This window comes from Ailuropoda melanoleuca, chromosome 2 (assembly GCF_002007445.2).
Source record: "Ailuropoda melanoleuca isolate Jingjing chromosome 2, ASM200744v2, whole genome shotgun sequence".
Lineage (NCBI taxonomy): Eukaryota > Metazoa > Chordata > Mammalia > Carnivora > Ursidae > Ailuropoda > Ailuropoda melanoleuca.
Genome location: NC_048219.1, coordinates 28721348 through 28793173, shown reverse-complemented (window position 1 = coordinate 28793173; position 71826 = coordinate 28721348). Strand labels below are relative to the sequence as shown.

Here is a 71826-nt window from a genome sequence, read left to right as displayed (position 1 = left end):
ACCCCACCTCCTCACTTAGAAAATGGAGCCGAAGGAGCATCTTTACTTTTGTAAGAATTGAGTGTTACATACAACATGAACAACGCAAACTGTACAAATGCAGGACATTATTTTTATTGGAAGGGCAGGGAGAAGAATTGGGAGCGGAGGGGCACCGGCTGACCCAGACAGCTTGGCTTCCCGCTCTGCCCTGGGGAGCATGGATTGCCGTTTTTGCCTCCATGTTCTGAAGTGTATGCCCGCCCTCTACCTGCTGAGGGCCCATCGCTGCTTGCGGCTGTACACTAAGTTGGTCGTGGGACAGTCCTGGCGGGGGTGACTAAGAAAGCCCCAGAGAGCGTGTCCTTGGCCGGCGTGTTTGAGACGGACAGGCGTGCGTTTGCAGGGGTTACTGCTGATAGATCTTCCTTGCCCTCACTCTCTGCCAGGTGACACTCCTGGCCCGACTTCTAGAAAGCCTGATGGTTCATCCTGGCGCCTCCACGGTGATTGGATCTAGACTGGGTGTAGGATAGGTGTCACATTGCAGGCCGCCCCACAGAAGAGAAGAACATAGACTTTGGAGCCGGACATATCTGGATTGAAACCCTAGCTCAGACACAGGGTTGTGTAGCCTTGGGAAAATCTCTATCTGTTTGAGCCCCCACTTGCTCATCATTAAAATGGGGATAACATTGCCTGTTATTAACGATCAAGCATGTGCCTGGTGTGCAGTAGGCACTCCCCAAATAGTAACTGTGCTTGTTACTAAGTATTTGTGGCATTAATGAACTAATGAGTCATAGAATTATAGTTGCCCATAGAGACAATTTTTTCTAATTTGTTCATTTTACACATTAGAAAACTGAGACTCGGGTGGAGTGACTTGTCCAAAGTTACAGTGTGAGTTACTAGCAAAGCCAAGTTTAGACCCTGCCTCTTGGCTCATTCCATGTGATGAGGGCCTCCTCCAGGAGCCTGGAAGAAAGGCACAATTCCTGCACCACGAGGGGCCTTTGTGGCTCTGTGCACAATCGAGATAGCTGGAGGGGCCCAAGACTGGCAGCACGACCCCTGTTCCCCCACCCCCCTTAAGTTAGGAACCATTCTTTCCCTATCTCGGAAAGCAGGTGCTAGAACGGGCCCTGGGAAGAAGGCTTTTAGAGCTAACAGGATTGCTTTGGGAACGTGACAAGCTAGGGGGGCTCCACAGCTAGAAACTTGGGAAGAGTTCACCTAGGGGTGTTGGGGAAAGCTCCAGTGTGTTGTCTTGGTGCCCCCTTCTGGCTGATAGAGAGTAGAGCTGGTGAAATGGTTCTTGACTTGGCTTTTTGTCCTTTAACCTTCCTCATGCCCTGACTCCAAGGGGGAGTTACAAGTGTCAGTGAACCCTGACTTATTAAGGGATTCCCCTTACTTTGAACAACTTAGGTATTTTCCTGGGCTGAAGTCATGATTCTCAGACCTTGAAACAGGTGGGAAGATCCTCCTTGGTTTTTTCCCCTCTTCACCCCCTCCTGATTTTTGACAGTGAAATTGTAGATGGGGAGTGGAAGCATTTATTAGACCTTTCGTTTCCAAGCTGGAGAATTATGAGGTCAGGCCTGCCTGGCCCTTTCTTGTGAAGGTCTTTACCAAGAGCCAGCTGGTTTAGCAGCAATCTGTTATAGCTCAGTTCCTTAAGTATGGCTTGTTTACGTAGTGGGCCAGGCCCTGAGTGAGAGGCTGGTGGCACAGGGACGGAAGGATACAGGCTTTGCCCTGGAGGAGAGACTGGGTAATGTCGCAATGAAGAGCCTGACCCTTGGAGTCAGAAAGACCCGACTCTACCCCTCACTAGCCATGTGCACTGAATGAATGACAGCCTCTCTGAGCCTCAGTTTCTCATTTCTCAAATGAGGATAATAATAGCAGCCTTACGGGGTTCTCGTGCAGATTAAGTCATGTGGAGGAAGTGGCCAGTAAACGGTGGCTACATTTAAAAACTCATATTCGAGTTAAGTGAGATGGACAGATACAGAGTCAGTTGTAGTTCCGTGGGATGACAAGTGTGGCAGAAGGAAACGTAGGGGCCACGAGAGCCCAGAAATACTCTTAGCATGGAGTCTAGAATACGCAGCAGACCATTGTGTTTTAACTCCCGTCATGGGTTTCCTTTTCCTGCAGGCATACTTTTTCGATGCGCCCGAGATGGACCATCTCCCAGCAGCTACCGTTGCTCCAAACCAAACAGTTGCAGCAGCCAAGTAGCTAGAGAGGAAAGTAAGAGATTATATTTTTATTACGTTTTTTGCGGTTTGGTACAGTAAAAAGGGGCGAGTGCATCACTTCCGGTGCTGTTAGCATCAAGAACCGAGAGCCAGACCGTGTCGTCTTTCCGTACGGTTCACTATGGCGTTTGTGCGCGAGCATGTCTGTATCTGTGCGGCCCTCCAACCGAAGCCCTCAACTGTGAAATCCACGTGGTCCTGGCTTGATAGATGTGGGAGATGTGAGCTCTCAGCTTCTTCGTTAGAGGAGCTCCTGCCTTTTGGACCCCGCATCCCCTCGCCTCCGCTCTCTGTCCCCTTCCCGGGAGCACAGTATGGCTTTGTTCTCTTTGGTGACAGTCCTGGTGGTTTTTCTAGTTTCCCTGTGACTTCTCCACCAGGCCTCAGACCCTGAGTGTGACTTCTCTTGAATTACTCGTAGGATTCTGCAGAGCCGACAAATTCTCATGCCTGGTTTGCTCTCTGGCCCTTCGGATGATTCTGTCTCAGTGGTTGGCTCAGTAGGTTAGCGTACGGAAGAAGAGCCACTTCCTACATGGCTCATTCCTTGCCTCCCTGTTCCAGTTCCTCAGTGTACCGGGGCTTGCCATTGCCAGAACACGTATGCCTTTGCACTGGCTGTTCCAGATGTCTGAAGTGGTCTTTCTCCCAGCAGCCATCACTTACCCCGTGATCCTGTTACACCTTGTATTATACATCACTGTCAATGGTGCTGGAAATTCTTCACTGTTTGTGTGGCCATCTGCATATTTGTTTGTTCATTCACTGATTCATTTGTCCTCCGTGGACTGGTTTGCCTCTTCAGTTCGATGCAGCAACATGAGGACAGGAAATGGGTATTACCCTGCATCTTCATTGCTCACTGCAAGGCCTGTGTATAGGGGGCGCTCAGTAAAATGTCTGGGGAGTGAATGAACGAAGTCACACTCTGCACATGATCTCCCTGTAGTCTGTTTTGTAATCACAGGGTGACCTTCTCCTTTCCCAGAGCAACAGGGTGTGGTGCAAAGACCCCAGGGCCTTTAGAGTCAAGTAGAACTAAAATGAAATCCTGGCCCCGGCACGTACTAGCAGTGCACGTGGGGCAAGGAGCTTACTGTCTCTGAGCCTCAGCCAGTGTAATTGTGGAAGAAGGATGATACAACCCATACTATAAGACTGTAGTGAAGATTAGAGATCATGTTTACAAAAGCTCCTGGCTTGTGGTTAAGGTGCTCAGTGACAGAATCAAGGCTATTGCCCCTCTGAGCGTGGGTCCATATTTGTGTTGAAATTTGGTGGTTCTCACTGACTTTACCTTGACCCTTTGTTTCTTTTTTGTAAAACCAAAGAGATTTTTCCCTCTTAGTTGAGGAATTTGGGTTGCAGGCCTTGCAAGTTGACAAGATGTGGTTGGTCAAACAAAGACACTTCTGGTGGTCTTCTTGGTAAGACGGTTGCCCTGGCCAGTGTAATGCCTACGGGGCTATTATGAATGTCACGGCCTACCCTCCCCTCTTCCTCTCTTCACGTGGGGATGTGATGTTAGAATCAAAGGTCAGAACCCTTGGAGACAGGATGGGCTTCCCTCCCCTTTTTACCATAAGGAAACCAAGGTCAAGAAAGAACAGTGCCTTGTCCAAGGCCATCCCAGAGTTTTGTGACAAACTAACATGTGTATATCACATTCTGTTCTACAAGATACTTTCTAGATCACTCTCTCTTTGTCCATGTTACCAGCCTTGTTGATCTCATTTTATAGATAAGGAAGCTGGACTTAAGAAGTCTGAGTTGACTAAGATTACCTACCTCTTAGAAGCAGAGCTGGACTCAAACCCAGGTATTCTGGAGCCAATTCTCAAGGTTTTTCCACTTTCCCACTTTTAAGGCTGATGTTCTTTTTACCGCTAGAATTTGCCGGCTCCCACTGCTGGCCGTTGGCCTCTTTTTTGGAGCCCTCCTTTGCTGTTCTAGAGATGCTTCAGTTCAGAGTATCCATACTTAACCTCTCAGTTAAGAATTTGAGGGCTATATTAATGGTCTATTGCTAGCACCTGAACTCAAACCCAGCACCTTGAACTCTACCCATTTCTTAGTTCAGTTTCTGTGGGTCAGGAGTCTGGGCATAGCTTAACTGGGTTCTCTCCTTCAGGTTCTCTTAGAAGCCTGCACTCAAAGTGTTGGCCTGGGCTGAGGTCTCCTCTGAAAGCTGGGCTGGGGAAGGATCTTCCTCTGAGCTCACCAGCTTGTTGGCAGGATTCATGTCCTTGTGGCCTGTTAGATCGAGGGCGCTCCTTTCTAATTGTCAGCTGGAAGCTGTCCCCAGTTCCTTGCCACATGGGATGGCTGATTTCATCAAAGCCGTAGAAGATAATGGACAGACATTGCTTAAGAAGACAGAAGATACGTAACATAAAGTAACCATGGAAATGATATCTCTCAGTTTTCCTGTATTCTTTTGATTAGATGCAAGTTACAAGTCTTGCCCACAGTCAGGGGGAGGGCACAAGTACGTGGAGTCAGGGATCATTGGAGGGCATTTTTATTTTATTTTATTTTTCAGCTTTATTAAGGTATCATTAACAAAGAAAAATTGTAAGATGCTTGAAGTTACGTTGTGGTGATTTGATATATGTGTACATTGTGTGGAGACCATTTTGCAGTCTCTGCACCAGCACACACCCTAGTAGTATGTGGGTATTGGAAGTGTTTACATATTCTGTTGTCAGTCCATATAGTAACTATTAAAGCTTAATTTCTTATTTTTTGATGAAAAATAAATGTTAATAGAAGTTCTAAAATTTGTCTTCCATTACCTGGGTCGTTTTTACAGCCCAGTGCCTTAGAGTGAGCATGTGGTAGCTTGTTTGCCTTATGGCTTGATTGTCGTCTATACTTGTTCAGCTCCTCTTGCAGATGGATTTCATCGGCTGTTAGCAGAGAAGGCCCGGGGGGCAAGCTGGGCCTCTTCCTGAGATTGAGGTCCACGGGAAAGCGATTGAGTCTGATTGGACTTGAACTCCCCAGTGCTTGGCCTAATGCCTGCCTGGCACAGACAGAGCGAGTGCTCAGTTAACATTGGGTGGTTGGAGGTGAAGATGAAGGCAAGAGGGGGATGTGGGCTTTTATCAGAGGTGTCTTGGCTCACAGAGCCCTCATTTACTTTCTCGCTCAGCGTTTACTTGAGGCTGTTCTGTGGCCTCCATGGTCCAGGCAATGGGGACCTAGAAAGTCAAATATAATCTGCCTCGGGGAGCCTTGGTCCATGGGTAACACAGCTAAATAGATCATAAACAGACTGTGTTCTTAAAGAAGTGCCCTACCCGAATTGTGAATTGATGAGCACGGTGGGAGCACAGAAGCAGTGACTCATTTGGCCTGAGGGAGGGCTTCATAGAAGGGGTCTTGTTTGAGCTGGGCCCTGAAGGTTGAGCAGAAGCCATCAATTACCTGTTTTTCTGAAGCGAGTAGTCAGCTTCCCATGGCATTTGGGAAGGTGAAGTCATAGGTTGCTCATTGGAACACAGTGATGTGATGTGGGCTCACATCACAGAGAACAAGAAAATCTGAGCCCGCTGGAGGACAGAGGTAGAGACCACAATGGCAGCAGTTGCTTGGGTCTCTCTTGGCCAAGAATACCCGACATCAACCTGGTGAGGGGCCCTTTCAGCCTGCTCCCATGTTAGGACTCGAGTTCCTTCCTTACATTTTGTTATGAAGGCTCCGGGCCAATGTCCCAGGTGCTCTAAACCTTCAGACAATCAGAAGCTGGTGCTTGAGAAAAGCCTGGTCCTTAGGGCCTTTGCAGACCTCCCATCCAGATTTATATAGATTTGACACCTTAGGGCTTTGCTTAGATCTATAAACTTGGGTATCAGCATCTCCATTTGGGTGTCAAGTCTCCAAATGAGATAGTGATGAACAGTTTCTTTGGCGCTTCTGTGGCAGAAGCATCAATTGCTTTGCAATGAGAGGGCTGTCCAGAGCCCCAGGCCCTGCAGATTTATGAGCTGCCTGTGCCTTCTACTGTAATCTCTAGACTCCCAGCTTTCACTGAAAACGAATGGCTTCTAATCTCGCGGATAACGTTCTTCATGTAAATCTGCACATTGGAGGGCTTAGCCTGGCATGGATTACTGGGAGAACATTCACCGCCTCTCTCCCTGGAAACTCAGGATCATAGAGGAGCCTCCAATGACTTGTGTTGAGGGAAACTACCCCTATATAAATCATTGAAATATTATAGAGAATATCTGGCTTTCTTCTCCCCTCCTTTCTTTTCCTTTTTAAAAATTAACTTAACACCTGAGGGCCAGTGCCATTTCTTCTCTGAGCCAAGACCCTGGGGAAGCCTAGAAACTGTACCTTGGGAGTCTTTAGCTTGTGGGATGGAGTATCTGAAAGATGGCATTCATATGTGGGCTGCCTTCCCAGGAGCGGTGACAAGTGGGTCTGTCTGGAGGACGGTAGCCAGCAGGTAATTATACTGCAGTGTGATAGGGGTTTAATAAGAGATGAGCAAAGGGCTTTAGGAGATACCTTTGTAATTAAAAAATCCTCCTGATTTGATACACAGGGTTTATGTGCAATTATCCTTTCACTCACTCATATTAAGAGTGTTCATTTTATAAGCCAAAGCTACAAACCCTTTTACTACATTTATACACATCAGTTCTTTTATTCTGAAATCAGTTTTAACTCAGTACTGTAAACCTCTTTAACACGACATCCAGACTGTGTGACTTTCCACCATGGCTAACACTGTTTTCCACCAGCCCCTTCCTCTTGTCCACACCATGTCTGAGATGTCCCTGCCCAGAGCATCTAGTTTCAGCTTCTGTGCTGTTTCTCTGTCAATTTTCTTCTTGGTTCTCTGTCTTTGAAGTCAATTGAGAGAACCTGGGTTGGAGAGTGGGTCAGCACAGTAACTCTTTTTTTTTTTAAGAGTTTATTTATTTATTTATTTGAGAGAGAGAGAGCACAAGCAGGGGGAGCACCAAAGGGAGAAGCAGACTCCCCACTGAGCAGGGAGCCCGATGCGGGGCTTGATCCCAGGACCCTGGGCTCATGACCTGAGCTGAAGGTGGATGCTTAACCGACTGAGCCACCCAGGCGCCCAACACAGTAGCTTTTTATTCTTCTTTAAACTTATTTAGTGGAAAGTTTTTACACATGGGCAAAAGTAGAGTGAATGGTATAATGAGTCTCCACGTACCCTTTGCTTACTTTGCACAGTTGTCAACTCAAGGCCAACTTTATTTCATCCGTATACCCGTCTATTCCCCCATATTATTTTGAAGCACATCTAAGACATCCTATTATTTGATCCATAAATACTTAAATTCTGGATCTGTAAAAGACACTTTTAAAAACATAACCATAATACCATAGTCACATCTAAAAAAAATTATAACTCCTTAATACAGGCATACCTCGTTTTATTGAGCTTTGCTCACTGCACTTCACAGATACTGTGTTTTGGACAAATTGAAGGTCTGTGGTAGCCCTGTGTCGAGCCAAATCTGTCGGCACCGTTTTCCCAAAAGCGCTCGCTCACTTTGTGTCTCTCTGTCACATTTTGGTAATTCTTGCAGTATATTCAACTTTTTCATTATTTTTATGTTTGTTATGGTGATCTGTGATCACTGATCTTTGGTGTTACTATTGTAATTATTCTAGGGCGCTACAGTCTGCACCCATATAAGATGGTAAACTTAATCAATAAAGGTTATGTGTGTTCTGATTGCTCTACTGACCGGCCATTCCCCTATCTCACTCCCTCTCCTTGGGCTTCCCTATTTAAAACATCATAATACTGAAATTAGGCCAATTGATAACCCAACAATGACCTCTTGAGTATTCAAATAAGAAGAGTCGCACATCTCTCACTTTAATGAAAAGCTAGAAATGACTAAGTTTAGTGAGGAAGGCATGTCGAAAGCCAAGACAGATTGAAAGCTAGGCCTCTTGCACCAAATCACCAAGTTGTGAAAGCAAAGGAAAGGTTCTGGAAGGAAATTAAGAGCGCTACTCCAGTGCACACACGAATGATCAGAAAGTAAAACAGCCTCACTGCTGACATGGAAATAGTTTGAGTGTCTGGATAGAAGATCAGATCAGCCACAACATCCTCTTAAGCCAAAGCCTGGCCCAGAGCAAGGCCCGAGCTCTCCTCCGTTCTGTGGAGGTGGAGACAGGTGAGGAGGCCGCAGAAGGAAAGTTGGATGCAGCAGAGGTGGGTTGGTGAGGTTTAGGGAAAGAAGCCGTCTCCGTAACACAGAAGCACGAGGTGAAGCAGCCAGCGCCGGTGTAGACGCTGCAGCAGGTGATCCGGAAGCTCTGACTCAGATCATTCGTGAGGGTGGCTGCGCTCAACAGCGGATTTCCAGTGTAGACGGAACAGCCTTCTGTTGGAAGAAGATGCCGTCTAGGACTTCTGTAGCTACAGAGGAGAAGTCAGTGCCTGGCTTCAGAGCCTCAAAGGTAGGCTGACTCTCTTGTGAGGGGTGAATGCAGCTGGTGACTTCAAGTTGGAGCCAGTGCTCATTTACCATTCATAAAACCCCGGGAACCCTCAAGAATTATGCTGAATCTATACTTCCTGTACGCTCTAAACGGAACAACAAAGCCTGGATGACAGCACATCTGTTTACAACATAATTTACTGAATATTTTAAGCCCCCCATTGAGACCTGCTCAGAAAAAAAGATTCCTTTCAAAATGTTACTCGTCATTGACAACACATCTGGTCACCCAGGAGCTCTGATGGAGATGGACAATGAGATGAATGTTCTCATTGAGCCCGCTAACACAGCATCCATTCTGCGGCCCATGGATCAAGGAGTCATTTTGACTTTCAAGATGTATTATTTAAGAAATACATTTCATAAGGCTCTTGCTGCTATAGTGATTCCTCTGGTGAATCTGGGCAAAGTAAAGTAAAAACCTTCTGGAAAGGATTTGCCATTCTAGAAGAATATTCGTGATTCATGACAAGAGGTCAAAATATCATCATTAACCGGAGTTTGGAAAAAGTTGGTTCCAGCCCTCATGGGCAACTTAGAAGGGGTTCAAGACTTCAGGGGAGGAAGTGACTGCAGATGGGGTGGAAGGAACAAGAGAACTAGAAGTGGAGGCTGAAGGGGGGACCGGGTGGCCGTCATCCCAGGATAAAACTTGAGCGGGTGCAGAGTTGCTTCTTACGGATGAACAAAGAAGGTGGTTTCTTTTTTTTTTTTTTTAAGATTTTATTTATTTATTTGACAGAGACGGAGACAGCCAGCGAGAGAGGGAACACAAGCAGGGGGAGTGGGGGAGGAAGAAGCAGGCTCATAGCGGAGGAGCCTGATGTGGGGCTCGATCCCACAACACCAGGATCACGCCGTGAGCCGAAGGCAGATGCCCAACCGCTGTGCCACCCAGGCGCCCCAAGAAGGTGGTTTCTTGAAATAGAATCTACTCCTGGTGAAGATGTTGTGAAGACTGTTGAAACGACAATAAACGGTTTGCAATATCACAGAAACTTCATTGATAAAGCAGCAGCAAGGAGGATTGACTCCAATTTTGAAAGAAGTTCTACTGTGGGTAAAATGCTATCAAATGGCATCATATGCTACAGAGAAATTATTTGTGAAAATAATCAATCCACGTGTCAAACCTCATTGCCATTTTATCAGAAATTGCCGCAGCCACTCCAGCCTTGGGCACCCACCAGTCTGATCAGTCGGCAGCCATCGGCATTGAGGCAAGACCCTCCCCCAGTAAAAAGATTATGACTCTCTGGAAGCTTGTATGATGCTCGACATTTTTTAGCAATAAAGTATTCTTTAATTAAAGTATGTACATTTTGGGATGCCTGGGTGGCTCAGTCGGTTAAGCGTCTGCCTTCAGCTCAGATCATGATCCCAGGGTCGTGGGATTGAGTCCCGCACTGGGCTCCTTGCTCAGCAGGGAGCCTGCTTCTCCCTCCGCCCCTCCCCCTGTTCATGCTCTCTTGCACTCTCTGACAAATAAATAAATAAAATCTTTTTTTAAGTATGTACATTTTCTAGACATAATGCTGTCGCACACTTAGTAGACTACAGTAGAGTGTGAACATAACTTTTATATACCCTGGCAAACCAAAAAGTTCATTTGATTCACCTTATTGTGGTATCCACTTTATCGCCGTGGTCTGGAATGTCTCCACCTTCTCTCTGACGCATCATATATACTTCAGTGTTGGAATTTCATCTTGCAGTTTGTTGATGTATCTCTTAAATGTGTTTTAAATGATAGATTCCCACTCCATTCCCCCTCTCTCTTTCTCTTTACCATGTATTTGTTGAAGAGTTCTTTATCCTATAGCTTCTCACTGTCTGGATTTTGCTGATTGTATGTCTATGGTAGTGTTTATCATGTTCTCTGCCTTTGTTTTCTGTAAACTGGTGGTTTTGTCTAAAGGCTTGATCAGATTCGGCATCCGTGGGTTCGTTGGTTTTGGCAAGACTACTTGGTAAGTGGTGTTAAATGCTTTCAGCCATAAACTCATGATGTGTAATTATCTCTTACTTTTTGATATTAAAAGTAATTAAGCCATGCCTACATCTGTTAAATCATTAGGGGTTTCAAAATGGTGATGTTTCAGTTCTATCTTTGCTTCTTTGTTTATTAATTAGAATACTTCTTTCATAAAAACTTCCCTTTATCTACTATTTGGCTATCCAGTGATATAGTTTCTGTAGAAAAGCAGGATAAATGATTCTTTTCCCTTTTTTCCACCTGTTTTCAAAATAGTAGTTGGTTCACTAGCACTGCAACAATGACCAGTTCGTTTCAGCCATCACAAGTCTTATGCTTACCAATACTCAAATCGTCCCTTCTTTGGCTAATGGGAACCTCTTCAAATTGGCCTGAGTCCTGCTGCCACATCCCCAAGAGTCTCTGATAACTGTCTTGTTATCTGTTACAACAAAATTTTCCGGGCTTTTCCAGGCTCATTTTGAACGTTTCCTGTCCCAGGCCCAGACTGAGTCATTTCTCGAAGGAGTCTTGGTTCTGTTCAGTGGGGAGATAGTAATACCAGGTCACAGTATGGGTGCTCATTGCCTTTGGCTTGGCTTTTGTTTACAGGCCTTTTCACTGTTCAGAGTCAGGAAATACAGGTGTTGTGTGGCTGATTCGTTTTTTAAAGGAGATACGTTGTGAGGTCATACTCATACTTTCAATTCTTACTTAGCACTACAGAGTTTTTCTAAATTGCTTTTATCTTATATCTCCTTTCTCACCTATTGAGGATCTCACTTTTCAACAATACCAGCAGTGGTAGAATTGGACTAGCACATAAGCACTTAATTGTTTTATCCCGGCACTCACAACAGTCCAATAATAACAGCAGCAGCACTCCCATTAATTACTGGAAATATTGCTTTAAAATCTTTTAAGGCTTTTTTTTTTTTTAAAGGTTTTTAAGTTTTGGAATTCCCTTCCCTGGCTTGTCTACTTGGAAGCCCACTATTTATTCTTCAGGATCCACTGCAGATAGCCTGTCCTTGGGGAAATTTAGATTACTTACTTGTCTGTGCTTTCCTATAGCCCTTTGTATGTTCCTCTGTTAGGGCAATTCTCTTATTCACTGTGACATAGACTGAGAATTCCTAGACAGTGGAGATTTATTGACCAGTATACCTGCAGCATGCAGCAGGCTTTGGGGAAAGCTTGATTTTGCACAAGTGACAGTTGATACACACGTCACATGCACACATGCTCCGTTCGTTTGCCAGGTTACTTAAGCACTTTTTACTTGTTCATTCATTGAGGGCCTACCCTTTGCTACTCTTTGCGGGGTGACTGGGGTGAACAATGGAGATAGGTCCTTACCCTCCCAGATTTTACTCCCTGATTTTCTGTCTCAGGCATCAGACAGACCAGAAGGCCCTGCTAAATTAAAGAAAGAATCCTAACCTGGGGAACTTCGGATTGGAACACCCCCGATCAAGCTCGGATGCAGGGCTGCCGCCATGAAGAGGGCACAGGGGAGGCCTGGGTTGCAGTGTGGCCACCCAAGGTGGGGAACCAGAAGTGGCTAGGAGTTGGGTCATAGGTGGGGAGGAGGCGAGGGAGCTCTGGCTGGTGGTGGCATTATGGACCAGGTCTGGCACAAAGGGCAGTATCAACTTTCTTGCCACCCTCCAGTCTAAGCCCCAGGAATCCCCAGCCTCTGTCTTACAAGCTACCTACTACAAGTTGGCAGCAGGACAAGGGAAATTTTCTGTCTTCAATCCCGTCTCTAGTCTTGACATTAATTTGGAACAGACAGCTAGAGAGATGAGAGAAAAAGAACATGTTTATGAAAATAAAATCTTTAGTGCCTGCCCTGTGGGCTCATTTGTCCCTACCTTTATTTAGCATTTCAGAAGCCCGAGCTAATGTTTTTTTTTTAATGATTTTTTATTATATTATGTTAGTCACCATACAGTACATACCCGGTTTCCGATGTAAAGTTCGATGATTCATTAGTTGAATCATTAACACCCAGTGCACCATGCGATACGTGCCCTCCTTACTACCCATCACCGGTCTATCCCATTCCCCCACCCCCCTCCCCTCTGAAGCCCTCAGTGTGTTTCTCAGAGTCCATAGTCTCTCATGTTTCATTCCCCCTTCTGATTACCGCCCCCTTTCTTTATCCCTTTCTTCCCCTACTGATCATCCTAGTTCTTATGTTCCATAGATGAGAGAAATCATATGATAATTGTCTTTCTCTGCTTGACTTATTTCACTTAGCATTATCTCCTCCAGTGCCGTCCATGTTGCAGCAAATGTTGAGAATTCGTTCTTTCTGATAGCTGAGTAATATTCCATTGTATATATGGACCACAACTTCTTAATCCAGTCATCTGTTGAAGGGCATCTCGGCTCCTTCCACGACTTAGCTATTGTGGACAATGCTGCTATGAACATTGGGTGCAATATGGCCCTTCTCTTCACTACGTCTGTATCTTTGGGGTAAACACCCAGTAGTGCAATGGCTGGATCATAGGGTAGCTCAATTTTTAACTTTTTAAGGGACCTCCACACTGTTTTCCAGAGTGGCTGTACCAACTTGCATTCCCACCAACAATGTAGGAGGGATCCCCTTTCTCCACATCCTCTCCAACAATTGTTGTTTCTTGCCTTGTCTGTTTTTGCCATTCTAACTGGCGTAAGGTGGTATCTCAGTGTGGTTTTGATTTGAATTTCCCTGATGGCTAAGGATTTTGAACATTTTTTCATGAGCTAATGTTTACCAGAAGGCCAGGCAGGACTTTAAGTTCTTCCAGTCCCACAAATCACAGCATTCACACTTCTCCAACCACTTTTCACAGATACATTGTTGACATTTCCTTTTTCTAGAGCTGGGACATTGAGGGAGATACCCCTGCCTCAGCCCCACAATCCTAGTTGTGATCCTGCCCCTGATGGTAGTAGGAGGCCTGGCACGTTCTCTTAGGTTGAAGGCCATTTATTAGGAAATGGCCTCTCTGCCACATTTCTTAATCCCTGCCCTGGATTTAACTATATCTCTAACACCTCTTTCCAAATTCCCATCTATTGCACATCCCCAACTAAGTGTACCAACAGATAATTCCAATTCATTATGTTCAAAACTAAACTCATCTCCCCCACAACCAGATCCTCCTTATATTTTCCTGTTTCCGTGAATGGCACTACCATCCATGCTGCCCCTGACTTCAGACTAGGTTAGATTCTTTATTATACTGTCTCACGGTGCTCACAATTATAATTACATAGGTAGTATGTTATGTATTCATTTACCTTGTAGTTTCCACTGCCAGACTGTAACTTTATTGAGAGTTGGGACCATGGGTGCCTTATTCATCACTGCCCCCAGTGTCTAACACATCTGTTGAGTGAGTCGTTAATCACTGTTTGTTGGATTAATTAAGAAATCCATCCGGTCACCCCAGAAGGCTCATCATCAATGTAGAATCCTCCTTCTTACCTTCATTATCTTATCTATCAGTACGACTTGTCTATTCTACCCCTGAAATATTTCTCAGATCTGTCCTATCAGTACTATGCCTGGTGTCAGGATCTAATCAGTTCACATTCAGACTGTGATAATAACTTGATGGGTTTCTCTATCTCTTTTATTTTCCTTCTTCCAATCCATCCTATGCATAGCCAAAGTGGTTTTTGAAAAATTATAAAACTGTGTCACTCCTCTGCTTAAGGACTTTCTTTTCTTTCTTTTTTTTCTTTTTCTTTTTTGCTTTTTTTCATTTTCTTTCTTTCTCCTTTTTCTTTCTTTCCTTCCTTCCTTCCTTCCTTCCTTCCTTCCTTCCTTCCTTCCTTCCTTCCTTCCTTTCTTGCCTCTGATTGTCTAAAAGACAAAATCTAAATTCCCTGGATTGCCAGGATCAATCCCTAATCTGTTTGTCCTGCTTCGCATCCTGCCATTGTCCCCTGCATAACCTGTTTCAACAACCACAAACGGCTCTCTCATTCTCAAATCTTAATATGTCCCTCCGTATTTACTCTCTTCCTCCTCTAGCACCTAACACAGCTCTTACAAAGAAGAGAGAGAAAGAAGGATGGGTGAAGGTAGCTTTGGGATCTGGCAGAGAAAAATCACGGGTTTCCAAAGAAAGAGAGGAAGACTTTAAAGAATGTCACCTCGCCTCCGATAATAATTCTTCTTGGAGCTGGTACATCAGGGCTCAGGGCTGTCTGGTGTTGAAGCGATACCTCTAAACATACAAACCCCGCCCCGCAGTTTAGATCCTTTCTCGGGGGGGGGGTTCTAAGTTACTCTTTTTGTTTTTCAGTTCTCTTTTCTGTTTTTGGAGTGTGGTTCTTTTGGACACGGTATCTACTGCAGGAAGGCGGAATGACCAGGCCAGCAGGAAAACTGATGGAACGGTTCCCCACTCTGGCAGCTGTACGGTGCCACACTGAAGTCTAATCACCTAATTTAACAAACAGTAATTAAACGTCATTCAGTCCGTGTGTCTTTCAGCTCTTCTTTCTCACCCGTCAGTTATCGTTGGAACTACACACCGCCTCACAACAAAATACAGGGGAACGTGGTAGGTGTGCCTGCCATTTGCCTCTCGCTGTCCTGTGACGCCCTTAATACATGAAATGGATCCATCCTAACATCTGATGACTTTCTTCTGGATTGTACACAGATGTTCCTCTAAGGTGATCCTCGTCTCTCCAACTGCTTGCCGTCCTAAACTGGCCAAACTGTATGAACTTTGGTTTGGATTCACTGGGAGCCTGGACATTGTCTGTGCTGACTCGACACTGGGCAGCCGAACCTAAATGTTGCAGAATAAATACCTCCTAAATGTCTGTCTGCATGTTATGACTTTGATCTCGAGTTCTTCCTTGATGTTTTATCTGTAGCGTGCTGGAAGCTGCTGAGAATCTTGATTTATTTAATGGGCTAGCTGTTGGGGTATGGGGGTTAAAATGGACATTGGAATTTTTCACCCTGTAAGTATGGAACAGAGGGTTGAAAGAACATGCTCGCTTATAGCCTATTTTGATGCAGAGATTTGAGAAAAAAATTTTAGGGCACTTTGAGTGCCTCCTCAAGGTGGCCTGACTCCAGGCTGACGTGCCTTAAAGGGAGAAACCAGTGACACCTCAAAGATGCTTTGTTATACTTTTTATTCAGAATGGGAGGCTGAGCTTCTGCCAGGTCAGGATTGCTGATCCCCTACTGTGTCTGTTGTCCTCTTCAGGCAGGGAATGTCCAGTGTATTTCTGAGACAGTTACAAAGACACATGGGGAGACTTAAAAGGCTGATCCCACCGGTAAAGGAAGAGGTGCACAAATTCAGGCTACCGTGAGCTGAAGGTCATGTTGGCAAACCTCCCATCAAATGCAGAGTATCCAACCGGCCCATTAATTTACTTAACAAATATAGGTTGTGCACCTACTAAGTCCTGATCAGCATTCTCGGTGGTGTGGCCGGAGCAGTGAACGGAACAGATCAGGTCCCTGGTCCCCTGGATCCTACAGTCGCACAATCACTGCTGGGGGGTTGCCGGCCTCAGCCTCTGCAAGGCTGCCGTCTCCTGAACAGCTCCTTGTGTCACATCTCTGCAACGTTTGCTCCTTGGTCCAAGCTCTACTCCTGGGCCTCTCAGATCTAGTCTGAGCTCTCTTCCCTGTGTTGACTTCCGATGTTTGAAAACAGCTGTTCTGCGTGCCCTGAGTCTTCTCCAGCTAAGTGTTTCTTTTGTCCTCAAGGACTCTTCAGAGAACTTGGTGTCTGTACCTTCCAGTCAGCCTCTGAGCTGGTACCCGGGTGCGCATTCATTAATACTTAGCTCCTGCTGCCCAAGGCAGTGATTGTGACACATGTGGGTCCTGTGAGTGCCGTGTGCAGGCCCTCTGCAACCTCCCCTTCCTATCTCTCACTGAAAGTGGCAGGATTTTTCTCCAATAAAGAATAGAAGGATACCATGAAATGATAAATATATATATTAGCCTCTGCTACGGTTTCTGACAGAGCTGCTAAGAGCCTTACTATTTCCTGGGTGATAAGAGTGTCTGACAGAGCTCCCAAATCTCTTGGAATTTCCTGGGTAGTGGAGCATTTCTTGTTTTTTTCTAATGAGGTGACTCTAGGGGGGCTCTGGTTGGGGCTGGTCACCAGGTAGACCAAGCCATGATTAGAGGCTTGGAACTTTCAGCCCCACTCCCCATTCTCTGTAGAGAGGTGAGGGGCTGGCAGTGGAGGTAATAATCAATCAGGCCTATATGTTGAAGTCTCCATAAAAATTCCAAAAGAACAGGGTGTGGAGAGCTTCCAGGTTGGTGAATACTTCCACCTGCCGGGAGGGTGGGGCACCCCCAACTCCAAGAGAGACAGAAGCTCCTGCACCTGGGACCCTTCCAGACCTTGCCCCATGTATCTCTCCACCTGGCCGTTCATTTAAACATCCTTTGTAATAAATCAACAATAGTGAGTAAACTGTCTTTCTGGGTTCTGGGAGCAAATTATCAAACCCAGGGAGGGGGCTGTGGGAGCCTTTAATTTGTAGCCAAGTTGGACAGAAATTATGGGTCACCTGGGACCCACTACTTGCAGTTGACATCTGAAGCAGGGGTGGCTGTCTTGGGGGGTTGTGCCCTTACCCTTTGGGTTCTGCACTACGTTCAGGCAGTTAGTGTCAGACTTGCTTTGTGTGGAAGATCCACATATCCAGTCACAGAAGTGTCGTGTTAAAGTGAGGGAAGGCAGTGAGATTTTCCTCAGGCACATATAAATATCTGTGTTTGATGGGGAATTTAGTTACTACTTAGTACTTATGGTGTGACTGGTAAAGTTTTTCCCCAAAAAATGTTCAGAGACTCTTTAATACAGTGGTCAGGATTTAATTTTTAAGTAAGGATTTTAGACACAACCAGCATCATAAATTAGTATCATCATCTTACAAAAAGAGAGGACATTATAATATCAAATAATCTGGAAGGACATAATGTCAGTACTGAAAACTGGAATAAGTTTAGCTTTCTGGAAAAAGCTAAATTTTTTTCTCACCCACCAAGGACCAGTGAAAATTTCATGAACCAACCAGCACCACCTTTTGGGAGCCCCCATTCTTGGGACCCCCGTGAAGCACTTATGAATTGTATTCACCTATAAAAGAACTCTAAAAAGCAATCGCTGAAACAAATTAGCAGTTTTACTTTCCTCATGGAAATAGAAGTTTAGAGATGGCCCTGCCCAGGTTAATACAGTTGCTCCATGATGCCATTAGGGATTCTGACTTTTTAAAAATTTTTCTTCTGCTCAGCAGTCCTTAGCATGAATTTGCCATCATGTGATCCCAAGATGTCTGCTGTTTTCCAGGAAAGTGTAGGCAATGAAGAGTCTGGCTCCAAGCCAGAACCCTATGTGTGATCTTTCGGGCCTGATTGTGGGCAGTTAGGGGCTACGCACCTCAAGGCCTTTACCTCCTGACAGGCCTCCTGGGAAAGCTGCCCACACACACCAGACCAGGTGCACAGCCTGAGCACTGAGTCCTCTAAGGGGAGTTGTGGTCAGGGGCTTTGGCCCCGCTTTACCATCACCCCAGCCTTGTTCTTAGGCAAATCTACATTTCTAGCCCAGTCTCCCTCTTTTGAAGACTTCCTAATGGAGTTAAGGGGTGAGGGCCCTAGCCATGGCCTTTCTCAGGTGCCTTTGCTGAGACCAACATACTGTGGGTCCTTGAAGATGTCTTTTCTACTCTGACCCAGTATTCAGTACTCTTCCAACCATAGCCCCCCCCCCTTCCTCCTCATAGCCTCCTGAGATATAAAATGGCAGGAGATTTTTGTTAAGGGATCCTTTGGCAGTAAGACTGTGCCCACATCTGCACCAACCCACCTGACCCTTGCCTGGTACTGTGCCATGGAGAAAAATGGAACATTAGGGAAACCAGTGCTTTCTTCTATTTGGTATCTTGCTTATAACATCACAGTAAATGATTAAAGACTTGACTAACTTTTCAGGTTCACTACTCAGACACCTGACAGCTCAGCTCTCTCCAGCTCAGTTCCACTTTTGACAGGCAGGAAGAAGGGAAAGGGCAAAAGGGGTTGACCAGTTGAATTGACCTGGCTTTAAATGAGCTTTCTCCCAAACCCCAGCTGATGTCTTATGCTTCTATCTTATTGGTCAGAACTGTATCACATGGTCACCCCTAGCTGCAAGGGAGGCTGGGAATTGCTCTTTAGCTGGGCACACTGCCACCCTAATGAAACCAGGGGTTTTAGATAGATAACTATTACATCTTGGAACCCCTGCTTTTAGAAAAGTTGATGGTGGTTTTTTTTCCATTGTCAGTTTTATTTCACTGGTTGGCATATAAAGATTTAAGTGGTGCCTGGGTGGCTCAGTCATTTAAGCATCTGATTCTTGATCTCAGCTCAGGTCTTGATCTTTCGGTCTTGAGTTCAAGCCCCTCATTAGGCAGGGAGCCTACTTTAAAAAAAAGAAAAAAATAATTTAAGAGAAAAGAATTCTGGGAAGATGGCAGTGGCATTTTTGAATCTCCCCAAATTCCTCCATAAAAATAGAGCATCTGGGATAGCAAAACCAAAAACCCGTGGACAACGTCTACAACAAACTTGGGTGACAAGATATCACCACGAACCCCAAAATTCAAGCAGGTGGAAACCACTAGCCACTCAAAGACTTGCATGGTATCAGCATTTTTATGGAAAGAAGCAAAGGAAGCAGCTGGGTGTCTGAGAAGTCTAAAAATAAGAGAACCCCAAAATAACCAAGAGGTACTTCCTAGAAAGTACAGTGGACCAATAGGAGAAAAGCAGCTGGATTTGGGGGCAGTTTTGTACAGCCCAGTTTGCAGCTGATGAATGCAAGGGGTCCGAAGTAAGGTCTGAAGAAGTTGGACTCTCAAAACCAGCCAGATTATCTTTCCAGGACACCAGAGTAGAAACTGCAGGGGATAGAATACAGGTAGAGTAGACCAGGGATATTTGGGGCAAAGAAAAGGGAAGTCAGATGAAAGTGGGGGAAGGGCACAGAGCCAGGAGATCTCAGAAAGTTTGAAGCCATATTTTTTAACACTTCATAAAAACAGAAAAAGAAGCTGTAGAGTCTTAAATTTAGCAAAGCTGTCCTAACTCCCCCCTCCTTCCTAAATGTGCAGGAAAACTAATTTCATATAAAAACGAGCAGCAGAAAGGATTGCAATCAAACCTCATAATGAAGTTATTATAAGAAAAATGAAAACATGGAGCAAAATAATATCCCTAATGATACGAAAACATTCCGGAAAGATATGCCCACAAAACCAGATGAAAACTATAACTTAATATATTAAAATAAGCTAAAGTAAATGAAGGAAATAATACAAGTTCCTGCTCGACAGTGATGGTGTAGTTCTAACGGCAGTGCTGGCGCTCCCCTCCAGGAGCTCCACATCATGTGTGTGCTTGTGGGCTGTAATGTAGCGGGAGTCGCACCTTCATGATATTTGGATAACTCACTTCTCCCTTTTCTATTACTTCTTCTTCCTATGCTCTTTCAGCCCTTTGAATGCTTTTGTTATCAATTCCCTGCATTCAATCCCTCTTTGATTTAGATAACAAAGTTTGTTGCCCTGAATAGACACTTTTTGATGCAGTTACTTCCACTTATTCTTCTGTTCATTTATTGAGCGTCTATTGATTACCTCCTAATGTTATAGCATTTTGGAAACAATGATAAACAAGATAGTCAAAGTCTCGGCCCATGCGAAGCTTATGTGCTAGTTAGAATTTAGACAATAAATAAGTAGTTACACACGATGATTTCAGATTGTGAAAAATAAATGTGGCGTAAACAATACATAATTCTCTCGCTTGTGTAAATGAAGTCAGGAGGTTAAGGGCAGGTAGGTTAGGATTGGTATGGTTGCTCTAAGTAATCAAGTTTACTTTGAGCTCAGTACTTGATTTTTGCCTGGAGTGTGACACATCCAAATTCTATGCAGCTGGATGCAGAAAGGGATTAAGAAGGGGCAAAGTACATGGCTAGCTCTCTTTAAAGGGGAGTTTCGAGAAAGCTACCATGCAATAGTTTGATTATAGTTTATTGGCCTGAACTCATCAGTCACCTGGCTCCACCTAGCGGCAAGGAGACTAGGAAATGTAGCCACATGCCCAGTTAAAAATTGGGGATTCTATTTCTAAGTAGGGGAGAATAGATATGCTGGGGTAGACAGTTAGTAGTCTAAACAAGGTACTAAAGTAACTAAACAAAGTAAACTTACTGCAGGTAACCTGGGGTGTGTTTAAGGACACTCATTTAGAACGATTCTTGATCGTCTTTCGCCACCACCAAATAGAACGTTTCTTCTTGATAGTGACTTGATCAACCTTTGTATTCCAGTTTGTTCTGCAGGGCTTCAGACATGATTGATATTAACATGTTTTTGGAAATGAATATGATCTTTAAGCAACTCAGGAAACCATTATAGCAAACATTACAGAGCGCTACGTGTGATCTCAATTTCTCTCACTAGACTGAGTTTCTCCAGAATCAGTAAATCACGGAATATGTGTCTTTCTACAGTACTGACTGTTGACTGTGGTATGTAATTGGCTATTAGAAGGTGTTAGCAGTATGCCTCCAGGGATCTGAGGGCTACTGCAATCAGAGAAGACTTCATTAAGTGGGACTTGGGTCGGTAAAAATCTTTTTCCTTACTGGCAGGAAATTAATGATAATCAGTATTTGTATAGCATTTATCGTATCTTAACAACATCACTGGATGCCATCTTTGTTTTTATCCTTATTTTCTAGAGGAAGAAATGGAGGCTCAAAGAGGGTCAAGACATTCCATCTAGCAAGTGGCAGCGCTGGAACTAGGAACCAGTTCTTAGGAAACCAAATTCACCTTTATAGAGATTTTTTTCCATTTCGGTAAAATCAGTGAGTACTTTTGTGGAGAGGGCCACAACATTCTTTGATTTCACTTTCAGGCAGTCGATAAAGAAAATTGGGAGAAATAAGGGCCAATCATTTCGCCAGATCTAACTGTAAAGTTCTGATCAATGGACACTGTTAACGCTTACCGGCTTTCTAAAAGACTAGGATTCCCAGCATACCACAAGGTACCCCTGGGAAGACTTCCACTCCCAGCATGCTGTACTTCGGAACTCTGAATCCCAGAATGCAACGCTCTCTCGCTCCCAGAGCTCCATCGAGACTACAGTTCCCGGCATGCAGCGCCGCCCCCAGTCTCCGGCGCCCCGCTGGACGCTGCTTCGGAGAGACCTTTCGGGGCGGGCCCTGAAATCTCAGCCCGCTTTGGGGCTTGTGTCCGCGGGGCAGTTCTGGCGTTTTGGGCCTGTCCGGACGAAGCCTCGAAGGGATTGGTTGGGGCCTGGCCTGGGCTTCCCTCAGGCAGCGTTTGAGGCAGCCCTCACAGGGTCCTCCGGGGGCCTTTCTCCCTTTGAACTGCGGTGGCGGGCGGGTGCGCTGTCTACTGCACCCCTCAGAGCCGGGGCCGCCATCACCATGGCCACGGCTGCGAGTCGGCCCTGCCCCGGCGGGTCGCGGGACATCCTGTGGCGCGTGAGTGCTGCGCGCACTGTGGCGCGCGCTCGGCCCGCTGCTGGAGTCGGGCCTGGCGGGCGGGCGCGCGTGTGTGAGCCGGGCGGGGGAGGGGCCGGCTCCTGTGTAGCGTGGGAGCGCGTGGGGAGGGGGTGACCAGAGGCACTGTTTACAGAGATGTGGGGGGGGGTGTCGCAAGTGGAATCGGGTTGCGGGGTAGGCGGGGCGGGCTAGGAAAAGTTGGTTGCCAGTGTGTGCGAGCGGCACGTCCTGAGTGCGAACTTGTCATAGGGTGGGAGAGGAGTCCTGAGTGGAAGCTGGTTAGAATGATAGGGATGACCTGCATGGGAACTGGGGCAGGGATGGGAGAGAGTTTTATGCAAGGGTGGTGTACCTGGTACGTGCAAAATAGCTTGTTGATTACTTGGGGTAAAAAGTGGGAAAGAATGTCTAGAATTGGAAAGAATGTGATGTAGCCTTAGCAGAGGCTGTATCCCAAGCCAAAAACTTGGAGTCCTTAAGTCTTTCCTGTTCTTTACCACCTATATTATCAATTACTGATGTGGTATAGATGTACTTCAGAAAATATGACTGCAATTTTTTTTCCCTCCTTTTTTCCTTTCCCATTGCCACTGCCTTCCTTCAGACACTGACTGTAAACTTTGGCTTTGGACGATTGTGGTAGACTGCCCCCTAATTGTCTCTTGTGTGGGTCTTGTCCCCTCTGATCCATCTCCATCATAGGCACCTTACAAACCCAAGAGTACTTTACCTTCCAAAATGTAAATCCGATTAAAGTAAAGCACTTTCATGCTTCAGACCCCTCAGTATCTCTTCTTTACTCATGTAATCAGCAGTGTATCTTGTGTCTCTCAAGTGGTAGACACTGGTGATTCACACATGAATACAGTGCAGTAATTGCCCAATAACTGCCATAGCTAATAATTGTAAACACAATTACAGTATACAGATGATCCCTATAAAATGTGTACAGCTTTTAGATATTGACATATCAATCAATTAACCCTAAAGAGACAAATATAAGTTGCTGTAAATTACAGTTGTAAAACTAAGTCAGACAATTCCTCTCCTCCCTCAAAGTGTGGTATTTAATGTAGCATCTGACTCTGGACTAAATGCAAGCATCGGTTCGCTGATATTACAAGATTCGGGAGTTGTATGCAATGTTATTAATAGGGTTAACCATTGGGGTTTATATGTAGCTGCATGGGCTATGATTGGGTATAAATACTAGTGATTAACATCCCATATGAAAAGATAGGATTTGCATAACTGAAATAACTGAAGTAGTTTGACTTCGTGATTGAGGGATTTCGTTTGTTTGATTATAGGTTTTGGGCTGGCGGATAGTTGCAAGTATTGTCTGGTCAGTGCTGCTTCTACCCATCTGTACCACAGTATTTATAATCTTCAGCAGCATTGATTTATTTCATCCTATTCAGTGGCTTTCTGGTGAGTATTACTCAGTTTGGGGAAATTAAATTTACAAGACCGCTTCTCAACATAAAAGTTGTATTATTGCAAATAATTTGTTTTTAATCACTGCCTCTATTGATCGACATGGTAAAACATTCCCCTCGAGGTAATCTTAAGGCATTCCCTTTATAAATCACCTTTTCACTACATAATTATACAATTAATAAACCTGTCAGAGATCTGTATTATCACATGAGCAAGAAGATTATTAGAAGACCACATAAATGAAAACTTACCTTAATTTTTGTTTATCTTTTTGACTGCTTTTTTGACATTTTTTTTAAAGGACCAGAACTGTTTCCTTTATATATTTAAAATTTGGAATAGAAAATACGACATTTATCTCTTTAAAAAACCTGTCTAAAATTAAGACTACTTCATTTCTGTATTGTGGCTAATAAGAAAAAGATGAGAAGAGAAAAAAGGAGTAAGTAGTTAAAGACTAAGAAACATAGAGGTAAACACAAAGACTGATAAGGAGGAAAAGCTTGGAGCAGACTAAATGTTTCTCAAAACCCATGGACGTGAAAATAAAATTACAAGATTTATTAAACTATGATCATGTTAATGAATAATAACCTCTAATTATTGCCATGCACCGTGTGCCACGTACCATACTAAGCATCTTAGTATATTGTTATCCTTCCTACAACCCTATATAATAAAGAGGTATTATCCCTGCTTTATAAATAAGGAGGCTGAGAGTCAGGTTATAGAAGTCTGTGCAGAGACACATAGTCAGTGAGTAACTGAACCAGGATTTGAACATTCGTCTCTGACTTCAAAGCCTTTGTTTTTCCGCTATGCCACACTGGAATTAGAAGTGTGGCCAGACTAGGTTTTGAACTCTTTAAAGTCTTGCCTAAGGCTAAGAAGCAGGAATACCCTTGAAATTCTTTTTATTTCCCTCTCCACAACAACAAATTTGTTTTGCTTTGGGGAGTGGAAAGTGTGTTGTTGATTTAATTTTCAGGAAAAAAGTGCTAATTTTCAAGGAGTTAGCAGTTTTACCTTGTGGCCTTTGAAGATATTGCTGCTATAGAATTATAGTCGTGTTAAGTTTCTCGTTGAGGCGTCTCAGTCACTTCTTGCATGGGCCCTACGGGGCTGATTAACATTAAGCCGTAAGCCAGCACTCGGAAGGCAGGGATTTCTGTAACCACCTTCGCTGAGTCTGGATCACTCATTGATCTTGGCTGTCTGATCACAAGCTTGGAATATTCAGTACTGAAATCTAGAACCATTACCAATTGTTCAGATTTTGTACTTAAGAAAAAACTTTTTGCCATTTCATGGGCCAGGGTTTTTTAATCCTAATAATACTTTCTCTCCAGGTGGGATTTGATTTATGCCATTTTTCTCATCAAATGTTACTCATCTCCTTCAACTTTTTTTCACGAAGTCTTTTTAGAGAAATTGTACTCTTGCCTTACTTCCACTCACATGAATCAGTTCTTTCATTCTCTTAGATCAGTATAATGTTGGGGTTTAATTGTGAATCCGTAATAAATGTTCTTTATTAATTTTGGTCAATAAATTATACTCTTAAAAATTATTGATTTCTTTGTTAAGCTTTAGTCTATTCAGCAAATGTATTTCCTTGTTGTTTTTATTTCTTCTATTTATGTTTTTAGGCATAGCATATATATATATTTTAAACTTGGCCAGATTTTTTTTTTTTTAAGATTTTATTTATTTATTTGACAGAGAGAGACAGTGAGAGAGGGAACACAAGCAAGGGGAGTGGGAGAGGGGGAAGCAGGCTTCCCGCTGAGCAGGGAGCCCAATGTTGGTCTTGATCCCAGGACCCTGGGATCATGACCTGAGCTGAAGGCAGACGCTTAACAGCTGAGCCACCCAGGCGCCCCTTGGCCAGATTTTTGAAATGGAATATTGCTCATTGAACTACTCTAAAATGTGAATATATTAGTGTTTTATGAGGATACCATGTTTTTTCGTTTTTTTAATTAAGCGTTTAAATGATTTATGGATTAGGCTATTTCCAGAAATGTTACTTATTTAGCTATAGGAGCTAATTGCATTTGTTAAGAAGAGATCTGAAAAATATTATTTATGTTGTAAAAAGAAGACTTGTTGGTATATTACTAAATGTGGTACTTCTCTGTTTCACATGAGGAAAGACATTTGCATATGGTAGTATTTTGTCTGATGTTAACATCTGGGTCATCTAAAAGAAATTCTAGTATAATTTTAAAGGACCCAGAGTTTGGTCCAAATAACTCACATGGTAGTTCTTGAGTTAATGTCCTGTAGGACCTGTCAGCAGTGTATGAGTAAATTCTTGAAGAAAAGATAACTTTTCAAATGAAAGTTACCGTTGTGGTTTAAGCCCTTTTTCTATTGCAATGTACTGATCATGACTACATGACTGAATGAACTTACTAATTCATCTCTCTTGTGTTTTAGATTCTTTCAATGATCTGTATAGTTCCTATGTAATCTTTTACCTCCTGCTGCTGTCAGTGGTAATAGTAATAATAAGTATTTTTAATGTGGAGTTCTATGCAGGTGAGTTTTCAAATGTTAATCATCTTAAAAATATGTGAATTTATATTCTTAATGGCAGGCTCAATGCATTCTGTATGTGGGTGTGTGTAACAGGCTTGTTTTGTGTCAGTTTGAAATGTGTATACAGAATCATCTGCTTTGAAAGTTTTAACTAAAAATTTATTTGAAGGTTAGTTTCCCTCTGTTTAAAAATAATTTAGAGCTCTTAGGACAAATATTGCATGATTTCATTTATATAGGAGGTTTCTAGAGTTGTCAAATTCATAAAGACAGAAATTAGAATGGTGGTTGCCACAGGCTGGGGGAGGAGGGAATGGGGGGCTGTTGTTTGGTGGGTGCAGAGTTGCAGTTGAGGTAGTGGGAAAGTGTGAGGTGCATGGTGGTGATGGTTGCACAGCGTGTGCAAGTGTGAGTGTACTTATGCCACAGAACTATATGCCTAAAAATGGTTAAAATGGAAAAAAAAATGGTTAACATGGCAAACTTTACTTATGTGTGTTTTACCACAATAAAAAGATTGAGACCTTTTAATAGTTCACAGCTGCTGTTAAGGCTGTGACTCAGCAGATGTATTATAAAAATAACTCCTTTATAGGGTAGGAGATCAGGACCAGATGATTTCTAAGGTCCTTTTCAAATATAAAAGTCTATAATTCTATAGTTTAAAAAAAACCAACTGTATGTTTTGCCTTGGGAGAATCACCTGCTAGATTCCGGAGCTTTTTCTTTTTCTCAGTTTCTCTTTTTGCTTTTTGTTTTTTTCGATTCTTGTGTCTGTCCTTACAGCACAGTAAGAGGCTGCTTCTGACACTTTGTTTTTGACTGTGACATCATTCCTCTTTTTAGCCCTTCCGGAGTTGCTTCTTTGAGCTGGTATAAAATTTCCAGTCCTCTGGATGTTACAGCACGTACCCTTTTCCTTTGCTTTCCTAATCCCTCACTCCTAGCTGCTGGATCTCTTTTTCTGTTCAAGCCATATACTGATCTCCTCGGCTTATAGCACGTGTTCTTTTACATGGTCCCACGTACCTAGGTCATCTTGATGTAGATGCCACGCTAGGGCTCTCCATCCTGTCATTCTTTAAGTCCGATTAGTCACTTTGGCTCATTCCTCAGCAAGCCTTCTGTGTGCTGTGCATTGTGCGGGGATAAGAGATGAGTGTTATGGTCCCAGTTTTCCCGAGAGGATCACAGTTTATGGGGAGAGAGACACTGTAAACATCAAACATATTCAATTACAATACACTGGATAGTATGGGAATATATAGGAGCACCATTTACCCAGCATGGGAAGCTTTCTGGAGGAGGTGATGCTTAAAGGATGAATTGTATTAAATTGAGGAAGATGATCCAGGGAAAAGGTGTGGCATATAAAAAGAGTTAGAGGCCTGAGAAGCTTTGGTATGTTCAGAGCATTATAAGTTAGTTGCACGCTCAGTAGTTCTCATGGGCATTTCTTGGGGGCAGGGAGAGGTGATAGCAGCCTCTTTCTCAAAGTGTAAAGCACCTAAGCCCTCTCCCTTCACATGAATTTTCCATCTCTCTACAATCTCTTTACTTGGAATATATTCAAAGAAGAATGTGTGTATGGATAGGTCAAGAAACCCTCTACTAGCTGTTTTCAAAGGTCAATATCCCTCCTGCCCACACTCACCTACCCCAGCACCCTTCCAGAAAACTTATTTTGATTATCAGAGAGGTATTAGAAATTCCTATATAAACATTTATTTTGGTACTCAGAGTGTTGTCATTATTTACGTAGTTTGTGGTTTATTTTTCACAATTGGACCATATATTGACCAGTTCAAATGCTGAAGTAAAAATAACTTGTCAGAGGACAAACACTATCTTATAAAAATTATGATTTCTTCTTTTCTGGCACCTAAGAGAACGGCAGGGTAGACACTATGTGAACTATTGGGAAATTTTAATTAAAAAGAACTAAAAAATGTCAATCATGCTGTCCTTAAGTTTCATCTCTCGGAATCTTTGGTTTTTCTTTTTTGTGTGCATCTTTTTGTATTCAGTCTTTTCAAAATCTCTTAACTTCAGATTTTTAACTTAGAATTTTTCTGTACTTTACATTGATTCTGTTCCTTCCTTCCCTTTGGAATATTCATGCAAGTATGAGAGGGAGTAATAGTTCAGGTCCTCTGACTACGTGTGCTGCAGAGTCTAAAGCCTAAAGCTGTGGTAATGTGCTTTGTTCACAGTTGTGCCTTCCATTCCCTGCTCCAGACTGGCACTGATAGGGAAGATCATTCACCCGCAGCAGCTCATGCACTCATTTGTCCATGCTGCAATGGGAATGCTCGTGGCTTGGTGTGCTGCGGTGATAACCAAGGGTCAATACAGTTTTCTTGTGGTTCCCTGCACTGGTACTGAGAGGTAATATTAAATATATTTTTTCTATGGAACCTTGTTTAGTTACTAAGCCAAAGGTGGCCTGCATAGGTAAATAGTTTATGGGCATTCTTTGCTTTCTAGACTTTTATGGAAGGTGCTTGTATACATAACATCAAATGTTTTTGGTATTTATGTTGAATTCAACAGTTTTTTTTTCAACTATTGTCTGGGCAAGGTGCTGTGCTAACTGCTGTTGGATTTAGGAGAGTGATTCATGCATAGACTAGAAGGGCCTTGAGAGTTAAGAACAGGAGGGGAATTAAGCCATGGACACAAACGGATGTAATAGGAGAGAAATAGGAATTTATGTGACATGGGATGTAATAAGAAAGTGAGATGTGCGCATAAAACCTGTGGCAGTTCAGGAAGCAGGAAAGGTCCCTGGCTGCTGGGAGGAGGTGGCATTTAGGTTGGAGTTTAAGGAAGGTTTGTATGGGAAGAATGAAGAAAAAAACTTTAAAATAATTACAACCACTTTCTTTAGTAGAGTACTTTTATAATTTTGAAACTGATACAGTTCTTTTTTGCGGGGGGAGGGAGAGAGTGCATGCGGGGGCAGGGGGGCAAAGGGAGAAGGAGAGAGAGAATCTCAGAGAATCTTAAGCAGAATCTTAGAGATTCTTAAGCAGGCTTCACGCCTGGCATGGAGCCCAATGGGACCTGAACCAAAATCAAGAGTTGGTCGCTTAATTGACTGAGCCACCCAGGTGCCCTATAAACTGATACAGTTCTTGAACACATGACATTGATAAAAATTTCAGGTTGGTATTCTGACTTTAAAAATCAAAAAAGATTACGGTAGTAATCTTAAATTCCCTATTTTCTTTTCTTTTTTTTTTTTAGTTTTTATTTATTTGAGAGAGAGAATGCACACACACACACACGAGCATGAGTGGGGGGATGGGGGCAGAAGGAGAGGGAGAAGTAGACTTCCCGCTGAGCAGGGAGCCCGTCGTGGGGCTCCATCCCAGGAACCTGGGATTATGACCTGAGCCAAAGGCAGATGTTTAACTGACTGAGCCACACAGGCGCCCCCCTACTACTGAATATTTAATTTCCTTTTGTCCCCCCCCCCCCGCCCTTACTATTACATAAGCAGTTTTTTCCTGAATGTGATCAGTTTTCTTTAATGGAAAGGGTTCCCATGAGGGATTGCCCAATTACAAGAGACAACACAGAATCTCAAAATGATGGCATTTCTAGCAGGTCCATAACGTTCAATTCTAGCTCCTCTCAGTCCAGATGCAGTGTTACCCCCCTGTAAGCAGCGTTGCTCACTATCACAGGGGACATTCTTACCCTTATCAGATTTCCAGAGGAAGGGCTAAAGAGTTAACCTTTAGAGAGATCAAATTCTCATGCATCAGGGAAAGGGTTTTGTTAATCTTTTGCCCGTGCTGAACCTGAAAGGAACCATTTTGTTAGGATTTGGAGCATTTCTTAAGTGATTAAGTCAAAGTTTGAGCCTAAAACAGTGAAATGTGTCCCTGACTGTTGATTTACTGACCTAACTTTTTCTCTCCAGTTTAAATAGCCCTGCTGCACAGACCTGCTTAAATGAGTATCACCTTTTTTTTCTACTGGCTGGAGCATTTATGGGCTACAGCTATAGTCTCCTGTATTTTATTAACAACATGAACTATCTGCCATTTCCCATCATACAGGTAAGATAGCGTTTGGGCGTTTTACCTTATGTCAGAATTTGGCAGATTTAAAATTGACTCAATGTATGTTCATATAACTGGCCTGATCTGATTAAATCAAGATTTGGTCAGTAAAATTTAGGACTAAGATCATCAAAATGCCATTTGAGGAGGAGAGATTTGTTTTCATGAGACTTTAGCATATGTGAGAGCTATCACTGCCCTTCCCGCTGCCACTCTGAGAATACTGCTTTGCCCCACTCTTTCCCTCCCTGCTAGGCAATGGCAGTTGCTGTGACCTAGCAGGGCGGGGGGAAGATGATGATGACATTCATGCAGCGTACCTCTGTGCAGCTGCCAGCTTCTTGTTGAGCCTAAGAACTCATGGGCTTGAGGATGTGCAAGTAAGTATAGAATGTCAGTCATTGTCCCAAATCTCTTCTAGAACAAGGCGTGACGTGTATAAATAAATAAAACAATTTTGACTGGTTTGAGTGGGACAGTTCAAACTATCTTTCAGTTAGGTTTGTAAAAATCTAATCTGGTAGAAGCCTTCTGTGCAACTAGAACCACCTCCTAAGGCAGGAGAGAGAAAGATCAGTTGAGATTTCTCCTGTGGCGTCAAGGTTCCCCCCAGGCTGTTCCGACTCTTATTGACTGTGTTCTTATTCACTTCATTCCTGTGCTGTGGTGGGCTGAGGACTGGGCCTTGGAGCAAAACTGTTAGAACCAGCCCCTTCCCGCGACGTGTAAACAAACATGTCATGAGAGTATGAGAGTGTGTAGATTAGGCTTCTCCTGGTTTCACTGAAGTTCCTACATGCCTGTTGCCTCCATGAGAACAGTCTGTTGAAAATCCACCTACTGCAAGGAGGTAGAGCTCACAGAAGAGGAGCTGGCCCTTAGCTCCCTGCAGACCGTGAGTGTATGAAGAAAGAGGCCCAGTTAGATAGCCTTCACGTTTTGAGAAGATGAATTAAAAGCAGAGTATCAGCTTTGCCGCTTTAAAATTTTACGAGGAGGAAAACTCCCAAAATTCTGTGGAGAAATATCCACACTAAATCATATTTGATCCAAATATAATTAAGAACACAGAGAAGAAAAGTGTTAGAGAAAAATGAGATACCCCAAAATACCTTTCTCCTCCTTGGACCTCAGTTGAAAGTGACCATTTGTTTAACATCACAGATATGCAGGAGAGTAAATGTAGGAGCAGTCTAGTAATTGACAGTACTAATAAATTGTTCCTACCATATAATGTCACATTTGTAAAATTTGACTACTAAATTTTTTGGTAATTTCTTTTGATAAAATTTTTGATTTGTTCTTGTATCCCAGAAGTTTCTCTTCTGATGGTAGTATTTAGCTTTGACTTCAGGTTCAACTTTGGCAAAAAGTTAACTTCTAACATTTGGCCATTTGGTATTTGGCCAAAATGTATTTTGGGGGCATCTCTTGTAACCATGAGTGTATAGTGGTATTTGGTCTGCCCATCTGGGTGCTCTCTCCAGGGGGTTGGTTGGATGGGGATGGTTGGAATAGGGGTGTTGTTGGGTGGGTGCAGTGGAGTAAGGGAGGTCAGGATTTTGGCAGGAGCAGTTGAAATGATGAATCTTTGTGCCCAGGATCATAATTCCTCATCTGTCACGTTTGTAACTGTCTTTGTTTGCCCATCTGGGTAGATTTGCCTCCTCAGAAGATTGAGGGGGAAGGAGGACACCATACCTTAGCTTTCTTTGATTAGCCCTGAGAGCCTGGTGTACATTGTATGACTTTCCCTTATGTACTTTAAGTTGCTAAGGAAAAGCAGGATTGATTGTCAGGAAATTGCAAGCTTGATGTGAAATCAGGCTTTTTTCTTTTGAACCTCCATAAGGTGATACGATGGCAATAGCCATTTACTTTTTTTCTTTAACAGGCTAAGCTGACCAGAGAATGTTAGACTTTAAAAAAATTTTTTTTTTTTTTTACAAACAATAACAACCATTATTATTAGCATCATCATCATTATTTTTGTTGCTGCCTGTCAGCTTACTTCCTAAGAGTATAGTAACATTTTGATTAAAAAATATTCAAATACTATAGATAAAATGACAGTTCCCTTTGGCCATTCTGTGGCTAGTCTCAGTCTTTGCCTCAGAGATAATTTTATGTGACCAGTTTTGTGAATATTCTGCTAGACCCTTTTCTGTACATTTACATGTATAGTACCTATAACATTATATATCTTGTGGGGTGGAGCTTCCATAAATAGTTTTACATTGTCCCTATTATTGAGTAACTACTGTTTTCACGTAACTGTGAAAAATTATATCTTTTTAAAAATCTAATTCTAACCAGTTTACCGTTAGCCATTAGTTTTTCTTTAAACTAGCCTATAGTTCTGAAACTAATTCCATTGTCTTTATCAAATTCTTAATGATAGACTGGTAGGGAAAAGCAGAACATTAGCATGGAGCAGAGGTCAAAGAAGTGGATGAACACCAAGACAGGGCTTGGCAAGCTCTAGGCCTACGAGACTGAAAGTATTAAATGAGATAAGATTTATAGAGCCTGGCACGTAGTAAATCCTCAGTAAAGGGTAGTTTCTAGCCAAGTCACAGAAGAAACCCAATAAGGAATTGAAAAACACTTCGGCTGGGGAGTAGTAAGAGGGTATATTACCTGTTTTCTGCGTATCTACTGAAATGCCTACCTGCTTCGGTAGCCTTTTTGGACCCTTGTGAGTAATGGTTGAGGTGAGAGCTTCAGTAGGAATAGCATAGGAACTATATACCCTTTTTATTGGGAGGTCGAGTAAGAAGGTGGTGGCATCCAGTGGCTGCAGGGAATCATGCAATTCCATATCTCGGACTTTGAATACATCCAAATAAAACCGGGATACTTGAAGCTGTGTGGTTAGTGACCAAGTATTCATATGCGCTGCTTTTTGTAAGATATTGCAGGAGTTCACAGACGTGGTATGAAGATACAGCTTTTACCTAGGTACTATAATTATTTGCTGTTCTTTAGCTTCTGAATTTCCTTGAAGAAGGATCAGTTGTAACAGAAGCACAAAAGAAGACCAGAATTTGGGAAATCAATCTTTGCTTCATTACATTTCCTTAGGTTCTTTCCAATAATTTAAAAACATTTTTTCCATTGACATTTTTGGGGAGGGGAGGGGACAAGTAATCTTTATTTCACAAGAAGTGTAGTTTTATCAGGAAAAAAGCATTTCACATTTTTTCTTAATTGCTATTTCTCTCTTACATTGTTAGAATTGACGATACTACTCATTAATGTGCTGTTTGTTTAGCTGGGTCAGCCTTCTTATTGCACAGATAACTGGAGACATGACTTGCTCAGTGCTGCAGAGGGAAGCACTAGAACTCAGGTCTCCTGACTCAGTCTAGTGTCGTCTTCTGCCTCCTATTTCTCTTGCAGATAGCATTTAAAAACAGTTAGTGTAGAGGCAGTGTGTACATTGTATTTAAGATTGAAGTCTCTGAAACTGGCCTGCCTGGATTAAAATGCCAGATTTTCCTTTTGCTAGCTGGGAAGTTGGTTCAGTTGTGCCTCAGTTTTCTCATTAGTAAGATGAGGATAATAATGGAACCTTCTTTATAGGGTTGTGCTTAGAATAATACGTGGTACCTGCTGAGCGGCCAAAGAATGTTAGCTGCTATTGTTCTGATCGTCGTGTTTTTTGTACTTACTCCATCTCCATAGTCCTTAGTATAAGTGTAGATCAGTATTGTTAATTTTGTCATTTCTGTTCTCATTTCAACGAGATGTTGTATAATGTAAATATTAAATATTTTATCATCAGAAATTACTGATTTTTTACCTCTGGAATAAACTTTGTCCTTTTATACAATGATTATGTTCTTTATATGTGGACTGTTTTAGTTACGTGCTTGCTTTAGAATGAAATCGAACCTCCACTTAGATGTGTCATTTTGTTCTGTTTTTCTTTTTTTTCATAGCAATACAAGTTCTTACGCTTCAGGAGATCTCTGCTCTTGTTAGTTAAGCATAGTTGTGTGGAATCGTTGTTCCTGATTAGAAATTTCTGCATCGTCTATTATTTTCTTGGTAAGACTTTCTGCTTTTTGATACAGTGTATATGTTAGCTCATAGCTCAGAAAATGTCAGTTACAAAGTCATTCTTGATTGTATGTTTCTTAATTGTAGGTATGTGATTAGTCCAACTTATTCATTGTTTAGATTGTCATAGAGTATTTAGTTAAGGGACAATATTGTTAAAGAAAATTTGGTATATACGTTCAACCTTAAAAAAAGAAGGAAATTCTGTCATAAGCTACAACATGGATAAACTTTGAGGACATCATACTAAGTGAAATAAGCCACTCGCAAAAAGAAATACTGCATGATTCTACTTATATGAGTTATTATTTGAGTAGCCACACTCTTAGAAACAAAGTAGAATTGTGCTTGCCAGGGGCTGTGTGGGGAGGGGAAAGAGGGAATTGTTGCTTGGTGGGTAGAGAGTTTCAGTTTGTAAGATGAAGTTGAGGAGCTCTGCTGCACAAGGTGCATGTAGTGTACGCACACTAAATGGTTATGATGGTGTATTTCGTTATGTGGTTTTTACCACAATAAAAAAAATTTTTTTAAAAGAAGAAAATATCTTATATCACTTTATAAATAACGTTCGCCTTTTTATAATTTTTTGTAACTTGGTGCTAATATACTAGAAATACCCTGCTGCTGAGGGAACCTTATAGAATTTTTTAACATGAACTTTAAGTACAAAAATATTTGTACTTATTTAATATGAGTAGTTCAAGTTGAACAGAAAACATTTATTTAGTATGATGAGCAGTTCAAGTTGAATGGAAAACATTAATCTCAATAGCAACACATAATAATATAAACAAAATTCAGCATCCTAAAATACTGTTTTCAGACTGTAGCTCAGATATCTGCAAGTAGAGAGTTCCTATGAAAACTTTTGTAAGCCAAAATGGCACGAAGTGAAGAAGCAATTAGCATTAATTTATATGGAAAGATTTTTGAGCATCCCCAAACCCCCAAAATAACCTCTCTTAGGCCTTTCTGATACCTTAGGGTACATGTTACTAACAGATGTACAAGACAAACGGAGATAAAGCACAAATGCTCACAGACACGGTTAACGCTGAGATGCTGAGTGTGTTTTCAGGGTTAGGAGCTTGGCTGCCCCCCTCTCACTGTTCAGGATGCCCTGCTTCTGTGCAGTAACAGCTCTGGCTTGGTGCAAAACACGTGCTGAATGCTGTTTTTGCTTTTGTGCCTTATGCATAAATTTGGATTTCTTTCAGTTAGTGAAAACAGGTGCTAGCGTAGGCCTTTTATAAAAGTGAAGTAACATAACACAAACTTTGGAAAAGCAGGGATACCTATATAACTTTCTTTTTCTTTTTATTTTATATTTATTTTTTAAAGATTTTATTTATTTATTGGACAGAGAGAGACACAGCGAGAGAGGGAGCACCCGCAGGGGGAGTGAGAGAGGGAGAAGCAGGCTTCCCGCTGAGCAGGGAGCCCGATGCAGGACTCGATTCCAGGACCCTGGGATCATGACCTGAGCCGAAGGCTGACGCTTAATGACTGAGCCGCCCCGGCGCCCCGCTATATAACTTTCTGATCCTACTTTTTTCTATGGAATAATTTTACAGAATTGTTCTCGCTGGACATAGGCCATTCTGTTGTCTATTTCATTCACTTGTAGTTTATATAACCTGTCTTTCTACATAGCTATTATAATTGTCATTCTAATATTAACACTTTATTGTTTTTTTTATTAACCTACTTCTGTGACCCTGAATGTTCCCCTACAGTTGTACATTTGGGCTGACAGAGCAGTAATGTCAACATTTCCATGGTCAGCTGTATCTTCTATAATCCCATTTATGTTCCATTCAGATTTTATTTCAAGTGTGACCACTTTTCATTTCTTTGTTGCAGTTTGATCTTTTTGGCCAGTTTCCTCTTTCAATTATTCATTTTTGTAAAGTGTTGTGTGGGCTTTTCAGGGAGACAAGGAGGCAGCACAATTACATGTTTTGTTGTCTGTGCCTGGACTGAGTAACAGAGGTCAGTGACCAATCACCAATAGAGTTAGAAAGAAGGAATGTGATTAGTCACAAGTTGTGGAGTGTATCCATTATCTACGCACTGATTTGTGTACTGAAAAGTTAGAAGTACTATATTCAGTTGTTCACAGTAAATATACCATGGTAACTGAAATTTTAATTGTGGTGTTGGGGGACTGTTGTGATTTAACTAAACCACCATTGAAATATGACTGAAATAAGTATATAATTTGACCTGTGCAAAGCAAGGACTTCCTGTATTTAGAAATTATTCTCTTTTCCTGCCCATTCCTTTTTTTTTTTTTTTTAAGATTTATTTATTTATTTTAAAGTGGAGGTGGTAGGGGGCAGAGGAGGAGAGAGAATCTCAAGCAGACCCCCACTGAGCAGGGAGCCCCATGCAGGGCTTGATCTCACAACCCTGGGCTGAGATCATAACCTGGGCTGAAATCAAGAGTCAGATGCTTAACTGATGGAGCCACCTCGGTACCCCTCCTGCCCATTCCTAATCAAATAATCTAGCATTCTGACTGAGGTCTTGGTGTCTACTTGGTCATCTCATCAACCTCATATTACAAAGCATGGTTAAGATTTGCTTTATTAACTTTTTATGTTCATAGCATGGTATTTTTTTCCCCTCTCAGGCCATATTCCCAAAGCTTGGATTAGCACTGCGATGGACCTTCAGATAGATGAGTAAGTAATGAAAAGTCGGATTTTTAATGCTGCTAGTTTTCATCCATTTGAGGTGTTTGCCACTTTCCAGATGTGTTGTTCAGATTTAGCCTTTAAATTTTTTAAAAATTGTATTCATTTTGGAATATACCTAGTTCAGATAATTTAAAATTCCAATGCCATATAATAGGGCGTACAGTTAAAAAGAATCCTTTTGCTCCAGCCTCTAGTCATCCTGTTCCTCTCCCTGGAAGTCAGCAATGATAATTTTTTTTTTGTTAGATATAGCTTTTATATTATAGAAAAGTGGGCTTCTTGGGGCACCTGGGTAGCTCAGTTTTTAAGCGTCTGCCTTCGGCTCAGGCCGTGATCCCAGAGTCCTGGGGTCGAGCCCTACATCGGGCTCCTCCGCTGGGAGCCTGCTTCTTCCTCTCCCACTCCCCCTGCTTGTGTTCCCTCTCTCTCTGGCTGTCTCTCTGTCAAATAAATAAATACAATCTTGGAAGGAAGGAAGGAAGAAAAGAAAAGAAAAAAAGAGGACTTCTTGTGTTGCTTGGATATACCTCTCTTTTGTTTTTCTCCCCAGTCAACATTCTGTGCTATGTTGTAGTAGGCAAGCACAGTGCTATGGTATTATTGTAATTTTGCCTCCAAGGAAGACAAAATTGAGCAGGGTCATGGGACCAGTTGAAGGTCATGAAGTGGCAATCAAGCATCAGCACTAGGGTGTATCGCTCTAGTTATTCTCAATGTACTTGCACATAGTTAAAGCTTTAACCTTTACTTGGCAAATAAATGTAAATTTCTCTATTAGTATTTGTTCTTTTAATTATTGGCTATTCTACTGTGAGATATTTTTGTGTGTCATAAATGGATTTAACTAATAACCGTTTTTCGGGAGTGAGGATGTTGATATTTTTGGGTGCTTAAGATATGGTTTCTACATTGTGGATTTCAATTTCTAACTTTTAAAAGTTCCTAGGTAAAATTTAGTTTTGTCTTCTGCTTAATTACTAGATATGAAATTCAATGCATGGGTCATTTATTATGTTGGCCTGAATTTTACGTTGGGTCAAATGGAAAAAGAAAAATAATAATGATATTTGATTGTAATTTAACATAGTACTTTTTTCTTTCTTTCACTTAAAATATATTTTGTTTGTATGGCAGTGCCTAATATACTGTCCTCAATATATGGTGGGCCCTCAATAAATATTTACTTAAAATCTGAAAATAACTTCATTCTCCTCAGGAAATGTTAAGCACTGTGCTGGACACTCCTAACAAGGTTCCAAATCTTAAGTCTTGCAATAGCCATAAGAGGTAGAGATTATGCCACCATTATATGGATGAGGAAGTTGAGGTGGGTTAGGTCAAGTACTTAACATAATCACAACACTGATAAACAACAGAGCCAGAGGTTCTAATCCTGTTTTTAAAATTGCTAGTTGTGTGATTGTAGGACTATGATGACTTTGCCAGTTGATCTATTCAAGGTTTTGGTAAAATAGTGTTCACTTTATTTAGCTTTCTTTTCTTTTCTTTTTTTTTTTTTTTAAGATTTTATTTATTTGGGGGCGCCTGGGTGGCACAGTGGTTAAGCGTCTGCCTTCAGCTCAGGGCGTGATCCTGGTGTTATGGGATCGAGCCCCACATCAGGCTCTTCTGCAATGAGCCTGCTTCTTCCTCTCCCACTCCCCCTGCTTGTGTTCCCTCTCTCGCTGGCTGTCTCTATCTCTGTCGAATAAATAAATAAAATCTTTAAAAAAAAAAAAGATTTTATTTATTTGAGAGAGACAGACAAAAAGAAGAGTCTGTGCGTGGTGTGGGGAGGGGCAGAGTAAGAGGGACAAGTGGACTCCCCGCTGAGCACAGAGCCCCATGGGGCTGATCCCAGGACCCCGAGATCATGACCTGAGCTGAAGTCAGACGTTCAACAGACTGAGCTACCCAGGCACCCCTTCTTTTAGCTTTCTAAAAGTTTCTTAAATTATTTTAAAAGTAAATATTGTGATTTTTCAATAGTGCCGTGTGCTCTTAACTATTGTGGAACTGTTTTTAGGGTGTACAGATAGAGCCGAAATCTGTCCCAGGAGAGGTGCTAGTCTTGTTGAATGGTTATGTATCAAACTACAAAGCAACAATAGTAAAATTTTACCCAGCCTCTAAGGGTTGGTTTATAAGCTTGACTCATTCTTCCTCCATAGTAAATGACAGTGAAGATTTGGAACACAAGAAACTGAGCACAATTTAGGTCTGTTCTTCCTTTAAGGCTCCCTTATGTAGTTCATAAGAAGGTATTAGGGAGAGAATTTTATGGGGTACAAAAGGAAAAGAGTTTATATCACTCTTTATTTAGAATTAAGAATATTATTTAGAATTTTTTTAGAATATTATTATTTAGAAATTATTATTTAGAAATAAGATTTATTTGTTTTCCATTATGAGGCCCCAAGTCTGTTAAATGCTTAAATTGTATTTTCCCCATAGGATTAAACAGTAATTTCTGCTTTCATAGGCAGTTTCGCAGGCCTCTTGACACTGTGCGTGGCCTCTTGAATCTCTCGTTACTCTACCATGTCTGGCTATGTGGTGTCTTTCTTCTGATGACTTGGTATATCTCATGGATACTCTTCAAAATCTTTGCCACAGAGGTTAGTATTGAGTTTTTTATTAATGCTTTTGTGTTTTGGAGTATACAGATTTATTTATGGCAGAGCACGGAGCAGTATGCTCTTGTGCCCAGAGCCGTTTTGAGTAAGTTGGGTTTCTGTCTCTTTTCTGAGAACGTCATTAGGGATGTGTCATTGGTAACCATAATTTACTTTGTGTGTGTCTGTGTGTGTCTGTGTCTATAAGGAACAGTGTTAATGTTCTTAATTTTTGGAAACTAAACTGAGTGAACTGCTAGTAGAACTTACTTACTCTGCTTTATCTGTACTGTAATTCTCTTCTGAAGATTTCCGTTTCTCTATTGAGCACATATTAAATGCCTGAATTTTAAATTAGCTGTATGTGCTATTGATAGAACTACTATTAAAATATTTAATATAAGACAATAAAGTATTTGTTCTTTGAGAGAAAGTTTTAAATTTTGTATTGAAGTGATTTTAAACGAATGGGAATTACATTGTATTTTACATCCAAGTGTTTGTCTTAGAAAATGACTGTGTTTCATTTTACCATCTCTGTAGGTTTGTATCCTTCAGCGGCTTCAGAGAATATTTGTTTCTGTTATTGGAAGCCAGGGATCTAATAAAATTGGGAGAGTAACATTTTAGAAAGTAGTGTTTGGATATATTAAATTTTAATGCAACCTATTATTAAAACACTGAAGATATTAATTTAGTTGTATTGTCTCCTATTGTAATAAATTACAATTAATGTTAACTTACTGAATGTAATAAAGTCAAGAAAATAATCATTTCAGGGTCTTTATATTTGATTACATTTGATAGGCTCATCTGTTCCCTGTTCAGCCACCATTTTCAGAAGAGTCAGATGAATGCCTCCCGAAGGTTTTAAACAGCAATCCTCCCCTCATCATAAAGGTACCTGAACTGTGCATTTTGTGTCTTTACACAGTTATCTCTAACTTGTCTTATGGAATGGACTTAATATTTAGTGTATTTAGATATATTTTTTGAGGGCCTGGAATATTCTAGTACCAGTATTGTGAAAAATCAACTACATGCTACATTGAATGTTGCTTACTTTCTCAATTTTCATTCCAAGTGACTAAAATACAAGGATATATTTGATATATTTCAGTGTCTGTGTATAAGCTAATCTGTACAAGCTAAACTATATTTAGGATAGATATAAAAGTATTTCCAAGTATGAAATACCATGATATGCAACCGTGTGCATTAGCTTTTCACAAGCTCCTCATAGTAGCAAAACAAAATACTGTTTTTTGTTTGTTTGTTTTTTTAATCATTGAGTCAAGGTGTATTTTTACACATGTAGTGTTGTTGGCTGTTATGATCAATGGTAGTGCTTTGTAGGTCTACACATACAGTGAACTCTCTTAAAGTAGAAATAATGATAATGATCCTAAAATCAGTTTTAATCAAAAAGTTTAAAGAAGGTGTAGTAAGTGTACAAATGAAACTAAATGAGAAGAACTTGTTTTGATTTAAATGGCATTTTGAAAATTTAAAGTTGATCTGCAATATGTGTGATTCTGTGAAGGGATCATAGTGTTTGAAAAAGAATTTGAAGAAAATGGAACCCAGAGTTTGGAATGTAATCTCTAGGAAAGTTGTAAACTAGTAAGAAGATGAACCACTGAGGTTCTGATTACCTTTAAACATCAGTTATGATGAATTTATTAGACAAACAAAAATGTCAGGTACTCGTTGGGTTATTTAACAAATCTGTATTCACTCAGTAGGCGTCAGTCACTGCTAGTTGCTTAAGGCATAATAATGCATTAGATGTAGCACAGCCTCATGGAAAAGGCAGATACACAAAATAGTGAAAATGTACTGTGGTAAGTGCAGTGGGAACCACTTATTCCGCTTGGAACCAAAACAAGAAAGCTTCACAGAAGTGATGGTTTCTTGAATGATGAGGGAAGGGGTTTGCCAGGAAACAAAACGAAGATTTTCAGTAAAAAAGTACCACATATGTTGTGTGTCTGCTGTGTGCCAGGCACTGCCTTTGGATGTGGTAGCAACTCATGCTGTCCCTGCCTCACAGTTTAGTGGGTGGAACCAGATGAAACAAGTAAACAGGCAATTACAATAAATTATGTTAAGTGCTACAGTTGAGAGCTGTGTGAGTATATGTTTGTGTGGGGAACGCCTGGGAAGTTCCAGGGGGAAGTGATGTTTTCAGTTTCCCACCATAGAAGTGGGGAAAGACACAGAGATCTACAGCTGGAGCCTCTAGTAGGTGGGGCAGCCTAGAGAGGGTAGAGGCAAGGAAGCCTCTAGTAGGTGGGGCTTAGAGGGTAGAGGCAAGGAAGTTCTGGGAGTCTAGAAAGTGGAAAAGTATTTCCTTCATGAAAAATTTCCACTAATTTCCCCTTACATATATAATGCTGGGCCCAATTCATAAATAAGATATTATATAGAAGTTAAAAAAATTAAATAATGTGTACTTTTTTTTTCCCTTTTAGTATTTGGCCTTGCAGGACCTGATGTTGCTTTCTCAGTATTCTCCTTCACGAAGACAAGAAGTTTTTAGCCTTAGCCAACCAGGTATTGTTAAAAGTAACAGATAGAGGCATGTGTGTACAGAAAATGTTCCACTTAAAATTTTTGGGGAGAGAGATGTGTTTAATACAATATCACACAGCTGTGAGTCCATTAAATGAAGTATTGATTTAAATCTTACGCAAGTAAGTGTTTCCATTGCTGTGGTTAGAAGTTATGTTTCCAGAAAAGTATTTTTAAACCCTTATATATTATCTTCTTCAGCATCCTCATTCCCTTAACCTGAAGAAATTATGAGGTAGGTTGACAGTTTCAGAGCAGAAGAGTACAGTTTAAGAAGCCTCAAAGTTTTAATGCTACAGAAGGTCTTGAAAACCAGGTGGTCTAATCCCTAGATGGGGGATCTAAGTCTCAGAGAGATTAAGTGGCTTACATAAAGTTAATGTCAGAGATGAAATAAGAAATTCTGTCATTTGACTCCCAAGTACAGAGTTCCCTCCTGCCATGCTACTTTGCCTCCCTTTAAAAAAAAGTAAAAGAGTACTAGATTTGATGGTGACCCAAGGATGGTCTTGGCAACTCGGAAACACTTCTCCATTGTTACTTGTTACAAACTCGTTGTTACAACTATGCCAGTGCTCTGCCTTGTTCCTGGACGGAAAGCATCTCAGCCCAGGCACCAATGGAGAACAGGGAACCTAGATAGCTTTTCATCTCTGTAATCGGCTTTTCATTATTTTGCTATACTTGCCAATTCCCACATTATGAAAGAAACCTTCTATAGTTAAATGTTACATGGAAATGAAATTCAGTTACATAAAAGTATAAATGACTGGAACCACACTCTCCTTTTAGTAGCATGAAAATCCAGAGCTGATGCTGTGGAAAATTAACTAGCAAGTCTTTTCTATCAGACTTAGGTTCACCAAGGAATTCTCTGTGCGTTAAGTATTTTCACCAGATACTCCAGTAAACTGTATCAGGGTGACGTGTTCTCTGCCAGAGAACTTACATTCTAGGGCACAATATTAAAATTTAACTCAACCATCGCATAGTTCCTTAGCGGTCCTGAGTTAATAGCAGTACAAAACATTCTTGGACCTACTGATGGAATATTTTGTTTGCTTGCAGGTTAAGTTGTATTCCTCTTGAGCTGTAAATGGGAGCAGTGTTTAGGGAGGAATCTAAGTGAAGAGAGAAGGATTATTTGGCACCTAGGCTGGGGAAACCAGTTTTCAGTGGACTCCGCTATTCTCAACGTAGAAAGATTGATTGGTTGGTTGATTTTTACATGGCAGCTATAGGCGATAAAGCTCTTAGAAAATGAAAAGATAATGATAAGGGAATTTTTACAAGATTGTGGATCACAGTAGTTTAGGTTAATAAAGAATGTAAATTCTCTACATATGAAGTATGATTGTTATCAAATACTGTGTTATTCCTACAGATAAAATAACAAATAGGAACTATTATAAATGAAAACGTAAGGAAGCATAGTGGGCCAGACACAGCAGTTTATAGGTCACTGGGGGTCATGGGTTGCATCTCATTAGACATGCTCGTATTCGTTGTCTTAGTCTTTGGTCTGTTCAGCAGTGCTAAGGAAGTAGCCCTGCTCTTTCTCACTCAACTCGTGCTCTGGTGTTTGGCTTTATTTTAGCAGCCAATGTAAGAGGTTTTTTATTTTGTTTTGTTCTGTTTTATGCTAAAATAGCAAGCTTTTGCTTGTAGACTTTTGGAAAATTATTTTGTCCAAATATTTATTGAACTCCTGCTGTGTATTAGATGACGGGAATATAAATGGTGGCTTAGCCAAGGAAAGTGGGCCTTGGTGCAAAGTGTCATGTAGCATTTTTTTTTTTTTAAGATTTTATTTATTTATGACAGAGAGAGTACACGCGCATGAGTGGCGGGATTTGGGGGGGAGGCAGAGCTCAGAGAAGCAGACTCCCCGCTGAGCAGAGAGCCCGACGCAGGGCTCCATCCCAGGACCCTAAGATCATGACCCAAGCCGAGGGTAGATGCCTAACCGGCTGAAGCACCCAGGTGCCCCTGTCACGTAGCATTTCTTAGTGAGTTTTCTCCTCACTTTGAGAAGGTGACTGTAAGATTATGTACATTTTAAAAGCTGGTATTTGGACCTCCTAGGTGGACATCCCCACAATTGGACAGCCATTTCAAGGGAGTGTTTGAATCTTTTAAATGATATGACTCAGAAACTGGTTCTCTACCAAGAAGCTGCTGCTACGAATGGGAGAATGGTGTCCTCATACTCCATGGAACCCAAGAAATCGAATTCTCCAGGTAATTCCTATATTACTGCGAGAGGGCAAAGTATGTATGTTTTGTTTCCTAAGAAAGATGACAGTAGTTAATCTAAGGATATTTATACGTGAGTGTGAGGGATGTATTTTTAGGGAAAATTGATCTAGTACATGGGATGATGTACTGAACCAAGAAAAAGGCCTGGGTATCATTATAGATTGAAGAAATTAAGTCTGCTGTGCCGGTGGTGTTAGAGAGGCTAACAAACTGGCTCGTCCAGTCGAAGGCTTCAGCTTCCTCAAGTGCAGAGCCAGGTGAAGCTTTACAGACCCTACCGGGTGCTGTCTCGTTGCAGTGTCCCAGAGACAGTTGCTGGACTGTCCCAGAGGAGAGCACCTGCGGTGGCTGAGTGATTTCCCCACGGGGGCATCATGTTCATTGTTTTAAGATAGCTTAATAGAATATTTGAGAGATGGAACCTGAGAGGAAGAAGTACAGTGGAGGGACTGAGGCCATTTGTCCAAATTCATTAAGTAAAAGAGGCCTAGGAATGTAATACTGATGAAAGGTCTTAACATCCACATGCCTTTTGAAGATAGGCCTTGAATGAAACAAGCAAAACTGGCCAGGTGATGACTGTGGTAGACCGGAGAGCGCTGGCTTCCCTTGGAGGGGAGGCTGTGAGTTAGCTTCAGTCCGTTGTTCTCCTGTGGGAATTTGGACCTGGTGTTCTGTGCCGCACCACCCTCCCCAACCCCTGGTTAAATGAAGCCTGAAAGCTAAAAATATTGTGGGTGAAATTTTCCACTTTTTAAATGTTGGCAATGAACCTTGATATTTTTTAAAAAATCCCTACATGGGTCACAGCAGGCATCATTACTCCGGAGGGGCCATGGACCAAAAACAAAGAGATTACAAATGAAAAATGAGTTAGGTAAGGCCGTGAATGTCAGATTGTAAAAGATTCTAGAGTGTTTCAGTTGTTCTCAACATTCGGATTAGCATTTATTTTATTCAACAAATATTTATTGAATACTTACTATATACCAAGCAGTGTGCTAGAAGCCAGAGAATCAAAGATGAAAAAACACCCGTGGAACTGACTTCTGGTGGGAGGCACACAAATAAAGACAAAACAATGTAACTGCTAAAAGGAAGTCTGTCACAAACGAGTCCGAATGGGTAGGATGATGGTTGATAATGGAAGGAGGCCTTGTATGTAGAGATAGGAGTTTGCATCTTGTAGGCAGAGGGCACCATTAGAGGATTTAAAATAGGCTAGTTATATCACATTAGCATGTTAGATCATTGTAACCCTGGGTTGGCAGTGGAGGGGAGCCATGGGTCTGACCAAACAGGAATTATTCATTACTTTAAGTTGCTTTCACATCCCATTGCTCAGTCAAAATTTGTTTCTAGTTTAGCAAAACTTAAAAAACCTCAGTCTTAATTTTAAATTGATTCTTCAAATATTTCCAAAGTTTGGCACTTTAAATGTTTGATGTTTTATGGAAGTTTTATTACGAAGATAGAATCCTCATGCAATTTATTTGTCTTTGTGCCTTGTACTAAAGTGGCTGGAAAAATATTCCTTTGTTTTTATGCAACAGAATCTATAAATTGGTGATTATAAGATAGTTGTCAAAGAAGGTGTTTACAGATCACATTTGTAGATGATCCTGGGCAAATTCATCTCTGGTGTGACTTTTGTTAACTTGAAAAAATTCTGTAGAAAATGGATAAATGTACACTCTTTATTGGTACATTTTCACAGTACAGGTTTGTTTTAGTCAAGTAACAGCTGCAGTAGGAACTTGCCGTAACCCTGGGCATACTCCAGTGCAGTAATTGAAGTTGTTGCCGTTTGAAAGTAAAATATAAATTGATAGGTTCGTACTATACAGCTTAGATTGGGAGAAACTGACCTTGAAGGTGAAGATACTCTCTGGGGGCGGGGAGAAAACAAGAGAGGCTGCACAGTCTGACGGGAGAGGATGTAAAACGCTCCACGAGCGGTCACTGAGCTGCAGTAGTAAAAGCTGGGTGTTGAGAGTGTAAACCCAAAGGAAATGAGCTCCCGAGCCTTGGGTAAATGCATGAAACCAAAACTGAAATGTGCAGTTTGTTCAGGTTGCCCCATCAGCACTGGATCTGTTCTCTTACAGAAGAAACTACTTTTCAGACCCCGAAATCTAGCCACATGGCTCGGCCCTCAGTGCCACCGCTAGTTAAGACGTCACTGTTTTCCTCCAAATTATCTACACCTGATGTTGCAAGTCCTCTCGGAAGCCCATTTGGCTCTAGTGTCGTGAATCGGATGGCTGGAATTTTTGATGTAAATACCTGCTATGGGTCCCCTCAAAGTTCTCAGCTAATAAGAAGAGGGCCAAGATTGTGGACTTCTGCTCCGGGTAAGGGGACTGCTTTCTAAAATTTGAAGTGTCATAGTTACAGAGACTCAGATATCCTAAGTTTTCACCTTCTTGGTTTTTTGTTTTGTTTTGTTTTTGTTTTTTCATTTAGATCAGCAGATGACTGAATTTTCTAATCCTTCTCCATCTACCTCTGTTAGTGCTGAGAGTAAGACAGCGAGACAGCCCAGTATGATTTACTCATGGATTCAGAATAAACGTGAACAGGTAGGACGATAGCGGTTATAGGATTTATATTTGCATGTATCATTGAGAGCATCAGGGATGTCACATGAGGAAGCCATCAGGGATAAATAAGACTTTTTTAATTGATGCTTCACGTATTAAGTTGACTCATATGAAATGGCCACTATCTGACTAGTTTTAAGCTATGTAAATTGCAATTTTGTATGACTTCACCTAATGAGACACCTTTGATCTGTGAATTCTTTCATTTAAGAAATATTTACTGAGTTCTTTATATATGCAGAATGTGGTTTTAGGCACTGGGAAAACAGTAAACAAAAGCCCCTGACCGTTTGTTTACATTCCAGTGAAGGGAAATAGATGAATAAGCAATTGTATTAAACTTTATGTCTTTCAATATAAAAAAATTCTATTAATTTTAAGACTGTGTTGTGTACCATTAAGAAAAAAAGTTGCCAGTTAAACCATGACATGCTGTTGATTATAAGATGCATCGCAATATGTTATATTCAGAATATGAACAACATGTGTTTTAAAAAGGAAGAAATTTGATGTCTGAAGTTCTGTGTAGAAAAACAGAGCAGTTAAGAGAGGTCTCATGGGTAAGGCGACACTTGAGAGACCGGAAGGGAAGACAGGGAACAGCAAAATGCAAAGGTCTTCGGGTAGGAGCTTGCTTGTTTTGGGCGAGGGGTAGCATGGACACTAGTAGGTGGTGGGGAAGTCAGAGAGGTAGCAGGCGCTCAGAGCTCATCAGGCGCATTAGCCATTGTGAAGACTGACATTGCCTCTGAGTGAGACGGAAAGCCACAGGATGGTTTTGTCCGTGAGAATGACGTGATGTAACCTTACATTTTGAAAGTGCTGCTTTAGCTGTCGTGTTGCGATAAGATTCTCAGAGGGCAGGAGTAGAAGCAGAGAGACAGTTGTGAAGCTGTTGAGGTAATCTAGTGGGAGACAATGGTATCTGTGACCAGAGTGGTTGTGGTGGAGACTGTAAGAGGTGCTCAAGGTCTGGATATATTTTGAAAGCAGGTGTAATAGGATTTGCTTATGGTCTGGTTGTGGTGTAAAAGAGTCAAAGTTGACTTTCAAGTTTTTGGCCTGAGGATCTTTTGAAATAATGTAGTTGCAATTAGCTGATGATTCTGGAAGACAAGATTTGATAGAGGTGAGGTAGGGAAATCATGAATTTGGTTTATGTCCATTTTGAAGATACTTATTAGACAATCAATTGAAAATACCGAGTAAGAACTGAGACATAGATCCAGAGCGTAGGGAAAGGTTCTGGGCAAGAAATGGAAATTTGTAAGTCATCAGAATACAGACCGTTAAAGCTGTGAGACTCCATGAAAACTTTTTGGGGTTGGATACAGAAGAAGAGAGATGCAAGAATGGGACCCTCCAGTGACTACAGGTCTGGGAGATGAGGAATGGCAGAGGGGACCAAGTAACTGTGGGTGAGAAGAGAACCGAGAAGAGAAGTGAGTGATGCCACATGCTGCTGATAGGTAGCCTGAGAGCTGCACTAGGATGAACTGTTATGCTAGGGATGTGGAGGTCACTGAGTCCTTGAGGAGCTTCTGGGTGGAGCAGATGGGATGAATGCCGATTGGATGGGGCCAGGAGAGATTGGGGAAGGAATCCGAGGCCACAAGGAAATCTGGATCTTTCAAGGAGTTTTGCTATAAGGGGTGCAGAGAAATGGGGTAATTAACAGCTGGAGGGAATTGAGGGGTCAAGGACGGGTTTTATTTTTTAAGATGGGAGGAATGACAACATCTTTGCTGATGGAATGATTGATGAATAGAGAGGGACTGTAGGCATTTCACAAACTTTGAGATCCCATTTGCCCTATATGCCGTAAGTACCGCCATATCATGAATTCACTTTCAAGTCAGTTGGGGTATGTAGCTTTCAGCTTAATACTAAGAAAATTGTTTCCCATGTAAATGTCAACTAGTAGAGAACCATTTCATGTCTTAAGATTTCTTTTGTTTGTTCTGTTTTTTGTTTGTTTTGTTGTAGAGAATTGAGTAAGAAAATATCACCAGAACCACTTTGAATTCCTTTTATTATAGGGCTCTAATTTGGGGGTTAGACATGTATACATGGGAATGCAGTTTAGGGTTAGATGGCCCATCTTGGTTATCCAATTTATAGTACAAAGGTATTTACTTTTTGGTTTACTGCAAATATTGTTCTTTCCCTGTAAGATGTGAAGTGTTTCATTTAATTTAGTGTCAGAAAGAACCTCGGAATGTGTTAACATTATATTTGAATAGAATTGAAAAGTCTAAATGTGTTCATTCTTCCATTTCTCCAATTCAGGTTAAGAATTTCTTATCAAAACGGGTGCTGATAATGTATTTTTTCAGTAAGGTAAGAATATATAGTTAGAGCATTGGGAATGGGGAAAGAGGAAATGAAATAAGAAACGAAGTACCAGATTGGATTTGACTTCTAAATATTTAGCTTGGTCCTAAGAAGCCAGAGAGCTTTGTAGAGTGCTTCACTAAACCTCCGTGTGAGTAAGAGCTGCCCTAGACACCCAGCTCATCTCATTGACTTCCTAGGGCTTGACTCCACTTGGCCTCCTGGGTCTCCTGGCTGCAGGCAGCTTTGTGCTGATAGGAAACCCCTTCCTGCAAAATGGTCAAATCCATGGCAGTCCTTCATGGCTCATTGTCTTGCTACAATCTTTGTGGCCAGTCTGGTGTTCAGAAGAAAGATGGCTGGATTAGGTTGCAGATGTTAAGCTTGTGTGGGATAAAAAATTGTAATTCAGGCCACAAACTAAATGACTTTCCAACTTGTGTGTCAGCTGCTCCAGCTGTCATAGGAGAGTAACTCCGAACTGCAGAAGCTAATGAATCCTTCCTTTTTCACCCACTACAGCTGTTGTATGTTAATCCTTTGATGAGCAAATCTTTGCCCATATGTAGGGGAAAGAATTTTTGTTTTGTTTTATTTTAATCTAACTTCTTTCGTTCTGAAGATATTACAGTATTAGCTAACATTGTACTCCAAGTGAAAAGCCTGCACTGGCATGCATCATTCGTTTTTATTCTGTGGGGAGAGAGATCTGAGTAAGAGTAACTCTGATAGAACATAGGTACACAGAACAAAGAATCATTTCAAGGGCTTGAAACTATTTTTTCACTTTGGTGGCAGGGAAGATCCACCTTCTTAGTAATGACTTTTACCAAAAAGAATCTACCCCAGGCTCTCCATTAGAGCTTTGGGACAACTGTCAGCCCCCTGAGGAAAGGTGTCTTGTCTTCCATGAAGAGAAGGAGGGGTTGTCCAAAGTTTTACTTCAGAGGCTGAGAAGAGAACTCACCCTTGTGTCTTCTGTACACCATGTTCTTTCCTCTTAAGTTCCCTCATTTGATTCTAACAGCATTCCTGTGAGATGTCTCTCTGTCCTCATTTTACAGATAAGGAAACCTGAGGCTCAGAGGGGTCAAGTAACTAGCCTGAGGGCACATAGCCAGTAAGTGGCAGAGCAGATGCTGAACAAGATCTGCTTTTTCCATGGAAGTGAACGGCTGCCTTTGATGCTAGTTTTGCAAGTGGATCTATTTTATGATAAGGAGTTGTAGACACTGCTGTTTGGTGTTGAGAAATGTAACACGCGGATGTACTTAATAGGCTTCGTTGGGTACATCACCAAGTCAGCATTTGTTTAAGTGGGCCTGCTCCCTACTCTTCGACCTTGCTGTATCAAAGAAGGTTGGATGGTGTTTCTTTGGAGTGGGGCTAAAGGTAGACAATTGAAGAGAGGTAATATGTATTTAGGCAGTACTGAGGTTTAAAAAAAAAAAAGAAGCACTGTAACCATTCTCTTAGAGGATGTCTATACTAATATGAGGTGGGTTGAGAGTGTGTAACTCTTATTTTAAATGAGACACTGAGACACATAGAGATTTAGAGATTGGGCAAGGATCACACAATCAGTTGGTGGCAGAATGCTTTATTGCAGTTAAGACATATTGTATAAGAATTTCAGATTTTAATTCTTGACAGGCAGCTGTGAATTTTTTATTGTTATAGGCTACTTAGTTGATTAGATGAAATAACAGAGTTAATGCCCAGAGGAACTTACTTAAATGTTTCTGTTGTATTTGTAGCACCCAGAGGCCTCTATTCAGGCTGTTTTTTCAGATGCCCAAATGCATATTTGGGCATTGGAAGGTAAGCAATCGCAGTGAACTACAACTCTAATTTTAATTATCAATTCAATACTGAAGTATCTCCCAAAAAAAAAACCAAAAAACTGAAGTGTATCCATGAAAGGTCAGTTCTGGACTTTGACCTCAATCTTTGAATTTTTAGATACATTTTTATATCCTTGTTTTGTATAGATCATTTTTCTTAGATATTTAAGTGTACTTTAATTTGGGCAGAAATTAATCCTTGTATATAAGTGGAGAAACTGAGCCTGGGATTCTTGCCTTTTTCTACTTCAAAAAACTGCAACTAATAGATTGTTTTCCTCTGTCAACTTACAGTGACATAACATTTTTAACATTTTGATGTATTTAACTTAGCTCGAATATGAAAGCTTAGTTGTTAAAGAACTGTTGTTTTTTTTTATCTCCTAGATCCTGCCTTCTCAGTGTTTAGAATGATACTTCCTCAGAGAGCCCTTTCCTGACCCTCTATAAAAAGTGTCCTCACAGCTGTCACTCTGTTCCCTTATTCTGCTGTTTTTCTTCCTACCACTCATCACTACCAAACACAATATTATTTAAAAACTTTCTTTCCTGCTAGTATGCAGACTGTCATCTTATTCGTGACCCCATGTAGTTGAGTACCTTTTCAGTGCCTATTCCAGTCTTTCGCCCATTTTTCTATTGCACCACCCCCTTCCTCTATTTTAAGTTCTTTATATATTCAGGATATTAATCATTACCCAGTAGGTGTATTGCAAATAGATTTGCCTAATTTGGATTTCCTTTTAATTTTTTTTTTCTTTTCCTTTTGAGGTCTGTCTCATTTAGTAGCAGCATCATTTACCGAAGATAGATTTGGAGTTGTCCAGACTACACTACCAGCTATTCTTAATACCTTGTTGACGCTGCAAGAGGTAGGCAGTATTTGAGTTTGGGAGAGGTGGTGTCTTTCCCTCCCTCCCAGGTTTTTCGTTTGTTTCTTATAGATCACATTTATTGAGTGACAAAGCATATGTTAGAAGTTAAATATGGTGCTGTTCTCACCCTTGGGAAATTACAGTCTAAGAGAGATCAGGAAGAGAAACTTCTGATTACTTTGTAAATAATAATTTTATAGAAACAAAATGGAAGTTACTAAACCTCTGGTATTAATCAGATTATTTAAGCTATTAGGATTCTGTTCAGTGATATAAATTTGGATCCTTACACAATTTGTAGCTACTAAAAGTGACCTGTAGTTAAATTATCCATGCAGATAAATGTTACCTATTGGCCAGAGGCTCAAGAAGATAGAGCTGAGGCTGGTGGACCCCTGCTCCCAGACTGGGTGCACAGTTTTTAAAGTAGCAGGTCTTTTTAGTCCTAGATGTAAAGACAGAAAAATAAAACCTCTTTCTTGCCTTTGAATAGGCTGCCTTTGAATGTTGGGTGCCTCATCACTGTAACTTCAAGTCAGATGAGAGATAGGAATGCTGGGTGCCAGAAGCATCTCGAGGTGGGAGCGGGGCTGCGCAGTAGGTTTTCCGGAGGAATGGTGTTGAAGTCGGTTTAAAGGAGGACAGTTGGTGCATCTTTGGGTCTTGGGAAGCAGCGTAAGATTGAAAAGAAAACATGCTTTGCCATTCCTTTCTTCAACTCTCAATTTATTTTACCTCTTAGAAAGTCTTACACATCAAAACCAGTGATTTTTGTTTTTTCCCCTTTGAATTCTTCCTGTGCTCACTTTCTCATGTATGTTTTTTAAGATGTGTGTACACGTGAATGGTTTTATTATTTGTACTCTTATCCCAGCGGCCTTTCTCTAAAGAGGAAACCCATCGCCTAATAGTCTCCGTGCCTAGCCACATAGTGGGTATCCCAGGATTTGGGCATATATAGCATAGTTTGTTTTTCATCATGCTGGCAGTGTAGTTTACAATAAATAAGAACAGGACAGTACTTTGTAGTCTACGGAGCGACTTCTCGTGTTTTATTTTTTCAACTGGGAAGACTTACTTTTAAATTCTCTAAATACCAGATTCTGGGGTTTTTAATTTTATGAAACTTTTTAAATTCAAGTATAATTAACATACTCTGTCATTAGTTTAAGGTTTACAATATAACGATCCAAAAGTTCTATACATTGCTCAGTGCTTATACAGTTCGTATACTCTTCATTCCCTTCGTCTATTTCACCTATTTCCCCACCAACCTCCCCTCTGGCAACCAGCAGTTTGTTCTCCATAGTTAAGAGTCTGGGTTTTTTGTTTGTCTCTTTGGGTTTTTTTTGTTTCTTTTTTTTTTTAAGATTTTACTTATTTGTTAGAAAATGAGAGAGAGCATGAGCAGGGGGAGGGGCAAAGGCTCAGAGAGAAGCAGACTCCCCACGGAGCAGGGAGCTTGATGCAGGACTTGATCCCAGCACCTGAGCTGAAGGCAGATGCTTAACCAACTGAGCCCCCCAGGCACCCCTTTTTTGTTTTGTTTCTCAGATCTAACCTTATTCCTGTCAGAATGGCTAAAATCAAAAACACAAGAAGTAGTAAGTGTTAGCAAGGATGTGGAGAAAAAGGAACCCTCGTGCACTGTTGGTGTAATGAAAACTGGTACAGCTGCTCTGGAAAACTGTATGGAGGTTCCTCAAAACATTAAAAATAGAATTACCATATGACCCAGTAATTCCACTACTGGGTTTCACTCAAAGAAAATGAAAACACTAATTTGAAAAGATATATGCACCCCTATGTTTATTGTAGCATTGTTTACGACAGCCAGAATATGGAAGCAACCCAAGTGTCCATCCATAGATGAACGGATAAAGAAGATGGGGGAACACGCATGCACACACACACACTGGAATATCACTCAGCCATAAAAAGAATGAGATCTTGTCATTTGCAACAACATGGATAGACCTAGAGAGTATAATCCTAAGTGAAATGTTAGAGAAAGACAACCGCCATACAATTTCATTCATATCGTTATTTTTTTTGATCCTCATAAATATTTGTGAAGGAAGTAGGATGCAGGTATTTTAGGCCTATTTTACAGATGAGGGAGGCTTGGGAGTGTGGTGACTTACCTCAGGTCTCACACGCAAGTCTCATAGGTGGCAGAGCTGGGACTTAAGCCCAAGCTGTTTGCAGGGCATTAGCAGTGTAGAACTGTGGGTTTGAAGGCTCAGAGATCCTTGACCAATATTCTTTTATATAAGTCACAGTTTGTTCTTTGTTCTTCTAGACTTCTGTGCTGCTTTACCCAACGTTTGTGTAGTACTCCAAAAGAAATGATTTTTCTTTAATTTGTTAACAACTCTGTAAGGTTAGAATAAGGCCTATTGTACAGGATTGTGTCTGTATCTATTGGTATGACTTATTCAGGATCATGCTCAGTAAAGGGTCGAGGCAGATTTGAAAACTAGACTTTCAGACCCCAAGTCCTTTGCCTCTGTGAAGGCTTAGAAGGGTATGCATTTCTTAACCTCCTTTCATAAGATAGAATGGCAGTATGTCAGAAGGACCAAAATGTGAGAGCTAGAGTCAGTTTTACCTGTGTCTAAATCCTGGCTCCTACTACTTTCTAGCCATGCAGTCTTGGAAATACGTTTATCATATTCATCGCATCTAGGATATCATTAATTAGAAGATACATCTCCAATTCAGAAATTATAAAATTGGGGGGGGGAGTGTGTTATATAACCAATTAATATAGTAATCTTAAAATATCAGCATCTGTATCTGGAAAATGGAGGGAATGATAACAGTACTTACCTCATAGGGATGTGAATTCTGAATGAGATCATCTCTGTAAAGCGCACAAGGTGCCTGTCCCATAGTAAGTGTCCAGCAGGTGTAAGCTTTTATTACTTTGTTATTGTTACCATGTTGTATGACAGTATTCTTCTAGTGTACAGGAGAAAAGGTCTTTAAAGATTAAAAAAAAGTTTTGCTATCAATACTGTAAGCAAATTTGAGCACTGGGTATTGTATGTAAGTGATGAACCACTGAATTCTACTCCTAGAAATCAATATTGCACTGTATGTTAACTAACAAATTTAAATTTAAATTAAAAAAATACTGTAAGCAAGCATTCCAAGAGACACAGTGTCAGGCAGATGGCCAGTTCAAGTCCAGCCTCCAGTACTTTCTTAGTGACCAAGGGTAACGTATTAAATGTCTTTCAGATTAGTATCTTCATCTTTAAAATATAGTACCTTGCAGGGTTATGAAGGTTAGAGATAAAATCTGTAAAAAGCTGGAGTGGTGTCCAGCCAAGTTATCAACTGCCTGGCAATTATCAAACAGTTACCATGTACTAAGATAGAGAATAGAAAAAGACAGACGGTTCCTGCCCTTTAGGAGCTTACAGCATATAAAACAGATAATTTATGAATACAAATAATTAACTCCAATTGTAGTAAGTACCACAATGTACAGAAATGTAGGATGATCAGAGACCATAAAACAGGTATGCAATAAATAGCAGGTACTATTATTATAAAAACATCTCGTTAAATGAAATGGTTGTGATGTTAGCATGGTGGCTTTGTTAGCAAATTCTTTTATTTAAATGAGATAACATACATAAAGCAGTTAAGTCAGTTTCTGGCATACATTAATCGCAATCAGTAAATTTAGCTGTCAGCATAATCTGATATTTTTATTATTTTGTAGCTGTGGTTCTCGCCAGGGGCAATTTTGCTCCCCAGGAGACTTTGGGCAATGTCTGGAGACATTGTGATGGGCACAGAGAGAGGGGAGGGCTACTGGCATTGGTTGCGTGGAGATGCTGCTAAACGGCCCGTAATGCGCAGGGCAGCCGCCACAACAGAGGATCACCCGGTCCAAAATGTCAGTAGTACTGAGATTGAGAAACTCTGCTCTGTAGTCATGATTTCCATTAACAAATTCCATAACAAAGCTGTTATCCTTACCATTTGTTTGGGATTCTAGCTTTAGTGGAATAAACCTTTGTTTTAACTTTAAGTAGGTTATAAGTAGCATCCTTCAGACCAGCGACTTTGAAGGCTCTGCACAGTGGACATTTGTTAATGACACTGAGAGATAAATACTCACAGGAGAGCGACTGGAGTTTTCTCTTCACTTGGCTTTTTTTTTTTTTTTTTTTAAAGATTTTATTTATTTATTCAACAGAGATAGAGACAGCCAGCGAGAGAGGAAACACAAGCAGGGGGAGTGGGAGAGGAAGAAGCAGGCTCACAGCAGAAGAGCCTGATGTGGGGCTCGATCCCATAACGCCGGGATCACGCCCTGAGCCGAAGGCAGACGCCCAACCACTGTGCCACCCAGGCGCCCCTTCACTTGGCTTTTGTGTATATACTACTGCATATAAATCCAAGTGGGCCCAAAGTGCCTATTTTCATAGGATAGCTCTTCTTTAGGCTTCTATAAGGGCTTAGGTAAGCCTTCTTGGAATTTTTAACTTTTCCTAAAGAATATATTGTTCAGTGATATACTGTACTCACCACTTACCCATTTCATTGTTTGGGACAATTCTTAACGAGGTATTTGAGATCCCAGTTGTGTGATCTGAGTCTTCAGGCCAGGAAACGTGTAGTGCATAAAACGAGTGCTCAAAGATACTCAGTTAATCTCACAGCTGATTAAGTACTTCAGTTCTGACCATGGGGCACACCATTGAATATTATACACTGGTGTTTCCTAGATTTAAGTTATTCATGTACGACTTTCATGGTTTTTGGTGTAACTGTTTATTACCATATGTTATTATCATAATTTTAGTCATATGCCACCTGAACTATTATTTTCTTAGTATTTTAAGTCATTCATTTTTAACTTAAATTTACTTAAAAGGAAATTTTATATCACTTTTGTAAAAGGAAAACTAGCTTGAGTTGCTACAAATAGAATATAGGTGTAGTTCCTTATCTCAAACCCTAGGATATGTTTCCAAATGCAGACCTTTTGCAATTTTAAGAATATAACATTGTGTGTGTATATATATATATATCATATATTACATAATACTCCTATTGGAATCTGAGGTAGAATCCACTTAATCAGATTCATTAATACTTTCTCCAGTGAAATATCTGAGTATTCCTATTAAGTGAAATCAAGATTGTGAATAGCTTGTGTCAGCTTGGGTCAGGCTTTACTGCCAGGTGAGGTCTGGTCAGCTTTTGCCACCAACGGAGTTCCAAAACTTTTTGTTTTCAGGGCTTTTTTGGATTTCAGCATTAAGGATAAGACAATTAAAGTGAGAAAAGACAATAATTAAATGCTCTAGCTAGTAGATACTGTTGTTTGCTGAAGTCCCTGAACCTGAAACCTGTTTATCCTTTGTCATAAAAGGAGATTAATGAGGATGAAAGATGTGTTGTGGACATAATTAGCTCCAAACTCAGACTTTTCCTCCCTCATTTAACTCTATATCCTTAGGGTCTGTTGTTCCTTACTTATTTTTTGCATTTCTTGTTTGAGCTGTTCTAACTTATTTGTAGGAGCTGATATTTTATGACTTTTATTCTAAGAGGTCTTTTGAAGAACAAAGAGAAGAAACAATTCAGTAAAATGCATTATTTTGCATTTACCCTTAGGACCCTTTTAAAATCTAAGATGTATTTTGGAATCTTAGTGATTTTCCATTTCCAATATCTTGGAGCAGTTTGCTCTCTGATCATCCTAGGAATTATTTCATCATTACTCATCAGTTATTCCCAACTGTGGTAGAAAGACCAATGAGAAAACAGGAGAATGGTAGAATTATGTAGTATCAAGTTATCTTTCAAGAAAAGGCCTATAAGCAATCTGGATCCACATTTTTATAGTCTTTTTTTTTTCTTTTTCTTAAGCTTTCATTGAATATGGTTGCTGATTCAGAATTTTAAAATTTTTTGTTCACTCTGGTAATGAGAAGAAAATTGCCAGTATGTTCAATAATTATTTAAATAAATCAGAACATGAATGCAAATAGACAGCACTCTAGACAGCTCTGTCAAATCAAAGTATAATGCAATACTAACCTTACATTTTCTAGGAGTTATATTTAAAAAATACAGGTGAGGTAATTTTAATGATTTATTTAACTCAGTAAATCTACAATATTATAATTTTGTCATGTAATCAATACACAGTTACAAATGAGATAGTCTACGTATTTTTTCACACTAAGTCTTCAAGGTCTGAGAAGTATTTTTCACTCACAGCATATCTCAGTTGAGAGCTGCCGCATTTCAAGCGCTTAGTAGCTACATGTATCGCAGTGGCTGCCTTATTGGGTAGCACTGCTCTAGACTTTAATGATGATCACATAAGAGGAATTTCAGACTGAATCTTCAGATGATAATACTCTAGGTATATTTTCTCAAACTCAAGAATCAATGACTGAACAATGTATTTTTAAGGAGAAAAAGGAAATATATGTGATATTCTCACTCAGTAAGTCATTCAAGAGGAGACTTGTCTCACAATATTTTATAATAAGAACCCGTGAATCATCCCATTTTGTTGAAAGTATATGTGACAGTATTCTTTCATTTTCTATGATACTTATATACCAACATTTACTTTATATGGTTCATAAGTGGATAAGTGCCGAAGGTAGACAAAGGCATATACAAAGGTAATCAGAAGGAAATAGACGATGTTGAAATGAAAAAACTCACTGGATTGGTCATTTGAGTTTTTCTTTATAAACCTAAGAATGAAAATGTTTTCCAGTTACAGTGCAAGGAAAATGGCTGATCTCTCTTCAACAAAATTATGAGCTGTTAAAAGTTTTTAAAATACTGCATTTTGATGGTATCATTCTTCTATAGATTTTTTATAACATGACTTTAAATTATGAAAAGGGTCTATTGGACCCAGGTGGTAAATGATGACGGTTTTTCCTTGTCTGATGAAGGTTAGTCAGAAAGTTTGCAAGAAAATTGAAAAGGAAATAACTCTATCCCTTACGATTCAGTGTTATCTAATGTTGCTTAAGTTTGTCACTGATTGGCACCTCCCATACTGCCTAAAATTATCTCAAATATGTCCCAGTCTTAGAAAACACTCTTATAAGTTACTGTTGAAAGAATAAACGATTGGACTTGAACTTGTCATGGCAAACTGAACACACGCATTAAATCTTGTTCCTTCCCCCAAACTCTGCTCAACTACAGTAAAAGGACTTTTAAAAAGACATAAATCCATAAACAGGAGCGGAGACAACAGCAACAGAGTCTTCAAAGCTGGAGAGCAGATGGTCGAGATAACTAACTTAGCAGATCCCAGAGGCAAATCTGAAGTCAGTAGTGGGACAGGCACCAAGTATCTCTGGAACCAAGGGTGAAGGGACAGGTACAAAAATAAGGATGGGTGAGAGCTGTTTGAAAATCAGTTAGATCCCTAGAGTCTCTGCTGCTGGTGCTCCTCCCTCCAGCAGTTGAGGTTTATCCTTCAGAAAGGGTAGGACACCGGGGTCTCTGGGCTGGCAGAGTTGTGAGTAGATACAACAGACGCAGGTGTGGGTTCTGTCTGAAAAGCATAGGGGTGTACTCGCCTGAGCACATGCCTTCCAGACAGGGTACTGGAAAACTCTTCTCTGGGAACTCTGACAAATCCAAGAAGAAAAAGGTACTGAGTTGGGCACCCACCCTAAAAAAACCCATGCAGATCACCTATTCTGAAGCCTGTTGTCAGTAGTCTCTGTGTACTCAGCTTTCGGTCCACTGTTTTAGGAGGTCTCACCCTCAGTCACGAGCCCGGGATCACTAGATTTCTGTGCAAAGTCTCTAATGCAGAAGATAGAGAACAAAGAAGCAAAGGAAGGGAAAGAAGAAACTATAAAAACAAAAAAACCAAAACAAAAATCATGAAAATCCTCAGAAATAGGAGAAGATATTGCATCCTTGAAACAAAAGTAGGGTGCTAAAATAAAAAGGATCACTCAGATGATATAAAAGATTTCTTGAATTAAAAACTTGATGGCAGAAATCATTTTAACTGTTTTTAGTTCTTTTGGTGGTTACATCCATAACTAAAGAATAGGCTGTTATACTATTATTTCTTGTCACTGTAGACATGATCTTGCTATAGTAGATTAATCCACTTATACTTGTGTATCTTCTGTTTTCCCTTTTCTTTTTTTTTATAATTTTTATTTTGTTATATTAGTCATCATACAGTACATCCCTAGTTTTTGTTGTAGTGTTCCATGATTCATTATTTGCATATAACACCCACTGCACAATGCAATATGTGCCCTCCTTACTACCCATCACCGGCCTATCCCAATCCCCCACCCCCTCCCCTCTGAAGCCCTCAGTTTGTTTCCCAGAGTCCATAGTCTCTCACGGTTCATTCCCCCTTCTGTTTACCCCCCCTTCATTCTTCCCTTCCTTCTCCTACCGATGTTCCTATTTCTTATGTTCCATAAATGAGATTATGCTAAGTGAAATAAGTCAGTTTTCCCTTTTCTTAATGTAGTTCTATAATTGAAAAATTATATTGTTTACCTTGGACCTTTAAAAGAGATACTTAAATCTCTTTATCAGGTATAAATAGAGTCAGTTCTCTCCACCTATTCTTGCTCACAGATGCTTTATATCATCTAGAAATGAAAAGGAAATAAGCTAGTTTAGTAAATAACTTTATTTACGTATAGAGTTTTGGTCTTGTCTCTCTTTTTGCTGAAATTTATCATAAAAGTACTCTTAGCTGTCACACACCATAAGCAGAGTCAGATATCTGTGTTTCACTTCCCAGCTTTGCATTTTCAGGGCCATTGGAGTATAGCTCCTTCTTAGCGGACAGGTCTGGACTTTTCCCTGCTAACTGCTGACAGGTCTGGACTTTTCCCTGCTAACTGCTGTAGGGGCTGAGCCTCTACTGCGTTGTTTCTCCGACTGTTCTTTCCCCCTCCGCAAACTGTTCTGATTGTGATCCAAAATAAGTGTTGTCTAGTATGTCTGTAGATGTGTGTGTATCTTACCAATCTGTTTGCAGTAAAATCTCCTTAATCCTTTGGACTAATAGTGGCTTTCTTGGTATTCTGAACTGTTTGCTTGCTTTCTTGATCTAGGCAGTCGACAAGTACTTCAAACTTCCTCATGCTTCCAGTAAACCACCTCGGATTTCAGGAAGCCTTGTGGATGCTTCCTATAAGACGTTAAGATTTGCATTTAGAGCATCACTAAAAACTGCCATCTATAGAATAACTACTACATTTGGTGAACATCTGAAGTAAGTTTACCTGTTTTAATCCATGATAAGAATCCACTTTCAGGAGTTCCCTTGGGAAATAGGTATGAGAATTATAAAGGCTCACGTGTTGAACATGTTCTTGTGGGACTTTCACGGTTCCTGCTGGGAATTAACAGCTTGGATTTAGACTTAATATTTATATTTTAAAATTGGGCCTATCATATAAGCTTTAGGGCCTTCTTTCCTACAGCCAAAAAAAGAGGATAGAAGATTATAAAAGCAGTAAATGTAACTTCATATATATATATATTATATATATATATATATGATATATATATATAATTTTTAAAAATTATCAAAACATCCTTCTGAGAGAAAAAGGTGAAAAATGGAGTACCTTTTCAGAAAAGCATATTAAAAATAATTCTGATATTACATCTTGGTCAGCTAACTAAGACTTGGGGTGAACAGAGTGTTCTGTAAACGAGTCCTTGGTGCTTTGTGAATCATGCTGGAAAAACAGGGACAGATCATAACACCTTCAGAAATGGAACCAGAGAGAAAACCACAAATGCCAGACCTGTTTATATTTAGTTTCATTGATGTTTACTGCTTTCTTCTCATGAAACAATCTGGTTAGGCAGGATAAGGGATACAATTTTATTAACTGTGTTTATCACAATTATAAATGAACTTTAGAAGACACAAGAGATTGCTTTTTCTGTATGCAGAACTATCAATAAATAGTTCAGAACTTCCTCATACTGCCTGCTTTTAGAAACAGCAGTATATTTTCTTTTACTTCCGTACTACACAGCAGTAATAGGTTTTTATGGAACACTCGGTTCTGTGTGGGAATGTAAAGAGCTGTAAGAGGCTTATTCACTTGTTTAAAAACAAACAAACCTGTTTATCGAGTGCCTTCTAGATCTGTGCTCTCCAGTATGATAGCTGCATATGGCTGTTTAAATGTAAGTTAACTAAAAATTCAGTTTGTCAGTCACACTGGCCACATTTTAAGTCCTCAATAACTACATGTGGCTAGTGGCTGCCATATTAGACAGCTTAGGTCTAAAACATTTTTGTCATTGCAGAAAGTTTATTGGGACAGCACGGTTCTAGACAATACACTTAGCCCTGTATACATGTTTTTTTCATTTCCTTTTCTCAAAGAGTCTGTGAAGTGTAGAGGTTATCATAACTGCACAGATGTGGGAACTGAGGCTCAAGGAGGTTAAGAACTTGCCTAACAGCACAATCTAGTTGGAACACGAACCTGAAATCAGGTCTTCCTACTCTTCAAAATGCCACCTTTTCTCCCTGTGCACTGGACTGCCTCTAAGATGTAAGGTGCCGTGGAGGATGCTCGATGGATGTGGAGTATTGATGATAGAGTGAAAACAGGGAGAAAGGGGGACACAGAGTTTTAGATAAGAAAGGGGGATAGATGACTGATAAAAAAAATTAGAATGAAATTCTGCCTTAGTTTCTTTTCTCTGGGAAGAGCCATGTTTTAAATATGAGGTCAGTAGAGACTATTTTGTATGTCTAGGACAGAATGGTGTGGGAAGGAAGATTTGGAGTTAAAACATTTGGATTTATGTCTAGTTATGTCATTAACTGTCTGTGGTTGTGGTCAAGTTACCTAATGATTTAACTTGCCCATGATTATGCAGAACCAGAATTCAGACTCCAGTCTTTCTGACCCCAGAGTCTGTCCACTGGTGTCTATACTCTTAACCAGTAGGCTGTGTTGTCTCCCCTAACCTTTGACCTTTTCACAAAGGTCTGTTGACCTTTGTTTACCCTCCTGTGGAAAAGGTGTGTCATCCGGCCTCACTAGCACCCAGAGGGAGTCCACACAGTAAAGTACTTGAAATGGTTCAATTGGAGGCAGCTGCGAGGTTTAAGCTAGCAGAGATGTGTATTTATGAGGCAATTTGGGATGATTTGTAGTGAAATTAGTATAATAAGACTTTTTTGGTACTTTAAAAAGTGGCAACTTTCTGTAACCTGGAATTTTATCATTTGATAATAACATCTTCAACAGCTAGAAAACCAAAATCTTTAATTGTATTTGGTTTTTGCCCAAAAGTTTAAAAGGAAGTTTTGTATTAGTTTCAGTGTATGTTTGCCCTAATTTTATCAAGGTAATGTATTTTAGTGGGGGCGGGGGTGGGGAGAGAACTCCATTTCCCCATCCAAGACATGACTTATGTTCAAAGGGAAAACTAAATCTAAACCGCCAAGCTGTTACCTTTGAAAACGATTAGTGGAGTCTATTGTGTTTTAACCAAACATTTTAGTTTAAAGGATTTTATATTAAAGGCAATTCAAATACTCCACAACTCAAAGATAATGTTGGAATCTGGTTTAAATAAAATAATAAAATCCAGAAAATCTACTGCAAGGCCTGGAACTGTGCACAGCAGGTTCCACAGCAGAGCAGGTTAAAATCGATGCTCTCACTTGTCAGTCTTCATTTGCTCTGGTCTTTGAGAAGGTGGAGGCGCGCCGTTACTGAATGCAAGCCCTCCTCCTCAATAGATTAAGGAGGGTTTTCATCCAGCTTTCTCAGAAGTACTAAATAAGTGAACATTTCTATTTGTTTTTAATTGTTTTGAAAAATATTGACTCTGTGCTCTGTGGTTCACTTAATATGCTTAATGTAAAATAAAGCTTATGCTTTGAATTTATGTTTCATTTAGTGCTGTGCAAGCATCTGCAGAACATCAGAAGAGACTTCAACAGTTCTTGGAGTTCAAAGAATAGCTCAGTAATATAAACTGTGTTCATTACACTGCTGATACAGCTACAGATGGGACAGTAAATGTTCAGCATTCTTGGATCAGAAGAAAATGGACTAATTAGATGCTTCCTTTGTCGTGGTGGTTGCTTTGAAAACTATACTTTAATGGGAGAAATCATGGAAAGAAATTCTCAACAGAATAACCGAAAACTGCCTTTTCTGTACCGATTGCTTTTTGTGTGTGTGACAGTATAATAAAATCTTTATTCAATTTTACAGAAGCCTCTATGGCAGTAAAAATGTCTCTAGCTTCTATAGCTTAATAATAACAGCTGGAAAATTTTTAGAATTTACTTTTGAGCTGAGTAGAGCCAGTTCAGAAGGTAAGATAGGTTGACTTGATTTGATCTTCCTAATTGTGCTGAGAGTTTAACTCTCTGTACACTGGAAATCCATAAGCCTTTTAAGAGTAGTTTCTGTTTACTAAAAGATAAAAGTGGTAACAGTGCAGAAAAATTCACAGAAAAATTGTTTAAAGGACATATTTTGTTAATCTGGTAGGTTGTGTTTTTCTTTCCAGGGACAAATTAAATTTGCATGATTGTCCAAAAAAGATCTCAATTTACAGATGCTAACTCTATATAAAGGAATGTGGAAAAATTCAGTTCTTCAGTTACAAGATTAAACATTCACATTTGGTTTTCAAAAGACGATTGACTGACAACTATGAATTTGTTTTGTATCATGCTAGTAAACAATAAGTATATGGGTATTTTCCCAACTAGTTTTGCTTTCTTTTTCGGAACAAAACATTAAGTGATTGCAGAGGTTTTCAAGTGAGAGAAGTTTTGCAACAAAAACCAGGAAACTTTCCCTTTTTCCTCTCCATCCCCCGCACCTCCCACCCTTCATCTTCATTAGATCAAATTATTTGGTGAAGCTTGTTTGGCCTCACAGAGGGAGCAGCCTTTGCTGTGTTAACTGGCTAATAAAAATATATTAGGAAAATCTTTACAACCAGAAACAACTTAGTCATCAAATAGCAAGCGAAGCCAAAATGTCGGAGGGCTTATTGTACTTGGGAGTATGTTGTATGTCCCCACAGTGAGCGAGGTAATTTTACAATTTATTAGATCAACTTCTTTGGAGATGAAAGATTGGAAGTCCCACTGGTAGGTATTCACTGGACTGGCACTGGGCTGAAATGCTCCTTTGTAATTCTTTTCCTATTATCTGTTCCCTCTACTCTCTCCCAGTTTCTTCTTTAAAGTCAGCACAATATTGTACATGAATCTTTAATGTGGTATGTATGTCTACCATTTGTCTGATTACTCGATGCATTCTTTTTTCCTTTTGTTTGTTGCCCCTTCAGCCAGCACATGCCAAATTATAAATGAATCCTGCTGGCCTTGAGAGTGTCTGTAGGAGACAGTTCCCCAGTTGTCGAGCGTTTGGAGTATTTAGGCTAACTGCTGCTGCTTTGCTTGCTTGCTTGCTTGCTTGCTCTCTCTCCCTCGCTCCCTTTTTTTCTTTCTTTCTTTCTTTCTTTCTTTCTTTCTTTCTTTCCCTTTTCTTTTTTCTTTTCTTTCTCCTTTCCTCTTTCTTGTCTTTTCTTTCTTTCTTTTTTCTTTTCCTTTCTCTTCCTTCCTTTTCTTTATTTCCTTTTCTTTCTTTCTCTTCCTTCCCTTTCCTCTTTCTTTTTCTTTCTCCTCCTTCCTTTCCTCTTTCTTTCTTTCTTTCTTTCTTTCTTTTCTTTCTTTTCTTTCTTTTCTTTCTTTCCTTATCTAAAGTGGAGTGCTCTCTTTTGTGAATATGAATGTTGAATTTTGAATGTGGTAGTTTCTTGGAGTTGACCAGAAGATTGTGGCTAGGTTGACTGAAAACTGTTGAGTTCCATGTTTTAGCCATTGAACTTTTTTCTGTTCCACTCCCTGTGCTGCCCTTGGCTAAGACATTTTGGGAGAAAAGGACTCTTAACCTTCTCCTTCCATTAAAGAAGAATTGTGGTGGATTCCTGAGAGTGACAATGGGATGATTTCCTTTAAACTTTGACTTATTTGCATAAAATATCTCACTAGGTTTAGGGTTTTGCCATTTCCTGTATACTTTGGGGAAATGTATATTTGATGAGCAATGTGAACAATTCTGAGGTGTTCATCCCTATTTTCTTTCAAGGGAATGTGCTGTACAAAATACAGGTCACATAATGTCTGCCTGGTGGTGATTTGGAAACTGCCTCCCCAAATCTGGATTGTATTTGGTAGGTAAGAGAGTCGGTTCCTTTCCCCCTTGTGTGTTGATGATGTGCACACCATCTGTTGGGTAGGGTGTTGCTCAATCACCTGTTATTAAAGAGAGCTCCTCCTGTGTACAAGGAAGAGGGTCTTAGGAAGGCCAAGAGGAGGGAAGCATTTCCTTTGATGCAGTCACATCCTGCCCGTGAGCCCACTGATGCTGTAACATTGGCCTGAAAATTAGTGTGTTCTTTAAAAGCTTTTCTCTGCCAGTGCAAACATGGTTCTGTCAGCTCTTGTAATGTTTGCTGGACCTTATGGAAGGTATAAATTCACATAGCTTCTTTCCCGGGGAACTAGGAAACTGGCCTACAATAAACCATGTCCAGTCGAGCGGCTGTGGATAAGCAACATTTTGTCACTTTGCTGGATTTGTTCCTTGGTGATTGTTTTGTGTATCTTCCCGTAAATATGGTCATCTGTTTATATCCTTTTGTATATCACTGACACTGAATTGGGTAGAAAAATAAATTGACAGTTTTTCTGAATGGGACTATTAATTAAAATATGTGTATCCTCGAGGTCAGTTATTTAATTTCTGGTGTGTGTTTCTTGAGCCATTTCAGTTCAATCCCCATTGCCTATAAAACTTGAAAAGGTTTAACTTCTTGAGAAATGAGGAGCTCTTGCCCCCAACTGGACTGATTTGGTGGGTGATCTGTGTTCGACTAGAACGAAGGAGCCTGGATTCTGAAGGTCTCTTTCTTCCAAATCTAAACAAAGGATGTGGGTGCTGAAAGCCATCTCTGTTCTGGCGGAAAAGTGTTTCTGAGTGGGTCGTATTCCCCCAGGCTAACAGGTGTGTCTGTCAGCTTTACTTAAGTTAGTCTGCACTTCACCTCAGGGTAGTTGAGGTGCTGCACGAAGGCCCTCAACTTGCTCTTGCTCTCCCAACCCGTAGTCCTTTTGCTTGAAAACCAAATAGCTTAAAACAAAGATAGCTTTAGTTCCACGGTTAACAATCCAGCTATTCTTAGCAAGCTGCTGACCACCATTTTAAAATAAGCAAAACTATTTTTGTCGTAAGGGGAATAAGACAAGGTCAGACAAGCACATAGCCCCTGAAGTTCTCAGTCATGGCCCTCAGCAACCTTGACAGTTGCTGTAATGATGTGCAAGTTGATCCAGAGCTGGCTAACCATTCAAAAGCAGCCGCTGAGCGTCTGTTGCGGCCCAGCTATTAGAAACCAGTTGACAATTCCTGCCCTTGAGGAGTTTATAATCTAACTTGGAACCGGAAACAGGAGGTTCACAGGGAGTGCCTGTTAGATGTGTAGAGTCCAGGCCCCACTGCAGTGCAGACTTGGCTTCAGGGGGTCTGGACTGGTTCCCAAGAGATGGAGTTTGTAACACATTCTTTTTTTTTTTTTTTTTATAATAAAATTTTTATTATGTTAGTCACCATAGTACATCCCTGGTTTTTGATGTACAGTTCGATGATTCATTAGTTGTGTATAACACCCAGTGCACCATGCAATACGTGCCCTCCTTACTACCCATCACCAGTCTATCCCATTCCCCCACCCCCCTCCCCTCTGAAGCCCTCAGAGTCCACAGTCTCTCATGCTTAAGAAGTGATCTGAGAATCACACTGGAAGAAGGGTTTCCTTTAGATCAGGAGTTAATCAAGCTTTGCATGCGTCAGAACCTTTGGAAAGCTTATTAAAACAGATTGCTGGGCCCCACCTCCAGAGTTTCTGATTCAGTAGGTTGGGGTGGGGCTCAAGAGTTTGTATTTCCAGCAAGTGTCAGGTGATGCTGGTGCAAGTTAGGAGACCGCACTTTGAGAGGCACGGCTCAAGTGGATTTTCTCTTATGTGGGGCTCTCAGATGAGTGTCTCAAGTGTATGAACCGTCATTTGCTGTAAGGTTGACTTCTTCCATGTGATTCACATATTGGAAAGCTTGAAGAATGTGGTTAGACCCCATAGGTAAGGCTGGAATGCTGAGAAATAGTCAGGTTTCGTATACTTACCTTGAAATTGGAGCAGGGGACAGATGAGGAGCTGCCCTGCCATGCCGTTATGTGCTTGTGCTCCCGTGCCTGAATTTCTGTCTTGGCACGCTTCCCATCCTTCACAATGAGCTTAGCCTTTCCACATGCTCCCAGATAGATTTCCATGTGTTTTTTCAATGCTTTGTCATTCCCTCTTTGGACCTTAACTGATTACAAATCCGTGTCCCCTTGTAGACTATGAACTTCCTCTCCTTCCAGGATTCCAGTGACACTTTCGTAATCTATCATCTGTGTCTTATTTTCTCTATTTTAATATTTTTTACTTTCTATGCTTTATTCTGGATAGTTCCTTCTGACCCATCTTTTTTTTTTTTTCCTAAGATTATTGTATTTTGAGAGAGAGAGAGCAAAAGCAGGGGGAGGGGCAGAGGGAGAGAGAGAGGCAGACTCTCCATGGATCCCAGGACCCATGACCTGAGCTGAAGACAGTGGCTTAACCGACTGAACCACCCAGGCACCCCCAACCTACCATTTTCTTCAGTTAAGTCTAATTAGCAGTTAAACTTATCTGTGAACTCATGTAAGACTATGAGCTCCACTAACAGTGATTTCCCAATAAGTAGTGAAAATTGGCGGTCCTTTCTAGGGTTCCTTGAGTTTTCAGCTTTAGCAGATCTTTATAGTTCTGAAATCTAGAGGGTTTTTTTATTGGTTAAGTTTGGTGACAAAATTTATTAGGCAGCAAAATCTGATGTGAACTGATGTGGGGCTGTTTGTGGACTTAATTTATTCCATGTAGTATGACTATGCGTGTAGTCATTGTAGTATGTTTGACTGTGAGGTGCTATCCCAGACCCCAGGAGGGTGTTATGTAATATGCATCAGTGCCTTTCTAACATCTGAAAAGTTCTTTATTCTGAAACATCTGGCCTCAGGAGTTTAAGACAAGGTATCATAGACCCATTTTTGTAAAATGCTATTAATTCTAACATTCACTCATTCAGTATTCACTCACTGCCTACCGTATACTAGACCCTGTGATAGTCACTGACTGTACCAGGTCCTAGACCTTGTCCTCAAAGGGTTCACCACCCTGTGTGGGAGAAGTAAATGGAGACAACGCTTGTTTGCAAACAACCTTATTTACACAACGGACATGTCTTTCTTTTGCTGTTTGTTGATTGAGCATCTATTCTGTTCCTAGCCTATTCCAAGCAATAGTTGCTTGCATTCATGCCCATCTCCCGTATGGACCTTTCAGCACTAAATGCAGTGTCCCCTTAGGTGTCCTGGTGCTAGCCCGCTTCATCGCTTGCATTATTTTGCAGGAGCTCTGTGGCTCTGCCTTGCCTCCAACTGCTCATAGTCTCCCTGCACACACATATCTTATCAGATACAGTGGAGCGTGCCTTGCAAGTGGTCGCGGTGGTGAAGCAGTTCTGGAAGACCTGTGGGATGTCCCTGGCAGAGAAACGTTAGAAGGTGGCCTCTCAATCACAGACCTTTACCTTGAAAGTCTTTTAAAGATATGTTGACTCTTCATTGACTTATCCTATTTGTTTCTCAACTTATTAGTAACAGTATTCTTTTTTTTTTTTTTAAAGATTTTATTTATTTATTTGACAGAGATAGAGACAGCTAGCGAGAGAGGGAACACAAGCAGGGGGAGTGGGAGAGGAAGAAGCAGGCTCATAGCAGAGGAGCCTGATGTGGGGCTCGATCCCGTAACGTCGGGATCACGCCCTGAGCCGAAGGCAGACGCTTAACCGCTGTGCCACCCAGGCGCCCCTAGTAACAGTATTCTACGGTCTTGAAAAAATATAAAACATTAGGGGTGCTGGGTGGCGCAGTTGGTTAAGTGTCTGACTCTTGGTTTGGGTTCTGGTTGTGATCTTGGGGTCGTGGGATCACCCCGCATCAGGGGCTTGAGATTCTCTCTCCCTCTCCCTCTGCCCCTCCTACTCTGGCTCTCTCTTTCTCTCAACTATATAAATCTTGAAAAACATATGTATGAAACACTAGTCCCTCCCTAACATTATGACCCTTAGTTGCAAGGACACAATCCCCACCTCAGTTTAGCATCAGCATAAAAAGAGGAGTCATTCGTAAGGGCACAAGGAACGTCTTGGTAACCCCAAGTATAGATTTGCTTCTAGTCCCACGAAGAACCTGGAAAGTTTTCAGGATCTCTAAATGGTTCTTCTCTGCTTCTTTCTACCTCAGTGCTTTGTTCTGTCTCCCTGTCTGCTGGCCTCCTACCACTCGCTCCAGCTGCTGTCTAGCTCCTGAGTTCATGTAATGGAGACTGGCCGTTTCTGAACACCAGCCACATTCCTCATTGAAAGAAATTAGCCCAAATGGATCAAGTATTCAAGGGTTTAATTAGGCTTGAGGGAAAAGTCATGCAGTGCCAACATGGCTTCTGCAAGCGTACCTTTGTTGATTAGGAGAGAAAGGAGGGTAGGGGCAGTTACCAGAGCCTCCCAAGATAGGGGCAAACATTTGGGCCTACAAAGGCCTGCAAAGAGGGGCTGTTAAGTCCCCTTGCTTTGGGTTGGAACCCCAAAAGGCTGCACCCTAGAGGGAAGGGTAAAGAGGAAATAGATTGAATGAACTGTAGTTGAGTTAGAATTCTCATTAAATTGATTTGTGGTAATCCCTGTTTGCCAGTGTTTCTAGGTTCTGGGAGAAACTATCGTAAATCCTCTGTGCAGAAAAACAACATCCTAGGCCTCAATTATTTTTACAAACAAGTTTTCAAATATAGTGTCTGCACACAATTAAAAATAACCAGGCACAGGAAGAGACAAGACAACGTGAATGAGAACAACAAAAGCAAGAGACAAGAGAGTAGACCCATAGGGGCTCCAGATTAATTAGAGTTAGGAGACTAATTAAATTAAATTCATTTATGTATATTAAGATTTTATTTTAATTCCAGTATAGTTAACAAACATTGTAATATTAGTTTCGGGTGTACAGAATAGTGATTCAACACCTCCAGACAACACCCTGTGCTCGTCACAGCAAGTGCCCGCCTTGATCCCCATCACCTACGTCCCCCATCCTTCTACCCAGCTCTCCTCTGGTAACCAGTTCGTTCTCTATAGTTTAGAGTCTGATTCTTGGTTTCTCTTGCTCTTCTCCCTCTCTTTTTCCTTTGCTCATTTGTTTCTTAAATTACACATATGAGTGAAATCATATGGTAATTTTACTTTCTCTGACTTGTTTCACTTAGCATTATACTCTCCAGCACCATCATAGTGAATGGCAAGATTTCATTCTTTTCTATGGCTGAATAATATTCCATTGTATAGATATACCATATCTCCTTTATCCATTCAT

The 71826-nt window shown here is 40.8% G+C and overlaps 2 protein-coding genes across 2 annotated transcripts in view; both read left to right on the top strand.

Annotated features, from left to right (window-relative positions):
- The window catches only part of YIPF1 (Yip1 domain family member 1), a 38448-nt gene extending 22882 nt beyond the window's left edge, over nt 1-15566 (top strand). Inside the window, exons 8-9 of the mRNA XM_034641272.1 lie at nt 2146-2241; nt 15038-15566. Of these exons, the coding sequence (XP_034497163.1) occupies nt 2146-2229 (84 nt within the window). The 3' untranslated portion in view covers nt 2230-2241; nt 15038-15566. The remainder of the gene's footprint in view (nt 1-2145; nt 2242-15037) is intronic.
- A 6270-nt stretch (nt 15567-21836) lies between these two features.
- On the top strand, nt 21837-64506 carry NDC1 (NDC1 transmembrane nucleoporin). The gene is made up of 18 exons (XM_034652954.1): nt 21837-22300; nt 23632-23752; nt 26204-26305; nt 28519-28693; nt 30237-30375; nt 34323-34431; nt 37079-37130; nt 39628-39763; nt 40568-40660; nt 42235-42316; nt 44420-44575; nt 46702-46947; nt 47060-47175; nt 49486-49536; nt 51288-51351; nt 52146-52246; nt 61360-61520; nt 64190-64506. Exons 1-18 carry the CDS (start codon nt 21947-21949, stop codon nt 64251-64253), a joined length of 2322 nt encoding a protein of 773 aa, XP_034508845.1. The 5' UTR covers nt 21837-21946; the 3' UTR covers nt 64254-64506.
- Nucleotides 64507-71826: the final 7320 nt, after the last annotated feature.

What these genes read in the sequence shown, in the direction of transcription:
- NDC1 (XM_034652954.1), top strand. Translation starts at nt 21,947, where the DNA reads ATGCAGCGCCGCCCCCAGTCTCCGGCGCCCCGCTGGACGCTGCTTCGG. An exon ending in TAATGTGGAGTTCTATGCAG is followed by an intron (nt 26,306 to 28,518) that starts GTGAGTTTTCAA and finishes CTTTGTTCACAG; the next exon opens with TTGTGCCTTCCATTCCCTGC. An exon ending in TTCAGAATAAACGTGAACAG is followed by an intron (nt 47,176 to 49,485) that starts GTAGGACGATAG and finishes TCTCCAATTCAG; the next exon opens with GTTAAGAATTTCTTATCAAA.